Raw genomic sequence first — 72089 nt, forward strand, 5'->3', positions numbered from 1 at the left:
TAGATCTGAGCTGCCAAAGATATGCTAGGAACTGAAAGAGTTTATTCATTCTAACCCAAGTTAATTCGACTTAAGGGGGTTTCTGGAAGGAAAGGAAATACTAAATATAAAAGACAAATTTGACCTAAGAGACTTTCCTTCTGCTAGCTAGGTGTTAACTGTAGGTCTGACTCACACAAATGACAAAATAAACTGGAGGCCATATAGGACATCATCTAGATGAGTGATTATCATTTCCTTCTGTGGAAGAGTTCACATATCAGTTGCAATGATATAGAAAATTATCATATTGGAGCAATAATTCAATGGAAAATAAGATAATGGCAGTGCAGCCAAAAAACCCAACCAAACAAACAGATAAATGGATGATATTACCCACTCTGTGGGGAAGCAGATGGCAGCTCTGCAGGCAGAGAAGTGTTTCAGATGGAATTCAATCCAAAGAATTTTACATTTTCCAGACCAATTGTATCCCTAGTCTCACTGGTAGTATAAAGGAATGTGGCTTTGAATGTATTGAAAGAGAAAAAAAGAGATTTTCCATTTTATTTACAATGCTATCTTGTTTAGTTAAATGCTTTAGCTTTGACTTGTTGCATATTTGATATGATATGGTAAAATAAAAGAAAAAACTTGTGCTTTTGAACAGATTCTGAGTCAAAAAATTCTTTGAACTAATCTGGATATTGCTTTCAAAGATTACATATAATTGAATTCATGGTTCACAAACAGATATTCTAGAAAGGACATACAGATCTCTTATCCACTTTAAATTAATTAAATTAATTTCTCATTATATGAAGTAATATAGATGTGGGTAACAGTGGCAGAATGGATAGAGTGCTGGGACTGGAGTCAGGAAGACTCATCTTCCTGAGTTCAAATGTGACCTCAGATATTTTTGAGGTGTATGAGCCTGGGCAAGTCATTTAACCTTAGCTTCTTCTGTAGCACCTACCTCCTACCTCCTAGACTTATGAAGAACAAATAAGATCATAATTGTCACTTGACACAGTGTCTAGTGCATACAAATGTTAGTATTATTATTGTTATTGTTTCACTCTTTTGTTGCCTTGAAAAAACATACTATAAAATTAGCCTTTCTTTTCCTACTCCTTCAAATCAGACCTTCAATGTATCCATTACAATATTAAGATGAAAAGAAGTCAGTTCCTCAAAAGAAATTCTTCCTCACTATAATATAAATATAACTCTCTATGGTAAAGGGAAGATGTTTCATAGAGTCATATAAAATTAAAAGTCATATATTCCAGTGGCAACTAGGTAGAGCAGTAGATAGAGCACCAGCTCTGAAATCAGGAGGACTTGAGTTCAAATTTGATCTCAGACATTTAACATTTCCTGGATGTGTGACCCTGGGCAAGTCACTTAACCCCAATTGCCTCAACAACAAAAAAAAGAAGTCTTATCTTCCAAACTACTTATATATATATTTTTTTTGCAAATGAAGAAACTCAGAGGCCAAATAAGTTAAATAACTTGCTTACAAATTCACACAGATTGTAAGCAATAAGAAGTAAATTTTAAACACAGATCATCTGATTCCAGCATAATTCCATACTGTATTTGCATTTAACCAGGAGTTCAAAGCCTACTTGCAAAAGACTATCCTCTTTGGCAATGAGGTATTTAATGTTCCATGCCTATGAGAAAAGGTAGAAATATGGGAGAATTGAGAGAAGAAAAATATTAATATAATCTTCCAGCTTCAAGAGCGAAGATACATAATTCCAGATTCTCTTCAAGAAGAATTCCATGAAGAGAGAGAAAAAATTCTGGGAAGAAGCTGATATGTAATGGATTTACACCATGATCATGTCACTATCCTTAATTTACCACATATTAGGAATTGGCGGGGGGGGGGGGGGGAGGATTTCTTCATTTTGAGGGGAGATCTGGAACTCTGTCTCTCTTGCTTGAGCTGGGATATCTCATTCCCAGTAGGAAATCTCAATCACTGCATTTTGTCTAGCATATTCTTATGTATATAAGTTCTCTGATTTCTCTTTACTATGGGCTCAAATAAGTATTTTCTATTTTCTATTTATTTTGTGTGATCTTTGGGTAACTTAAACTTGGTAGAAAGAGATTTAAGTCTTGGATATTCAGCCTGGGGAACTCCATCTCCATTAAATGATAACCGTTAGTAGCACAGCTTGAGTCTAAAACTAGTTCTTCTAGTTTAACAACAATTAGGGAGGCAAATAGACATAATGTAATAGATTTAATTCTAACCCAGTGTCCCCTCTTCAAGGAGAATAGAATGACCAGCCTTGGGGCTTCAATCTCTTGTTTTCCATTCTGGTAGAAATCAAAATTTCTTTTGGAGAAAGGTGTGTGGAAAAAGCTCTAAAGGTAGCTATCCATGCCCCATCTAAATAAACCAAAATGAAATCGCTTGACCTGAACACACACACACACACACACACACACACACACACACACACACTTTACATTTAATGTATAGTGAAAATAGTTTTGAACAGGGCTGTTGTTCCAATTTTCTTTAACTATACCTAATCTCTGATATTGAAATCTCTGTTTATTCTTACAACCTCAGGTCTACACAGACCCTCAAAGAAATTCCTTCCAGAAATCAATTTAAGACTTGACAGTTTGAGATGATTCAAAGTTCCCTAGAAACAAGTTAAAAAGTGATATGTGACTACCAACAAGCAAATATCAAATTTATTCCATAATCTTAGAATAGGATTTTTAGCCAAAGAGCAATTTTATTAGACAAATTGATAAATTTTTGACATTTTTAAGTCTATCACTCCAGAGCTGTAAATAAAAGACTAGAGTAAGGGCAATAATTTAAAATGTTTTCATTCAAGCAATAGCAATTCTGGAATATATAACATGCTCAGGGATAATACTGCCAAAGGCCTACTATTCTAAGGATAAGTAAAAACCATTTTATCATAATTGCAAATCCCAGATTTTAAAAAATAATCCAAGTAAAACTTGGGGAATTTGCTCTTCTTGTCTAATGCTAACCTATCCCACTTAAAGCACCAAGTCAAATCTTGCCACCTCAAAGATATTTTTGTAACCCCAAAATTGCAATAAAGGATTCCCTTTCCTAAAAGTTTTTATAAAATCTTCACTTGAACCCAAAATGCCTGGGGATAAAGAAATTTTTCTTCCTTGGGAGGAGTCATTCAGTTGGCTATTTCCAAATTTATACTTAATGGTACTCAGTTCCTGATGTATCCAAACCACGACCCATTGATTCCATCCCTTCCCCTGGATGCCATAACCATGGTTACCCCCTCAGGAGTTTGCCTTCCCCCAACAACCTGAAAGGATAAATGCTAAGTCAAATCTTCTTATGAGGCAACTGTATCCATGTTCTGTCTATCTGTAACTCCTGTTACTTTTCCCATACCTCAGCCCTGTCCTGCCCCTTCCCCTCTTGGATTTCTTGATGCTATAATTTCTTTTATATCCCTTTTAATATTTCCTATCTTTATCTTTGTTAAAATTTTTGATGCCCATTTAACATCAAGTGGGAAAAAGATGGTCAAGTAAATAGAGCACTGTGTCTAGTGACCAGAAAGCTTGAGTTCAAATCTTACCTCCAACACTTTGTGATCTTGAGCAAGTCACTGAATCTCCGTTTTTCTTGTGTTCCCTAATTGTAAAATAGGGTAACAACAAAATCTACCTTTCAGTGTTGTTGTGAAGTTCAAATGAGACAATATGTGTAAAATATTTAGCACAGTGTCTGGCTAGATAACTGCTCTATAAATGTTTATTCTCTTCCTTTCCTTTCCCTTTATATAATATAATATTTACTAGAGAATCTCAAGATTGGAAGGATTCTCTAAAGTCATCTAGTCCAACTAATAACTAAATAAGAATTCCTTCTGAAATATAATTTGAAAATTGGTTATCCAAACTTCTTAAAACTATTACCTCTGTAAATGATCATTACACTTTAGTATAGCTCATTTTACACACCAGCAGTATTACTTAAAATTCTACAAGCTAAGCTTTAGCAATATGTTAACTGAGAAATACCAGTAGAAAAGCTAGTTTTTGAAGACACAGAGAAACTAAAGGCCAAATTGCTGACATCCACTGGATTATGGAGAAGGCAAGGGAGTTCCAGGATGAAACAGGTAAATTAAAAATCTGGCTTGAAGCATAAAATAAAAAACAAAACAAAACAAAACAAAAAACAAAAAACAAAAAACAACAACAACAACAAAAAAAAAAAAAACCTAAGATTTTGGCAACTGATTTCTTCATTACTTGAATTATAAAATTCAGATTTTATATTCTTGGGTTCAAAAATCACTGCAGATAGTGACTGTAACCATGAAATTAAAAGACTCTTGCTCCTTAGAAAGAAAGATATAGCAAATTTGGACAGCATAGTAAAAAACAAAGACACTACCTTGTCAACAAAAATGTGTATAATCAAAACTTTTTTCCCCCTAGTAATAATGTATGATTGAGAGAGATGAACTATAAGGAAATCTGAGTGTCCCAAATTGACACCTTTAACTTGTGTTATAGAGAAAAATTTTGAGAAGCCATTGGATAAAAAAGAGATAAAACCACTGAATACTTAAAGGAAACTAATTCAGACCATTCACTGGAAGGTCAAATACTGATGTTGAAGCTTAAATACTTAGGCCACATAATGGAAAGATGAGACTTATTACAAAAGACCTCGATACTGAATGCAAAAAGAAAGGACCTGGATAGGTAGTGTTATACAAGCAAAGAACATAAATTTAAACAGACTTTAAGAGATAGTAGAGAATAATAGGGCCTATTATACTATGGTCCATGGGGTCCCAAAGAATCAGACACAACTGAATAACTCATCAATAAAAACAACAACACAGCTGTAATTATTCAAATATTTTCTTTTTTTCTAGAGTTTCAATATTGAACAAAAAAAATTGAGAGCATGCAAGAGGAGTTCCTTTACATTGACTTAAAATAATCTAAATTGCAAAAGAGCATTTTTTTTGTATACAATAATTTGCCATAATCTGGTACCCTCTCAGGAGCCACCTATTCCTAGCATCCAAAAAGGCAAACACAGATTGCTTCCTCTCTTAGGGTAAGTGCATCCATGTACTGACTATCTCCTATCTCATTCTATAACCTTGAGAAATGGAAGAAAGAATTGGAATAAAATATTCAAAAAGTAAAGGCAATCAATTTGCACCCCTTAATGATATTACCTGCAAACTTAAACTTGATAACCAATTATTTTAAAAGATAGATTTAAAGCAGGAGAGAGGTTTGAAACACTTAGAAGCAAATTTTACTAAAGAAGTTGAAGATAACCTCAGAATTTAACAGGTAAGTTTATTAGGCAGAATATACTTAAGAAAATCTAACTTCTTTTAAAAGTCTCACCTTGTCTGAGAATCATTGAGAGAAGAAAAAGAGTATACAGGCTCAGCTCATGAAAGGAATCAGGAAATATCTTAAAGGTATGATGTAGGAAATTAATAAGAATATAGAGTTGAATTAGGCGAGAACCTTGGGAATTATCTAATTTACTCCATTTCATGTATGAGGGGACTGAGACTCAGAGGAGGTAGTAAATTGCTCTAGGTTATGAAGATAATAGAATAATAGAAATATTATTATAGCACAGTAGTATTTTATTACATTCATATGCCATAAATTTTTCATTCATTCTGCCATTGATACCTACCCCATCAATTTCCAATTCTTTGCCACCAAAAAAAAAAAAAAAAAAGCTGCTGTAAAATATTTTTGTACATGTAGGTCCTTTTCCATTTGTTATGATTTCTTTGGAATTCAGACTTTAACTCTATTCTTTAACTCTATATACTTCCAAAAGACTCTCTCCTTCATGAATTAATGAAAACCCCCTGAAAGATGCCAAAATACCCCAGAGGAAGAAAGATGTAGGGAAAAAGTAGAGCCTAAATGACTATTCTTGGAATGGAACAAGATATATTAAATTCATTAAAACAACAATAATGTGAAGTGATGTGGAGAGAAATATGGGAGCAGGAAGAGGTTGAAAACTAGGATTCAGAGTCAGTTCAGTAACGTGATGGATGACAGTAGAGTCAAAATTAAGCAAAGGAGATGGTAGCAAATGAAGAGTTAAATAGATAATGAATAAATGCATATTATGAGAAAGACAAAGAGAGACAAAGAAACAGAGAGAAACTGAAAAAATAAGAGAGAGTTAAAGACACCAAGAGACAAAGTCAGAGAGAAAAAGAGAGAGTTAGAACCAGAGTCACAGAAATAAAGATGGAATGAGAGAAATAGACAGGGAGAGACAGACAAACAGAGACAAAGAGAGTTGACACTGGAATCAGAAGAACTGGATTCAAGACCCTCTCTGATACATCTTAGCTATATGACCCTTGACAAGTCATTTGATCTTTCAGTGCCCCAGGAAATACTCTAAAACTTAAATTGCAAAGCAAGTGTGGATCTGCTTTGGGATAAAGTGTTCCCTGTCTTGAAATTAACCAAATCAATGAAGTCCCAGGTCTAATTCAAATCCCCTCCTGCTCTTCTTTCTATCTCCCCTTAACACACTATCTATCTATCTATCTATCTATGCAAAACCAGATGATTGCCACATAAATATATTACTATAAAACAACAACATGTTTTGTTCCTTACTGTAATACTTGTCTCTCTCCTAATTTTGAGAATGATCTGTATTGGGAATTTCCAACTCATTAAAGCAACAATCTGGTAACACTGGAAACTACTGGGGATTGAAACAGAGTCCAACTTCTCTCTTTAATGTTTTCAGTGCTCTCGATTGCTCAAGGCTGTTGTTTGCCATCATCATCAGTCCATCTATTCAGTATTAAAGTTTTTCTTAACCTTACTAAAAGTTTTCATTTGGACTTTGCAAATTAATATTTCATACAACAGTTTGTTCCTGGTAGAATAACTAGAATACTTGATTTGTTTGGGACACCTTGACATATAAAAGGAAAACAAATGGAAAAGCTCTAAGGTAAGGGAACAATGGATAAGTAAATGGATCACAGTGTTAGAGTGGTGAGTTGTAAACAGAATTTAATGATGCCACATTAGCATTAGAGATCATTGAGGGCAAACAAGATGATCTCCTATAGAATCAAAAATGGAAAAGGAAAAAAAATATTTACTGGAATTCAACTAATATAATTAGAAATAATGAGGATAAATTAAACTGAGAAACGCAAAGGCAATAGCAGAGAATACATCAAGATTGATAAAACAACAAAATAACATTTAAAAAATAACACAATTCAATAGTGCTCTAATTTAAAGCATTGACATCAAAATAACCTGAGGTAGGAACACCAAAGTACTGATTAAAGCAAATAATGAATCTTGTGAAGTGATCTAGTTTCAGTTATATTTGAATTCATACTAACTGAAATTATTATATAAAATGTAGTCATTGCTTCTAACTCAGCATAGATACAGATACAAATGTGAATAATGCAACCATTTCATGAAATTTGTTATTTGCACTGAAACCTAGCTACATCTAATTAGTGGTGGACCTTATCAATTGTATTCTTCACACCATTCTCGCATCCATTCCTTTATCTCCACTCACAGAGCCCATCATCCAAGTTCACATCTTAGTCATCTTCTATCAGGTCTATTGTAATCGCCTTTTAATTGGTTTCCATTCCACCAGTCTCTTTCTTTAATCCATTTTTCACACATTTGTTAAATTGGTATTCCCAAAGCATAAATCTAAGGCTGTTAATACCCTGATCAAAAACTAATTTAACTCTAAGATAAAATGCAAACTTTTTTTTTAAATTTAAAACCCTTCACAATCTAATTCAAACATATACAGCACTGGATGCATAGGTTTACGCTTCCCCATATAAGATATTGCTTGCCATGCCTTCCTGCCTTTGTATAAGCAGAATTCCATGCTTGGGATACTCTTCTTTCTCAAAATTCCTGGATTTATTCAAGTTTCAGCTCTTGAACCATCTTTTATATAAGGCTTTTATTCTCACTCATCCCCATTCCTACCTTACCCCTACAGTAGCACTCCCCAAACAATTACTTTTTTGTAGTATATATTTTGTATTTATTTGTCTGATATTTTCTTCCTAGTAGAGTATAAATTTCTAGAAGGAAATAGCTATTTTCATTTTTATCTTTAAATCCCTAGTGTATAGGATAGAACCTGGCAAATAGTAGTACTTTATAAATGCTTATTGAGTTTAATCAAATTGTAAAACTCAAAGAACTGTAACTTGCCTATGATTGTATAGTTACTAAGGCCCAGATACTAGAGTTGAAATAGAACCTACTTGATTTTATTCCTAAGGCTCTTTATACATCTTTACTTCACATGACATGTTTTCCAATTTGAGAAACTCAAAAAAGGACCCATCCTGTGTTGTAAAGGAGTCAGTTTCAATAACTGGATTCAAATGTAAGATGGCTACCAATCTGTGAAATATCTTGCTGAGACCCCATTTCTTTACTTGCTTGACTTAAAGGTAATAAGCAAGCAGATAAGCTAGCAGAACTAAAAAATTGAGGAGATATTCTGGAGTAGAGCCACAAAGAAGTCTAGAGAAAAACAAATTTTCACACTCTAGTAATAATAAAAGGAAAACAATGGATGGAAATGGAATGGAAAAATGGATGGAAAAAAATCTGACTTTGAAATGCTAAAGAGAGTCTGATATATTGTGAATAGATTTTCATCACAGTATATAATCTCTTTAAATGACTATCTTTACATTTATTTATAAGTAAGCAACTATATTTTAAAGATGAGAGGTATATACCTATCATGTAAGTTCTATTTTTCCTTTATATATAGTGGTAAAGAATTATCTACTTATCTATCTATTATACATATCTCTATGTATGCATATCTACATGTAAATATATATATGTATGTTTGTGTGAATATATGTATAGTATGTATATATATATATGTGTGTGTGTGTGTGTGTATGTGTGTGTGTGTGTGTGTGTGTGTCCAGAGAGAGGGAGAGAGATGTATAAGTCTTTCCTGTATAAGAAACACAGAATTACTTTTTTCTTTATATCATTCTAATCTTCAGTGCTATCCTTTTTGAGTCACACACAGGAAACCTAACAGGCTTTACGTTCCTCATCAAAGTCTAATTCTGAACAAATAGTCTCATTCAATCAATGAATAAAATGACATGAGATGGCAGAGCAAAGTGAATTATCTGATATTTCATAGACATAATTTTAGCTTATTATGCACATTCCAATGAGCATAGGAAGTCTTTCAGTATCACATGATTTTCCTAATAGTTTTACCATAACTGCATCTTGCCACTGCATTGCATAACAGGAACTGATTTGGCATCAAATGTACTCCCATGGTTTTGACACTTTCATGATTTTGAAAAATGTCAAAACTTTTCTACAATAAAGACATTTGAATGATCAGGACAGACAAATATAATTGCATTTTATTAAAACTCTTCATTATATAAAAACCAATGGCACTTGTGAAGAATTGTGAGAACTGATGACTATTAAAAGAATTAATGAATTGGATTCCATGTAGTGATTTAACTCCTTGATATAGATAACCTGTCATAGAACTCACAATCCTTTTTTCAATGATATATTGCTCTGTGTTTAATGGTCACTTAACAAGTATTTATTTAAGACTTATTATGTGTTAGGCTCTGTGTTAAGGGTCCCTAAGGACTTGGTATTATGTCAGTTTTATTGACTACCTCCAGGTACATGACTTCTCCATTTTTCATCTCTCTTTAGTTCTAAATGTGATCTCTCCCTCCAAGCCAATGTGTTTCTCTTTCCATATGCAATCCTTCAGTTCTTAATCTTCCCTACCATGAAGAAAGCATTGTTATTTAGTTCAAAGAACATTGGATTTCAAATCAGAAGACTGGGACTTGAGTCCAAGTACTAGTTTTGTGACCCGGAGGCAGGTATTTAATCTCTTTGACCCTCAACTTCTTCCACAACAAGACTGGGAAAATACTATTTGCACTTTCTCATTGTGTTACTATGACAAACATTATTTGAAAAGCTAAATAAATAGTTTTCTGTCATATGAAGGTGGTATTATCATTAAAACTCAAAGGAGGCTTATATAGTTGAAGTCTATATGATTCATGATGAGTTGAGCATTTAGCTTTAAAACAATTTCAGTAAAATAATTACCACTAATTTACATTGTTTATTTGTATATAATGTTTACAGGTTTGCATATCACTTTTCTCACAGCCAGATGAAATAGGGAGTAGATGTTTTGGAGAGCAATTTTGAACTATGCCCAAAGGGTAATAAAACTGCATATTCTGTATTTAGCCAATACCACCACTAGATCCATATTCCGAAGAGATCATAAGAATTGGAAAAGGACCCACATGTACAAAAATATTTACAGCAGCTTTTTTTGTGGTAGCAAAGAATTGGAAATTGATGGAATGGGCCCCAATGGAGAATGAATTAAAAAATCAATGGCATATGAATGTAATGAAATACTATTGTGCTGTAAGAATAATGAACAAATGGATTTCAGGAAAATCTGGAAAGACTTTTGTAAACTGATACTGAATGTAGTGAGCAGAACCAAAAGAACATTATACACAGTAGCAGAAACAGTATACAATGATCAACTGATAGACTTAGCTCTTCTCAGCAATACAATGATCTAAAACTATTCCAAAAGACTCATAATGAAAAACTCTTTCCACATTCAAAAAAATAACTATGGAATATGAATGCAGATTGAAGTACTATTTTCACTTCTCATTTTTGTTTTTTTTTTTTATGTTTTTCCCTTTTTTTCTGATTCTTCTTTCACAACATGAACATATATTGAATATGAGTATACATATTTAGCATATATTAGATGACTTGCTGTCTTGAGCAGGGTCAGGATATTTGGAACTCAAAGTCTTACTAAAGTTAATGTTGAAAACTATTTTTAAATGTGGTTGGAAAAAATAAAATACTATTAACAGGGAAAAAACAAATTGTAAGCAAAGTTTTAAGAAGCTACAAAAAAGAAATAATCATTTAAAGAACTTTTTGTTAATTATTTCTATTTATTTTGGCATTTGTTTCCATATCCATAGCTAATAGCTAACATTTACATAGCTCTTTAAAATTTGCTAAGCACTTAATGAATTTTATCAGATTTTATCCTCATAGCAAATCTAGGTACTTGTACTATTATATAATATATAATATATATGTACTATTATAATAATAATAATGTATTATTATATCATCTTTTCACAAATGATGAAATTGAGGAAAACAAAACCTTAGCATCTTGTCCAGGATCACAAAACTAGAATCTTTAGCTGAATTTAAACTCAGTTCTTCCTAATCCTAGCTCTAGAATCCTATTCATATCTCTATCTACCTATCTATTCTTTTCCTAATCAGATTTGTGATTTTATCATTATAGCTAGTAACTAATTGGGGAATGGTGGGATGAATAGAAGAAAATATCTTAGAATGTGTCTTGGAATTTTAGAAGGAGTAAAAAGAACACTAAAAAATCTCAAACTAACAGAAGAGTTGCTACTAGAGTACCACTAAAATTAGAAAGTTCCAAATTAGTATCACAAGTACAGGTTAAGCAAGTATGACTTTGTACAGGGAATATCAGTAAAATGAGTAATCCTGAAGCCCTGTCAGCAAGCTGTCTTACTTCAGAACTGCAGCTCCTCCACCAGTATGTAAACCTCAGAACCAAGCATCTCCTAAGTCCTTGGGTACTTCCTTCCCAAGACAAGACTAATAACTGGGTAGGAGATGGGAAAGTGCCCTCCCCTGTTCAGTCAAGGATGAGTTTTAGTATCTGGTGATACAAAGAAAAACTAGGTGGGAGTGTGGGTTGTGGGGAGAGACAAAGAATTGTAGCATTATCCTATCTCCAAACCATAACATCAGAGATACCAGACTCTAAATTCAACATGCCAAATGGTGGGTAACAGAGAAGTCTTTGGCAATCTTATTCTAATCTGCCCTAACAGAATCTATAGTCCTCACACCCACAATCCCCGTTTCACACTATGTAGAACAATTGCTATTCTGCAGTATGAGAAGGAATTTTCTTACTGACTCATTCTTGCATTTACAAAATCCTCTGATTTTCAAAGTCCTTCCTAAACTGGCTGTCTCATACCTTACCAATCTTCTTACACTTTACATTCAAGTAACAATAGGCCTCCTGGCTATTCTTTAAAAAGATATTCTATTTCTTGGCATTTTCTCTGGTTGTCCCCCATGCCTGAAATGATCTCCCTTCTCAATTCTTCCTATTGGCTTCCCTTCCTTTCTTTAATTCTCAGTTAAAATCTCATCTTCTACAGGAAGCCTTCCCCAAACTTTAAAATTCTAATTTCTTTCTCTTTTAATTAGTTCCTATTTATCTTGTATACAGTTTGCTGGCATTTATCTATTTACTTGTCTCCCTATTAGATTGTGAACTCCTTGAGGAAAGGAATTTTCTTTTACCTTTTCTTGTATGTCCAAAATTTAGCACAATGCCTGTCATATGGTAGGTGTTTAGTAAATGTCATTGACTCCAGAAAAAGAGCAGGGAGCAGGGCAGGAGCTGCTCTTTTCTAGCCCAAGTTACAATTATGTCTATATGTTATCTATCTATACACTCTCAACAGTTAAATATAGGCAAACTAATACAAATTCATTTCCTAAGAGATTATCTGATAATTGTTTGGATTCCTGAGTTTCCTATAGGGAAAATAGTAGCTTCAAACTAGGCTTTGTTACTATACCCGTTCTTCCTTACAAACAACCAAAATTAGGAGATGAAAAAATTATTCAGTAAAACAATCAGAAAAAATTTTCAAGGTATCCTATTTAACTTTCATTAGTTATTTAACATTTATTGAGTCTCTACTTTTAGCATGATTGAACTAGAATGAAAGCAGAACACATCATTACTTCTTAATAAAAATGAACCTATATCTTCTTTTACTTCTTTTGAATTAATCTTGTACAAAACTACAAACATATGATATTAAATTAATAAACAGTTAAATGTACTTATAAATGTGCATATTTATATATTTGTGTATGTATAGTCTCACTGGTATTAAGTAAATTCTCATTGAATGCTATTATTTCCTTGAGTCTTGATTCAAGACAAATGTGAAGGCTTTTGAAGTTGCTAAGAAAGCAGGAGATCCTGAACCCCTGGGTGGAACAAATGAATAGGGACACCAGGACCCATCATAGGCCTCATTGTACCCAGGGGAATCCAGAGACTCCAGCTGCAAGGACCACCATATACTTCAGTGTAGCCCCAGGAAAATAGGCAGCTTCCAGAGGCTAACCCATTACAGCTTAAAATAGTACCTAGAAAGAAGGAAATACCCAAACAGCCTTAGTACATGCCACAAATCACCATTAGGACCCCAGCTCAACATTAGTTAAGCTGTCAGACCCCTACAGCCTCCAGCACTACCAGTCACCTCCACTCCACTTTGTCAGCACAGAATCAGACATAAGGGTCCCCCAGGAGCCTCAGGATAATGTAAGTGAACCACCAGCTAAACAGCCACGGTCAACAGCCTCCAGCATAAGAAGCCTAATCTAGTAATTCTTACATGCTGGGAGCAAAACTCAAATTTAAAAGAAATGGGGAAAAGACGGGGAAAAGATGAGCAAAAAAGAAAAGAAGAAGAAGAAGAAGAAGAAGAAGAAGAAGAAGAAGAAGAAGAAGAAGAAGAAGAAGAAGAAGAAGAGGAGGAGGAGGAGGAAGGAGGAGGAGGAGGAGGAGGAGGAGAAGAAGAAGAGGAGGAGGAGGAGGAGGAGGAGGAGGAGGAGGAGGAGGAGGAGGAAGAAGAGAAGAGGAAGAAGAAGAAGAAGAAGAAGAAGAAGAGGAAGAAGAAGAAGAGGAGGAAGAAGAAGAAGAGGAAGAAGAAGAGGAAGAAGAAGAGGAAGAAGAAGAAGAGGAGGAAGAAGAGGAAGAAGAAGAAGAGGAAGAGGAAGAGGAAGAGGAAGAGGAAGAGAAGAAGAAGAAGAAGAAGAAGAAGAGAGGAAGAAGAAGAAGAAGAAGAAGAAGAAGAAGAAGAAGAAGAAGAAGAAGAATTTTGCCATAGAAAGTTATTATGGTGACAGGAAAGACCAAGACACAAACTTAGAAGAAGATAAAACTGTCAAAAAACTATGGACAAAAGCCTAAAGAAAAGTGGGAAGTGATCTGAAGTCAGAAAGAACTCATGAAAGTGCTTTAAAAGGATCTCAAAAATCATTGAAGGGAGAGAGAGAAGTGGATCCAAAATGGCAAAGTAAAGGACTCACCTGAACTCTTCCCCAAATCTCTCCAAATCTTCTTAAACAATGTCTCCTAATAAATTCTAGCTTGGCAGAACCCACCAAAAGAAGAGTGACATAATTTTTCAGCCTAAAACAACTTAGAAGATAATCACAAAAGGTCTGCTGCACCACAGCAACAGTGGAAGGCATTTTAGTGCAGTGCATACTACATCCCACAGACCAGATACCAACAAGAAGGAGTAGACCTGGGGCAAATGAATCAGTGGCAGACAAAGAACTGATGGACTCTGAATGCAGATCAAAGAATATTTTAACTGTTTTTTTTTTCATTTTTTTTCCTCTTTTGATCTGTTTCATAATTTTGACTGATATGGAAACATATGATAGCACATACATATCCTATACCAAATTGCCTACCATTTTTAGGAATAATGGAGGGGAGGAAGGAAGGCAGAAAAATTAAAACTCCAAATTTTGCAAAATAAATGCTACAATATTGTCTTAACTTGGGGAAAATGTTATTTAAAAAGAAGTGCAAAGATTTTAGAATGTAGGAGACTAATAATCACATATTCAACTGATCCAGCTTTAGATAGATTTTTCTTTGCTCTACATTTTAAGGATACAGGCCTAGTAATGGTATTGCTGAATCAAAGAATCTGCATAGTTTGTTATTGTTTGGGCATAGTTCTAAATTTCCTACATCCTCTCCAACATTTATCATTTTCTTGTTTTGTTTTGTTTTTTGGAGATGATACCTCAGAATTGTTTGTTAGAGCTTCCCTTTTTTCATTATTTATTTTATTAAAAAGTTTTGTCGTTATCAATTATATGAAAAAATAAAATCTACTAAAAATAAATGCTTGTGGGGTATATTTAGTAAATGATGATCATAAAAATAGTCTCTTTCCAGAGCTATCAGAAACTGCTTCTTCCTTTAAAACCATTCTGTTTCCTTAGCTTTCAAGTGAGCCATGTCTCTGATGATCCTATAGCAGAGAGAAAAGATGCTGAGGAGGCCAAAATTGGCAATAATAAACTATTTTTCAGAATCCCTAAGGCCTTCAAATTGTTCTTTTTGCACAGAGGATAAGTACAATGTTCACAGGTTTGTGAAAAACATGCTTCTAAGGCAGAGTGTGGAAGGTATCATTTTCCTTGTAGTTTTCTTTTCATACAATGCAATTGTCAGATCCAACCCTTCCTTACTCTTGTCAGTTTTCTGAGGACTTCTTTGGCTGCATCTTCAAGATAATGCTGATCCCTGTACTACACAATGTATCTGATCTTCTGCATGAAGTAAAATATCAGTAATGATGAAAAAGTAATAATTAAAATAATAAAAGTTATATTTGGGAAGACACATGATCCATGGCTGAATAACTATGGTCATTGTTACAGAGATATTCTTCTCCAGCCACTTTCTGAGAACCAATGTAAATAGTATTTAGAGGTAGTAGAATCAGATAGTATGTTTGTGCTTGCACACAAATTCCATAAACATCTGTGTTGAGTGGCAAGATATAAAAGAAAACAAAAAGAAATGGCTCTGGATGCAGTGGGAGACCTTAACCTTTTTAAGCTAAGGTTTTTAACAGGTTTGTTTGACTGAAGCAATGCTCAATCAGTGTTTAAGAGTAGGCAAATAATGAGGTAGAGAATGGTCTCTTTTACCTAGCCAAAACACACATACACACACATATCAATTTGGGAGGGAAAGACCCTTATGGTTTCTGGCCAAAACAGAAACAATTGCTTTTTATATTCTCTCTGAGCCAATCAAGGCCTAAACAATGATCAAGGAGGGCTTGGTCTTGGGACCTATTGTTGAACAAATACTTGGTAGGCCATAAATAAATGTCTATTGCTAATGACCATGGTGAAAGAAAGGAGAAAATTATGTAGGCATTTAATTTCTGTACTATTCAATATGTCATTTACCTATTTTACAAGGTATTTATTTTTTCATGTAGATATTTCATGTAGATTATATTTTTCATGTAATCTTCTTTTCTTAGACTATAATGTCCTCTAGGACAAAAACTATGTCTTGGTCTTCTTTGTATCCCCCACAACCCTTAGATCAGCACACATTAATAAATGAACAATTCTTTTATCATTGTTGATCATCCATGACAATACAAAAATACATTTGTAACATACCCTAGGGAGGCAGGAAACAAGCATTTATTAGGCACTTAGCTTCTATGTGAAAGGCACTGTACTGCTTTACAAATATTATCTTCTTTGATCCTCACAATGTGAAAGAGGTTCTATTATTATCTCCATTTTGCAATCATGGAAATTGAAGTAGCAGAGATAAAGGTTTTGCTCAGGGGTGGTACAGCTAATTAATATCTGCCACTGGATTTGAATTCAGGTTTTCTTAAATGCCTGGCTTTCTTTCTACTGTCATCTAGTTACATTTGAACAGGTGCTCAGAGTTCATCTAATTACTTCTCCCTTCAGGGATCTAGAAACAAACCTTAGTAGCTGAGGTTTCCAGTACTTTTGCTCACAAACCCCAACTAAACTGCTTCCATTTGGTAATTAGTCAGTAACCTGAAATAGCTTTGGGAAAAGAGAATTAACCAGGAAGATATACCAATAACAGAAGTAACAAAAAACCTTCCCCTGTAATCATGGGCCACACTTTTCCCCTGCACACACAAGTTCCCAGGGAAGAATGTATGCTAAATGATGGCAGTGACACATGTTTAGCAATGTAATTCCTGGCAATGGAATCCTTTTTTCTCTTCGTGCAGTCCTCATAAAGTTCCCCTTAAATTCAGCTCTCTGCTAGGTTCCAAAGATCAGTTCCTTTCTAAAGAACATAACCTATTTCCCCTTTTATTGTGATTATGCTTTCACAACATGACTAAGAGGGAAATATGTTTAACTTGATTGTACATGTATAGTTTATATTGGATTGCTTACCTTCTTGGGGATGAGTCTTGGAAGGGAGTAATATGCTTTATACACTGTGTAATCCAGACTTCTAAAAATCTATGTTATAAATGACAGAATCTGAGCACAATAATTAGCCAAATTTTGGGCATCAATCAATAAACATTTGTTGAGTGCCAACTATGTGCCAGATATTGTACTGAGCCAATGATACAGAAAGAAATGAAAGAGAGAGAGAGAAAAAGAAAGAAAGAAAGAAAGAAAGAAAGAAAGAAAGAGAGAGAGAGAGAGAGAGAGAGAGAGAGAAAGAAAGAAAGAAAGAAAGAAAGAAAGAAAGAAAGAAAGAAAGAAAGAAAGAAAGAAAGAAAGAAAGAAAGAAAGAAAGAAAGAAAGAAAAAAAGGAAGGAAGGAAGGAAGGAAGGAAGGAAGGAAGGAAGGAAGGAAGGAAGGAAGGAAGGAAGGAAGGAAGGAAGGAAGGAAGGAAGGAAGAGAAGGAAGGAAGGAAGGAAGAGAAGGAGGGAGGAAGGAAGGAAGGAAGAGGAGGGAGGGAGGGAGGAAACGAGGGAGGGAGGGAAGGAAGGAAGGAAGGAAGGAAAGACGGAAGGAAGAAAGGAAGGAAGAGAGAGAAAGAAAGAAATAGCCTATTATGTTATCTCTGTCTCCAAAGGTAACAAAGTCTGGAGTTGTCACCCTATTCACTTTGATTCCCTTTCCACATAGGCTTGCATATGTTTCTTCTGTCATTGACTACCACTTCTCTGATAGACATTGCTACTAACTCTGTTGCTGACTCCAGTTGTTGGTGAGATATCTTCTGCCTTTGATGAATCTCCCTCAAATGCACAGTGGTCTGAGAGCTCCCCTCTCAGAATACTAATTCATCCAAACCCCGGAAAAAATATTGCCTTGTGCTCATGGACATGAAGCAGCTGCATAGGAGACAGGATGGAAAGCAGCCATGCTTAATCTTTCCCTTACACATACCTACGATGCTGCATACTTGGTTTGCCTCACAATATATCAGGAAATAAAAGAGACTGAGATGAGTATGCCATATCTTTTGGTATGCACACTAGATTCAGCTCAGACACTTCTGAGTCATCAGTTATTCTAACTCAATAATGAAATGGAGAAATCTTCATCATCCTATAGTATCTATGACTCATGATCAGAAGCCAAATCCTTTTTGTTGCAGTGCTGAAAGTAAGTGTATACTCTAAGGGTTACTCTGTTCTTCAGCTGGCTAATCCTCTTACACATTTGTTATATATGCTTGCAATGGGAATGTAATATTTATATACAGGAAAAAATAAAATTGTGAATTTACAAATTAGTATCTTTAATCTGAAGTTTTGAGGTAGAATGGAGGAGGAAATAAAATATTTAAATATAGTATTTTTTCTACCTAGGAAATTATGTTTTTAATATGCTTTACACATTGTGTATACTACTCAAATCCAGATTTCTAAAAATCTATGTTATAAATGACAGAATCTGAGCACAATAAGTAGCCAAATTTTGGGCATCAAACAATAAATAAGCATTTGTTGAATGCCAACTATGTGCCAGATATTGTATTAGGAGCCAGGGATACAGAAAGAAATAGAAGACAGTCCTTGTCTCAAGGAGCTTACAATCTAATGACAGAGACAAGACACACATACACACACACACACACACACACACACACACACACACGTCAAGTTATATAAAGGATAAATAGAAAGTAATTATCACTTTATGACCTTGCCTCTTATTCCCTTTTATATTTTATATCTATAAATGAGTTCAATAATACTCCAACATGGCAAATAAAAATTGGCATAATAGACTTAGATTTAAATGAAAATTTTGCTCTATATGTGTGTTACTAAAAATACTTAACTTCGCAGACATTTTTTTCTATCACATGTGTATTAAAAAGATTGAAAGGAAGATTTTTTTCCCCTCCAATAGACCAAAACGTAATAAAGTCAATGTGTATTTGCACAGCCTTTGCCCAAGCCTGGTCTGCTGTATTTGCCTATTTATTGTTGGTCTTCTTTAGGACACAGTACCATTTGCAGGACTAAGAAAACTAATGAAAACTAATAAAGCAGGAAAAGCAGAGTCTGTCATGCATACAACAATGCTCTCACTCTACCTAAAATACAGGATGCAAAGTGAAAAAGCAGGTGGGGGGCACTGAAAAAGGAATAGAGAGAAAATTATCAGGAAAAAGTCATAGGAGATAAAAAAGAAGAAAGCTGAAAAAGACAATATTAGCTAGCTTATAATTCAAGGAAAATGTCAAGTGGCCCAAGATTAGAAATTCAATTCTATCAAAAAAATAAGTGCTTTATAAAAAGCACTTACTATATACAAGACAATTCATAGGTGCTAGGATCACAAAAGCCATCATTTAAAAAAGTAAGTAACTCCTGTCACCAACTCAATTACCAAATAAAAAAAATAATAAAATTTAAGATAATTTTAGAGTCACAAAAGTACTGACAATGGGGGTTAGAGGTGTGGGTGGGATGCAGATAGGTCTTCAGGAGGCAAGTACAATCTTGAAAGAAACTGAGGATTATTGTAGAAATGTCCAACAGGAAGTAGTGTGTAAGACTAAAATGTAACAGCACAGTTAGGATTATATACACAGATTTGGAAGTCATTTACATTGAGATGATAACTGAACTAATATTAAGGGAGACAACAATAACAACTGTTCTAAAATTTGCAAAGTTATGTGTCTAGATATGATGAAATGTTAATTTGTGTCTCTGTGTATATAATCTGATTTATTAATAATAGTAGTAAATAGCATGTACATAGACTGTATGCTAAGCCCTTTACAATCACTGTTTCATTTAGTTCTCTGAGAGGGTGGTGCTAATATTTTTCTTATTTTACAGATAAGGAAACAATGGCAATAGAAATCAAAGTGATTTGCCCAGGTTGACATAGCTAAATCTCAAGAAGAATTTAACTGTAAGTCTTCTTGAATCTAGATCCAGCACTTTCTCTATGGGACTACCTATTTTCCCAGTTCCCATCAGAACAGTTGAGATAACTGAGAAGGTTTGGAGAAAAGGAGAGGAAAAATATTTGGACAGGACTCAGGAGGTCAAGATGGATGATGAACTAAAAAGAAGATTGAGAAGCTGTCAAGTAGATAATAGGAGAATCAGGATGGCTGTCAAAAGATTAATTAGGAGAGAGTATACAAGAAAAACTATTTAGTGTCAAAAGATGAGATCTCCTAAAAAGGACAAATATTGAAAAAAAACCACTGAGTTTTTTAATTAAGAGATTCTTGTTAATCTTGGAGAAAACATTATTTAGCTAGTGAAAGGGAATTCAGGTAATGTTTGTTTTTATGTGTTTCAGAATTTGACTTTGAAAGAAAAGAAAGCTGTCAAACAATATTGTTTGAGCAAGCGAACTGTATGGTTCTGCACACATATATTGTATCTAGGATATACTATAACATATTTAACATGTATAAGATTGCCTGCCATCTAGGGGAAGGGGTAGAGGGAGGGAAAGGAAAAGTCAGAACAGAAGTGAGTGCAAGGGATAATGTAAAATATTACCCATGCATGTGTTCTGTCAATAAAAAGTTATATTAGTTGAGGGAAAAGCAAATTACAAGGAAAGTTCTTTTGTTTTTCTTGCCTTTTATTTAAAAGGATGGGAGAGACCTGAGCATGTTTTTTGGGAATGAGAGATGAATCAATAACTAAGAAGAATTGGGAATGATCCTAAGGGAAAGGGGCTGGAGGATGCTGGATTAAGATTACATGGCCAGGTATGGTTTTGTCAAAGACAGAGTTCACTTCTTTCTCAGAGCTGAACTAGAGAGGAGAAAGAAAGAAATCAATGAAGAAGAATCACTTTTGAGAAGAGGATGGAGAGGTCATGAATGATCTTTTTTTTTTTTTCATTTTAGGGCTTGACAGAATTATTTGGTTAGAACCTAGCCTTACTCTACTGTATACATGCTCATGTGAGGATACTTTTGAACTAAACCTCTGCACAGAAGAAAGAAAATGATCTAAACTCTCTGTCCTGAAATTATGTCAGAAGGCACTCTTTTTTAGCACTTTGCCTAATAGCCTTGCTTGGACTTTTTATAGTTAAAAAAAGTTTACATGTGTTTATATAAATGTGTATTGTGTATACACACATATGTGTATATGTGTATATATGTGTACAGGCATGTATATGTGAGTGTGTATATGTTTCCAATAATCTACTGAGGATCTTTCAGGCTCCATTGAATGTAGATTGATCCTGTTGACAATTGATGCACTATTCAGTGCAGCTGAATTAAGACAAAGAATGTGCGGATTAGATGATGAGTGTGGAAGAGATAGAAGAGGCAGGAGCTCTGAGGCTCCTTAACTACAGTATAAATTATCTTGTCCTGTAATGGAAGTTCTGTGTGGCATAGATCACAAGAACAATCTAACTTTTCCAATATCAGAAAGCTAACCTAGAATCAAATGCAGAAGGAGGGAGAATTAGGGAGGGAATTACATCCTTCTGTTAGATGTGAAGTTGGCAAAGTTTCAAACATTGCTAAATAACTGACAATTAAAAAAAAAAACTAAATTTCAAAATGTGTATTTAAAAAAAAAACCAGAACAGATGATGAAAAGCATTTGGGTGGATAACACATTATTCTGTTCTATCTTATTGATAGGTATATAACATTTTTGCTTTATATACTCAAAACAGAATTCTTTTCTCTCAGTGGGAAGTTGTAGATCAATTTCATTATAATTCCAAGAAAATGTATTGTTTCCTCATTATAATATTGGGAATTCAAGCATCTCATTCATCTTATATGTAACCATTTTGTCCTGGTTAATTCAACAAGTTGTGATCACCCTGGCTACTGTCTGGAGAAGATAACCTTATTTAGTTGAGAGATTTTAGAATGAGTAGTTAAGTATCCAGAGATCTTATTCCTGACTTTGTTACATTCTTGTAATCCTAATCAAGAATATCATACAAGTTTATATTTAAGAAGCTAGCATCAAACCATTTGATGTCTTAGTTTCCCCTCTGTTAAATGGGGACTCCAGTACATGTTGAAATATATTCTTGATTCAAAGGGTACAAAAAGGAATATAATTGTTTCATAGTTTTTATTATGGAACAGAAAGTAGTGGTCTAGATAATTCAAAATAAGAGAAGAGCCATAAGCCATAATCTTTGATATAAAAATACTTTGGATAATTTTCTTTTCTAAAAGCAGACTTATCTTTCTAATTATGTTCTGTTTAGAATGCTATTAAATTTCCTTTGCACACATCTATTGAGAATATAGACAAGATGGGTCATATATGCATATTAGGTATCCAGCAAAGGTCGACTAGAAATTTAACATTTTCTCACAGCTAGACGGCAATCTAGATAATATGCAGTTTAATAAGAGTTGACCATGATAATCTTATTCAAAAACTTTAATCTCTTTGGATAAGAGGTACAATATAACTATTCAATATAAAAACACTTCTCTCTATTATTATAATCTGCTACAACTTGGAACAGTTTTAAATTTTCCTATCAAGACATTTATCAATTTGAGATTGTTTTTTACTTATATAAATTTGACTTAATTCTCTCTGTTTGAGAACTGAAAACTTTATTAGAGTTCAAAGTTGTTTTTTTCAATTATGACTGTTAAATGTAATTTCCTTCATCCTATTCCTTCCCCCATTAATTTTATTCTTTCTTTCCTTTTACCTTGTTATTCCTTAAAAGTGTTGTGTTTCTGACTACTCTCTCCTTCACTTGGAAGACAGACAAACACTGAATATTTTGTATAAATTACCTGGGTGAACAGACTATTCTGGAATTGTCATTGAGTTTTAAAAGAAATTAACTTAATTTGACTTGGAAATTAATCATTCAAATTTTAACTGATCATGACATGACATTTCATAAAACAAAAATTCAAATCAAAGAAAAAAAATCCAAAGATAGCTCAGCAGGACTAACCTTGGAGAAAAAGATATTTTCAGGATAAGAAGCAGCTAAAGAAAGTTATAGGCCTCCACATTTCCCAGTTTAATGGTGCTAGATCCAGATCTTCTGCAAAACAGGAGAATCATTGACCCACATAAAAAAATAAAAAATAAAAAAAATAAAAAATAAAAAAAAAATTATTATATGATGAGACTTGCTAAGAATAAATAGTTTGGAAAAAATTAGGTTTGAAAAAACATCTCCCTTTTAACAAAATAAATTCCAAATGGATTTATGACCTAAATGTAAAAGTTTCTATCATAAATAAATTAGAAGTCCAGGATAGCAAGTATTTTCAAAAATATGGCTAGGGGAAGAATTCATGATGAGAAGATAGTATCACAAAAGATCTGGACAATTTTGTCACATAGAATTTTAAAGTTTTTTGCAGAAAAAAGCCATTTAATTGGGGGAAATCTTAGTATCAAGTTTCTCTGTTGAAATTTTCATTTCCAAAATATATATGGAATTGATTCAAATTTCTAAGAAGAATAACTATTTTCCAAATGATAAATTGAATCATGTTATGAAGAGGAAGTTCTTATAATGTTCCTTATGAAAGTTTCCCCTTGCCTGATCAGTAGCAGAATTTTTTTTTTAATCTCAAGTTGTTGTCTAATTTCCTTTTTCTTAAGTAAGCGTGCAGCATTTTCCCATTTTTCTAAGCGTTAATGTGGTTAACAACTTAGTCAATAGAGTAGTGAAAAGTTTCTATGTCTATTCTTCTTTCTCTTCTAAGGAAAATAAAATTTATACAATATTAAGATCCCATTTCTGCCTTTTGCTACTGTGTAATCAAGGCAAGCCCCTTAATCTCTGTGTGTCGTAAAATTCATCATCTATAAAATGAGATGGTTGGATCCAACAGCTTTCTGGGTCCCTTTTCTATTATAAAGCTGTGGCAACAATAAATCTTTGCAAATGCAAAAAATTCAAATATCATCATCCATATTTCAGAGGAACATACAGTCTGAGTCAACTAAGTATTTGATCATAACTAGAGTAGGAGATCTAGGGTGAAGGTTATATTATAACTTCTGCAAGTGGAGGGGAATGGAATGAAGAATATGATGAAGAATCAAGAATAAGACCTCTGTGATCATTGAATAACAATCATACCATCACCAACAGAAATAAATGATTTTTTATGATAAGGAAATAGCTAATCTCTTCTGATTAAATTATAGAGCCAAATAAACAAACAAAAAATTAAATAAATGGCCTCCTCTCAAACTCTTTCTTTATAAAGGGTTCACATTTCTAAGTGAATTCTTCATTTCTCACCATCTTCCAAACTTGTCTGGTTGGTTTTGACACCATGCTGCTTTTTTAACAATTGCTCACAACAGCAAAGGGAGAAAAGTATTTCTTGGAATGAGTCTTGACAGAAATCAAGGATTCTTAAAGGCAAAAATGATGCCAATGTCTTCTAATCACAAAGGATTTGAACACATAGGTTTAAAGAATTGAATTAGAACTTCCATCTGGATCAGAGGGGTCTTCATGAAAGATTTGGTAACTGAGATAGGCCTTGAAGATGAGAAACTAGAGAAGTCAGATTTTGTTCATCATTATATAGCATTAGCTGATCCTTAAAACTTACTAAGCACTGAGTAACCCAAGTTCTACATTGCGAATTATCCTCTATATTCTAGGTTTCTTCATAAATATCAAACTTTAGTCTTTGGAATTTTAATTAGGAGTCAGATTTAGGGGGGAAATGAGGGAGTTGCTATGACTATAGCATAATTTAGTGGAAACATAGTAGGATCAGGAGTCAGAAACTTCCTATAACAATTTCCCATTTATTATCTATATAAACTAGCTGGGTAAATCATTTCATCTCTCTAGGTCTCAGTTACCTCAAATGTCAAATATTGGGAGTAAATTAAATTATCTCTAAATTCTCTTCCAACTCTAACATTTTATGATTTCATTATTCATTGGTTAAATCTCTGCTGCATAATTTAGACAAAAATCATTCAGATAATCTAGTTATGAATGATGTTTTATTCCAAATTAACTGTATAATTTCTTTGATTCCTTAGCTTTCCCAATGGATATCTACAGACTACATTAATACTTGGCAAAATATGAGCAGAAAAATATGAACATACATGCCAAGAGGCTCATTAACAGGTGCCCTGAAGTATGAAAACAAGCCTCAAGCAGATCTCAGTCCCATGATATAAGTAACAAAGGAAAGTCTGTTTAGTGACCATTTCTGCCCTATTATGTGTATGAGTAGTTTTATTCCTGCTGCTCCTAAACTATTCGGATTACAGCCAAAAGAGAAGTCTTAGCAGATAACACCATCACTCTTATCCAAGCAATAGTAGGGACCTCTGCTTTCTTGTTCCTGTGTATATTTCTCCTGTCCTTCATTGCTTCAATGAATGAATCAGGAGGGGAATACCACAGCCTACAGAGAGGAGTTCATTTTTAACTGATGGATCATTGCATGTTCTGAAAGTCACATCCAATTTTATCATCTTGTGTAGTAAAGACACTAAAAATGGAAAAAAAAATTCCCAGGCAGGCCAACCCACCAGAATCTACCCCATAACTCAATTGCCCTTTTTTTGGTTGTTATTTTACTATTCATCATGTTAATAATTATCATAGCTTGACCCTGTTCCTTGAAACTTGAGAACCTATTAAAGACAAATGTCTTCTTTCCCATTAGAAAAGTTAAACCAGCTAATTTGCTTTATTTTTATCAGGATCAAGTATGTATGACAAGCTGAGTCAAATCATTGCTACTCAGGGGGTTGATGAAATGTAGTTCTCCCCACCCCAGATCTCTTATTTTTCAGTTCATTAGGAAACTCCCAGGAATGCATAGACACTCAATGTTCTTTCAGTAAAGGAGGGAATTAATGCTTCACTTTTCTTCAAGGTTGAGTAAAACAAATTTATACAGCCTTCTTCCCATACTCCCTAAACTCCTTCTGTTCACAGTGACTGCCCAAAACACAACTTTCTGTGTCAATCCATGGCACTCTGCTGTCAACATTAGCAAGGAAAAAATCTTAGAAGAAATGAATGCAAATCCCATGGACCTAGCCAGGAAACAAGACTTTCAAGAAACCCAACACCTAAATTCAATGTGTGACAAAGGATATCAACAAGATTTCCTAAAAGATAGAATATGACAGTAGAATTAATTGATCTCCTTTTTAAAAAAATAAAGCCGATGAAATGAGAGAAAATTATATAAAATATCAGAATGAAGCAATATTTTCATGGAGAAATTTAATGGGAAGGGAAAAAACATGAGAACAGTGACCTATTACACAAGATCACCTTGGGAAATCCTTGATAGAACTGAATGGCTATTAATCAGAGAAATGCAAATTAAGACAACTCTGAGATACCACTACACACCTGGCTAGAATGATAGGGAAAGATAATGTGGAGTGTTGGAGGGGATGTGTGAAAAAGGGACACTAATACATTGTTGGTGGAATTATGAATGCATCCAACCATTCTGGAGAGCAATTTGGAACTATGCCCAAAAAGTTATCAAATTGTACATACCCTTTGATCCAGCAGTACTACTACTGGGCTTATATCCCAAAGAGATCTTAAAGAAGGGAAAGGGACCTGTATGTGCAAGAATGTTTGTGGCAGCCCTCTTTGTAGTGGCCAGAAACTGGAAACTGAGTAGATGCCCATCAATTGGAGAATGGTTGAATAAATTGTGGTATATGAATATTATGGAATATTATTGTTTTGTAAGAAATGACCAACAGGATGATTTCAGAAAGGCCTGGAGAGACTTACATGAACTGATGCTGAGTGAAATGAGCAGGACCAGGAGATCGTTATATACTTCAACAACAATACTATATGATGATCACTTCTGATGGACCTGCCCATCCTCAGCAATGAGATAACCAAATCAGTTCCAATGGAGCAGTAATGAACTGATACACTCAGTGAAGAACTCTGGGAGATGACTAAGAATATGAAAAATGGATAAAAGATTAATGATATAGATTAAACATAAATCTCATGTATAATTTTTCCCCCTGAAAATTGTTTAACATTTACCATCATATCCTTGAGTACAAGGCAAGTTCTCTAGATGAAAAGATGGAAGGAAGAAATTTGATGGGAGGATCAAGGAATAATGAACTGGAACAGTTAATAGAGACAGTACCACTCTATTTTTATAGCATTTTCTATTAGGGAAGAATAATTTGTTACAAGAAACTACTGTTCAAACTCTGTAAAAGTCCATGTACTGTATACAAAAAAGAAACTCACTGAACATTATTACAAACTATGTTTATTTAGTTCACAATTTGTATCTTGTATCAGGGTACCAAAGTGGGCTGGCACACAGCCCACTCTCTATTCATAGTTATGATTCTGACAAATTTGGATATCTATATTCAAAGCTGAAAACAAACTTGAAGAGATAAAGAGGAATATTAAAGGAAGGTATAGTAATAGCAATGAGAAGTGAAAGGGAGGTGATCATAAAAATTAGAAACAAGAATTTAAAAACATGGCTAGCTGCTTTTGGTCCTTTCGGTCCTAAGTATAGGACCAAACCAGTCTATGTGCCTTAGTTGTCTTTGGTGATATAATTATATAATAAAATAATTGTCACCCTTATTTATACTCCCGAATTATTGCAAAAGGCCAAATTGCATTTAATAATGTCCATATAAGACAGCAAAGAAATATGATATTTTCAAGGAATTTATACCAAGAAACAATCATCCGAGAAAGCTTGGTCTATGCATTTACATAGGAAAGACCAAATTGATGGAAAATATCTACTACCCATATTTCAGCATGTATCTGAATGGGTATTCTATGGAGTTTATCAAATAGTATATCAATCTTGGCCATGTTTCCTGTACCTCTGTTTATATGTCTCTCAGAAATCTGCAATTGTGTTTATTAAGCCTAGTAGGAAAAACTTTTCCAGAAAAATTATCTCTGTCCTCGTATTCCTGAACTGTATAGTAGGGTAAAAAAGAGAAAGGGAAAAGAAAGAAAGAAAAAGAAAAGGAGAAGGAATCTTTTCTCCCCTCAGACCTATATACTGTGGTAATTGAATCTGACTGCAATATTTAGTTAGACATATAAGGAACCATACAAGTCATGAAGAAAAAGTTACAAGGACAGATAGACATGAATAAGTTGTATTCTGCATCACTGAAGATAATTCCCAAGCATATGAGGTCCTTTTGAATATATTTTTATTTACAAGAAAAATATTTGAAATACAAGTTTAAAAGTCCATTGCATAAAGAGGTAAACTTCACTTTGCCTTTACTCATCTTCCTTTTGTTCAAAGAGGATAATATGATTTTTTTCCCTGAAATATCTATCCTTAAATTAAGGAGTTTGCTACTTTTACCTAAAATTTATGATTTACCTAAAATTATTAGACTTCATAAGCTATTAAAAAGTTGGGACTTTTCTTATTCATTTTATAATTTGTGGCACTGAAATGGTTAATGAAAAATGAATGGTAGTAATGACCCTCCATGATGATCCCTAAAGTTTATTTGACTTTTCAGACCTGGATATCAAAGTTTCAATAGTTGTTTTTCTTCAGAAATCAAAATATATAAAAAATATTATATTGGGTGCCTACATGAGCATCAATTTGTTTTTTACTTAAGCTATTTTTTAAATTGCTTTAATATGAGTATCAAAAGAAAAATCTGATAGCAGGCAACTAAATACAACTTTTGAGGTACTAAGAAATTAGAAACTTCCCAATTTTTCTCATTAATATAAAATAATTAGAAATGTGTGATTTTTCACACTTACTAAGCCATAAAACAGCAGACACTTTTTTCAATATAATTTTATTCTTTCCCTAAAGAGGTAAAAGCTATTTTTATGTCTAGGTGACAGTTCTGAAGTCAGGAAGATTTTCTAAAATTAATCCATTTATCACTAATATGGTTTAAAATAGAATCTGCAATTGTTAACCTCATAATAACATTGTAAGTATTCCTGAATGTGTTTTGAACATAAATAATTTTGGAAACAGTATGAAATGTGGAAATGGATACAATCTGAAAATTAAACTCATTCTCTTTGGTAGTTGCATTAACTCCATGACATAAATAATGTCATAATCTAAAAGCAACATGATTTCTTTCACCAAAAAATGATTCTTTTCCTTAGGAAGATCCAATTCTTCAAGGAAGAGTGAAAGAAGTATTGTGATAGGATAGAAAAGAATCAGATGAGCTGAGTTCTAATCCAGATCTGCCATTTACTCTCATGATGAATCAAGCAAATTATTTAATCTTTCTAGATTGTAATTTCTTCATTTGCAAAACAAAAAAAAAAAAAAAAGAGGGGGAGGGGGGACGGCGGGGGAATAATAGGAAGTTGAAGGCTCCAAACCAATTCTAAATCTCTGGAACTGGAAAAAGTAGAGCTCAAGAGCTAAATATCTGCTGCTACTTCTAATTCTTAGAAAGTACAAATGTGGTGCTACAGGCAAATATCTGGGCACTGCCCTGAGGGAGTCCTATCCTTTCTAGCCTGTATCCCATTGCTCATTATTTTGGATTGATCCATTAAACATTTATACATGTTTATATAGCCCTGTTTATTGTTGTTGTTGTAGTTGTTGTTGTTTTTCTTTAAAATATTCAGATACTGGCCAACAATGAGTTTCATTGCTCATAGTTTCTTTATAATTCTATTTTTTAAGTGTCAAATAATGACCAACAATGAGTCACAGTCATACTTTGGGTCTCTTCTCACAAAACAGATCAGAGTCAGGACTTTTGTTTATCTCAAGTAAAACCCTGTATTCAGATTAAATGGACAAAGAGAGACCTAGAGGACCTAGTCCTCATGTGGTAATTCTTTTTATGATTGCAACACTGTAGCAATGCTCATCAATTTCCCTTACCAATAAAAACTTATTGTTTATACTTAGGCTGAGTAGAAATGTACAGAAATAAACATTACAAACTATCCAGGGCACCTGGGTAGTACAATGGATAGAGATCCAGGCTTGAAGTATCTTTGCCAAGAAAGTTCCAAATTGTATCCCTGAAGAGTTAGACATAACTGAACAACAATATTTTATCCATTGGTATCATTTTTTTTCCCTGAGCAAGACAGAAAATAAATACAAACATTTAAAAACATTTAGTAATATAGTTTATCAAATTCCTGGCCTACATGATAGATTCTAGGAGTTTTTAAACTTTGTTGAAATGCAAAACTATTCTGTTGTTTTGTTTTGTTTAAGTGGATGAAATATCATCATCTTCATAAATTAAAGTAAATTTTTCTATATCAGAAAAATCTAAATAGATGCATTGGGCAGAACACTGAACTTGGAGACAAGAAGGCTTATAATTCAAATCTAGTCTCAGATACTTTCTATATATATGACTTTGGAAAGGTTCCCCATCTATATAATGGGTATAATAATAGTACTATCTCTCTCATTTGTGAGGATCAAATAAAATATCTATAAAACAAACTTTAAAATATTATTTAATGTCTAACATAGTTTATAATGGTAGAAACAAGTCTTTTACAGAGTGATGATTAGAAGCAGCAAAGGTTAATTTAACAAAATGCCTTGTTGGGGGGAATATGTAAAAACAAATTGCAAATGCTTGAGAAATTGATTTTGTTTTTCTATTGTTTCAGTTATGTCTGATTCTTCATGATTCCATTAGGGATTATCTAGGCAAAAATAACAGAGTGATTTGCCACTTCCTTCAGCTCACTTTATAGATGGGGAAACTCAAACAGGATTAAGTGAATTGCACAGAGCTAGTAAGTGTCTAAGACCAGATTTGAATGCAGGAAGATATATCTTTCTGATTCCAGGCCTGGTACTCTATCCATTCTTGAACCACCTGCCCTTTGACAAATGGATTTACAAAGGTTGCAAGAGTTATGCCTAAGTTCAACTATTAGAGGTCATCCTTCCTATAACAGTAGACAAAACTTTTATTTATTAATAGTATGTTACTGATGCTAGCACCTACATTCAATTATTTTAAAAATATCAACTTATTTAATATTTTCTTTGCCATAGTTATTTTTAAATGAAGTTACTAACTATATCAAGACAATAGAGGTAAAGACATAGAAGAAATGTGAATCAAGTATCTTTTCTTATTTCCAATGCCCCCAAATTAAAATACATCATTCTATTTTTAATTAACTTTTAATAAAAGTTTAATTTAACTTCCTTGAGTTCTAGGCACCAAAAAAAAGTTCTTTTTCTTTTCTCATTACTTCTCTGAATTTTCCTACTATTTTGTCAGTAAATTATAATTTTGATATGTTCTTTTTTCTTCCTTTGGAAATATTAAGGAAATCTTATTTTCTTAATGTCTTAGTTTAAGAGACCTTGATTTCTCATGAATAGACAACCTGCCAGAATTTAGTCAGTGTTATACTCTTTTAAAAATCACTTTATTAGGCCTTGGGACTTGTTTCTAAAAGGAAATGAAGTCAACATTTCAGAACTAAAGATAGAATTAGTGTGGTTAAGGCCAAAAATTGGAAAAGGTCCTTGATTAAACCATGAATTGACCTGATTGGGATAATTATCAGACTGCAAAAAGAAGGAAATTTTTATTCAATTAATAGAAAAAATATCTTGAGTTTACCTTTGACTTAGATGAATGAAACATTATAAGGAGTGGCTAAATGGGGGTGAGAAATGGGTGGGCATTTATTTGGTTTCCACAGTTATGAAAAATAAACAGAAGAAATGAAACAAATTAGAAAAATGAAATCCACAAAGGCATCAAAAAATAATCAAGGGTGGAGTTTTATCTTTTCCCAAAAGAATATAAACTCTTTTGAGGCAGAAACTGACTTTTATAATTTGGGATGGTAGCTGGAGATTTGAAAAGAATCTTTGCCCTTAGCCTTCCTCTTTTACCTTTGCCCTTCTAGAATGTAAACTTCTTGGGGACAGAGACTGGCTTGATGAGTGGAGATTCATGTAGTGAAATTTTTGTAACATCCAATTAATGAGAAATCAGGGAGGGATTTGTGCTTCAGGATAGAAAATAAAATGCTGCCTTTGGAGTTTCAAAGGTGTGTCTACTAGCCTAGGCACCTATTCTTGCAAGAATGTAAAATAAAGCTTTCCTACATTTATCAGAAAGTCAGTGGAGTTTTTGGTAAAATATTTTGTTTCTTACATGGGGATTAAATGGTTTTTAGGGGGGAGAAATGATTCTACAGGGTATAACAAAAACTAAGTGACTACTATTCTGTTTCATAAATCTCAAATATTAACATTTCACTTCCACTTGGTAACCATGTTTTATCTTATTACAGAATTGAGAATTTGGGGACATTGTAAATTGTGAGTAGAAATGGATTGTGCTAAAGAGTTTTCAAAAGACATGGGGAAATTGTTCCCCTTTTTAGCTTCTCTCTGTAGGTATGCTGATATAACAGGGGATTGGTGCATTGTGATATTTTACCCACATGCTCAGCTGAAGTAAATTTATCATATAGAAGAGACTGTGGAACTTGCTTCTGGGAGGTTAATGATGATATACAATAGAAATGACTTGGGAGTCTTGGAGTATGTCTAGACATCTTGTAACTGATTCTGTTCTGCTAACCATATAGTTAGGAGAAGCCTTTTTTTCTTTTGCTATATAGGCAGAACTGGGAGTGCTTTCAAAAGGCCTCAATCACTCATTTCTGACTATTTCTTCTTAATTTGATTTCTTCATGTATAACATCCAATGAGAAATAATATTGCACAGGGAACCTTGGGAACTTATGTGGCCTCAGGAAACGGGCCTCAGTCCATTATCTCTCTGTTCTCTTCTATTTTAAGTGAAGGGTTTGGAGACTGATACTCTGAATTTCAAAAGGTCAAAAGAATGAGCAACTAGATATGCCAATATCCTGAGGTTCTAAATCTGAGTTTTCCAACCAATCCAATATTGATTACCCCAAGAAATAAGGGCTGATTTTCACAACCCTAACCTGTAGTAGCTGAGACAAAGAATAAGACCTGATCTTAGCTTAAGATCTTAGCTTAAAAAGGCCAAAGTTTCACACTGTATTTAATTGTCCCTATATAAGCTCAAGAGGAGAAAATGAGGTAGGTGACATTGCAAAACCCTCCTTCACTTAAATCCAATTCATTTGCATGTCAGCATCACCTCTCTGATACTATGGTCCTCTTCAAGAAGGAAGGACAAACATTTCAGCAGTAATGCTGCATCTGGAAATGAACTTGATGGAACCAATGTTTTGTAGAAACTGAGCTAAACAGGAGACCATTCTTCACCAAGATTTAGATCTTAGATGGGGAGGTGTGTATCCCCCTGGTGTTAAGGGTAAAGACTTGTATTTTTGTCATTGTTGTACCTTCAAAGTGAATATATCCTTTTGTAAAACCTAATTTATGTAAAATAGTTGAATGCAGCTGTTATACTACTGGTGACTAAGAATGGGGGAATACAACCAGTAGGGGACTTGAGCTAATAAAATCAGAGAAGAAATAACCCAACACACCAGAATGCTTACCCTGGATCCTGTCCTTTCTCTAAGAAAATGAGTCTTTGTCTGGAGGCTGTGGAGGGAAAAAAAAGATGGGGGAGGGGGAGGAGATTAAAGTAAAAAAGGTGATGCAGCAGAGAACAAAAGAACAGTTTTCAAGGAATTAAAGGAAAAAATGAACACTCATGAATAAGATTTCTTCTACAAATATATATAGGTATGTATATTTACATATATTTATACTTTTTTTTGAACTGGTAATTCATTGTTATATATTTTGAATCCTCCCTGATGTTATGCTGGGCACATGACAATGGTCTCTTTTGTTTTATTTTGTTTTGTATTCCTTTTCTGGTTTTCTTTTTTTCTTATTTTTTTTTTGAATAAAATACTTTTTTTAAAAAGAAAAGTAAAAAATATATATAAATTTTTTTTGGTAAAAAAGAATGAAAGAAAGAAAATCAGTCACTACACTTATTATATTAATGTAATTAATTTGACTCTCAGTCTTGTGTCCAAAATCCAGAAAGTAGTCTCTTCCACACCAGACTTATCTGATGAATTCAGAATGGCAATCATCTTTACAGAACCCTAAAATGTACTTTTGTCTCATAGGCCTATCTATAGGCAAATCCACTTTTTTGACTGATAAATTGAATTATATCAGGGTGGACTGACACTCTTTAGATAAAATTGACCACATTCAAAACCAGAAAATTCCGTTTGTCTAGAATCATAGTCTTCTCCTCTTCTATTCAAATTTGGCAAATAGTTTTCAAATAAACATTTGATACTAAGAAAAATAAGGGGAAGTGATGAAGATGAACTCTGAAAACGATGTCCCCTTTAATCTATAAAATAATCACTCTGAAAGCTGTGTCCCCTTTTGTTAAGGGGCAGGTCAATTCTCCGAGAGCCTCCACAGCTGTGGATCATAACATCCGAAGGAGTTGCAAAGCAGCCTTTGCTGACACAGGTGTTGCAGACTGGGAATGAAATAAATTGGAAGCAGAGGGAAGAGGAGAGAAGTCAAACAACACAACAGCCTCTCAGTCAGAGAGGTCAGAGAACAGCAACTGCCTCTCAGTCTCTTTGTATCATCCTCTCACATGAGGAGATCCATTCTGCATCCTGCTTGGAGAGATGAGAAAAGTTTCCTTACTAAGACTGTATTTTTCCTAAAATAGCCGTACTCTGAAGTATGAAAATACACATTTTCATTTGCATTTGAGTGTTAAATATAAGAGTAGAAATAAAGGATCCTTTATTTATATTTTATTTATATTTTTTATATTTTATTCTTTATTTAAAGAAATCCTTTATTTATAGAGTTCACTGATGACAATTTACTTAAAGTCTCAATTTACAATCAAGTTCAACATTTCCTGAAGTTTAAACAGCTGTTCCTCTTTATAAATTCTATTTGATTTCAGCTGTATACTTTCCATAGAATTGATGCTTTCTTGTTGAATTTGGCATTTCTTTCATTGATATAGTCAATATGAGTCATTGTTATAAGGACGTCTCTGATAGTATTTTTCTCATTTCTCAATTTGTTTGTCTAGCTCTATAACCATCTTATCAATTTCTTCTGTAGAAGGTACATATGTTCCACAAAGAAGACTATTGGATGTTGGGTAGAATTCTTCTCCGTATTTTTATCTCAGTTTTTCATATGCTTCCATATCAGGTTTGATCTGCTTAGTTAACAGGTGATACTGGCATAACTGAGCAGCTGCATAGTCTGAAAAGCCCAGATCTGGGTTCTTCCTCTTCTTTCTTTCCCATCTTTCTATATCTTCAGCACTAATGTCCAATAGTTTCACTCATTCATAGTCTTCTCCTCTTGCAGCACATTCTTTCTTCTTTTCTTCAACCTGTAGCTCCCATTCCAAAGCCTCCCAGTTGGCTGGCAACTTGAGCCTTTTATCTTCTTCCACAACCTCCTGATGATTTAATTTTGGGGCCTCATTTCTTTTCATGTGCTGCTATTGAAACTTCCTCAGTCTCTGTTATCGCTTCTGGGCTGCCTGCACCTCAGCCCCAGTCAGGGGCTGTTCCTCTTCCTCCTCCTAGTCCTCCAGGGTCTCTGGGAGAGTCTCAAGCTCCACTCCCAATGCCATCCCAGCGAATTTCTCAACTCTTCAGATAACTTCTAGGAAAAAAAAAAGAATTATAGACAAAATAAATTATTTGGGAATCTACCTGTCAAGACAAACCTAGGAACTATGTGAACACAGTTACAAAACACTTCTCACACAAATAAAGTTTGATCTAAACAATTGGAAAAATATCAAGTGCTCATGGGGAGGCTGAGTTAATATAATAAAAATGACAATTCTACCTAACTTGATCAATTTATCCAGTGTCATATCAATCAAAAGGCCAAAAATTATTTTATAGAACTAGAGAAAAAAAATAACAAAATTCCTGTGGAAAAACAAAATGTCAAGAATATAAAGGGAATTAATGAAAAAAAAAAATACAAAGGATGGTAACCTAGCAGTATCAGATCTAAAACTATATTACAAATTAGCAGTCATCAAAAGGATTTGATACAGGCTAAGAAATTGAATGGTGGACCAGTAGAAATGGCATAGTAATTGATGACTACAGTGCTAAAGTATTTGATAAACTCCCAAACTCCAGCTGTTGGAATAAGAACTCACTATTTCACAAAAATTGCTGGAAAAACTGGAAAACAATATGTGAAAAATTTGGTATAGATCTATATCTCACACGCCATACCAAAATTAGGTAAAAAATGAGTACATTATCTGGGTATAAAAGGTAATACCATAAGTAAATTAGGAAAACAAGGGAGAATTTACCTTTTAGATCTTTGGACAAGAGAGGAATGTATGACCAAAGAAGAACTAGAGAGCAGCATGAAATGCAAAATGAACAACTTTGATTACATTATTTTTTTTTTAAATTGAACAAACAAAACCAACAGAAACAAGAATAAAAAGGAAATATAAAGCTGGGGAAAAAATCTTGACAGCCAGTGTTTCTGATAACGGTCTTTCTTCTAAATTACATAAAGGACCATGTCAAATTTATGATACCAGTCATTCCTGAATTGATGTGCTCAAAGGATATGAATGGACAATTTTCAAATGACAAAATTAAAACTATCTCTAGTCATATATTGTTCTAAATCACTCTTGAATAGAGAAATGCAAATTAAAACAACTCAAGTACCATTTCATACCTTTCAGATTGACTAAAATGACAGAAAAGGATAGTGATTAGTTGGACAATATCTAGAGAAAGTCAGTTAGGTTACTGAAGAGCCTTGAGTCTATATCATTATGATAACTAGTTGAAGTAACTGGCATGTTTAGCTTGGAAAAGAGAAGACAAAGGGGTATTTGATAGCTTTGTCCAAGTATTTGAAAAATCATAATTCTCTTCAAGCAGGCTGCAGAATGGATCTCCTCATGAGAGAGGATGATACAAAGGGACTGAGAAGCAGTTGCTGTTCTCTAACCTCCCTACTGAGAATTTGTTGTGTTGTCTGACCTCTCTCCTCTTCCCTCTGCCTCCAATTTATTTCATTCCTAGTCCGCAACCTGTGTCAGCAAAGGCTATTGCAACCCCTTCAGATGCTATGATCCACGGCTGTGGAGGCTCTCAGAGAATTGACCTGTCCCTTAACAATTCCCTGGGGTTTTTTTGTTTGTTTTTTTGCTGTTATTTTCCTCCCACAGCATGGTCCACACACAGGAATGCAAGCAGCACTGTCACTTCTGGATGGTTATAGCAGGTGTTGCTCTTGTGAGATGTCATGGAGGCAAACTTTCAGATGCAGAAGAGAACTATAATCAGAAGAGGTATTTAAGTCTCTCATCAGTTTCTAGGCTCAGCCCTTTAATGTGTTGGCCCATTTAACCTTTGATCTATAAAGAAGGGAGGTTTGGAGTCTCAGGCCCTTGTGGGAAGCCCAAACAAGTTAAGTGGTGTCATTCAGCTGGGCTTTTCTAAAGCAAATCACACATACCCCATTCTACCCCCCATTGATAGCTGGATCCTCATTCAGGAAGCCTTCAAAGTGATTTTCATTCAATTGGGAATCTGGGCCTGATATTGATAAGTATCTAGGCCTGGGCACATTCATTTTCTTTTCAACTTGAAACCTGAGCCTCACACTCTATAAAGGATGATTCTGAACTCATATTTTTGCTGCAATCCTAAAGAGTATGCTTTGCCTCTTGGCATAGCTGCCTACCAGGACTCCTGCCCACTATGAAGAGCCCTTCTTTTCTCAGTGCTAACCTCTATTTCTCTCCCAGGATTTCTCTGCTAGGACCTTCATTTCCCTAACAGGACTTTGCCACTGGAAAGTCAATCTTTGTAGCAAAACTAACTTCTCAGTGCCAATAAAACTTCTTTTTTTGCCACTAATATTTCGGGTTTATGAATTCATTCACATAGGATCTGCACCTCCAACCAAAAGGGGATTCCTACAATTCTTTACACTGCCACTAGAACAGCATCAAAAGAATATCATTGATAAACATTGTGGGTTAGAATTAGGCTTTTGTTTATTTTTGTCTGCTTTCAGAAATGACAGGAATGTGCCAATTTCAGGTAGAAGACAACTGATAAAATGTGTAGAAAAAGTAGAGCTCTTTCCCTACATTAAATTTTCCTCAAGAGCCCCCAAACTATAAGTGCAAAAAAAAAAAAAAAAGACCAATAAATAGGCTGTTTACCACACAAGTTAGCCAAGCAATCTACCAAAAAGAAAATAAAGGAATAACTAGCTGACTTAAATCAAGCACAAGGACAAAAAGATGTTAGAATAACCTGAAGGGAGTATTTAGTGTTTATGTTTTTGCCAGTACTAGCAGTAAGAAGACCAGAGAGGGTAGGCCAGGTGGATCAGGAATACTAGTGTAATCTTGCTCACTAAACTGCTCCAGTTCTAGGATCAGATCTGGAAGTTTATTCACCAAAAGAGGGGTGACAGACTTTTCATGTACTCTTTGGTTAATTATAATCCCATTCCAGTTCTAAAGAAGAAATCTCTTAAAACTTAAATATAGTTCATATATGAGGATTAATAAGGTTGTTTCTACAAAATTACTCTGTATAAAATAAACCAAATATAGGAAAGATATTTATTTCCTCCACCACAAATGAATACTTAAAATGTAAAAGACATAGAACAAGCTAACAATGATGAATATAAAACATGATACAATAACCCATCATACCTTAAATTTTCCCATGAGGTTGATTCCTATCAAATACTCTAGGGATTGATAAAAAGATGTTTCACCTTCACCTCAATTCTGCATTATCCAAAACATTCATTCAGAGTCTATTTCACCTGCCAAGCAGAGAATGACTTGATCTCAATCTCCTAGAAGCCAGGTTTTTTTTTTTCAGAAATTGTTTCAGAGATCACTTCCTTCTATTAGAAAATGAGATCCCAAGTCTAGCTTTCCACCAAAGCTAAAAATACTCATTTCAGGATCACTGTTCAGTGAGCTGTGCTCAGGAAAGGAAACACAAAGGAAGAAAGGAAAATATTTGAGGTTTGATTTCAGGATCACCTACTGAGTATATGTTCTTACTGCTATGGGAACACACATACTGAAGAAAGAAGAAATATCTTCTTCTCTCTTTGAAAGTCCAAGAAGAAGTTTGAGATGCTCAACAAAAAGAGAGAGAGAGAGAGAGAGAGAGAGAGAGAGAGAGAGAGAGAGAGAGAGAGAGAGAGAATGAGATATAGAAAGAGAGAATTAGCAAAAAATGTCTCTCCTTTTAAAGTCTATTTAATAAGTAGCTCTTCTTTCTCAGTGGATTTCTCTATCCATCATAATCCCTAATTCTATCATGTGGATAAAGGAACTAATAATAGGTTGCTACATGAAGTCCCTCATCCTTAAATAAGAGTACATATGTCACTGAATATGATCAGGTTTAGCTCAGTTCAGCTCTCCACATGTCTATGGGATGACCCTTATAAGCCCATCCTCATGTAGATTCAAAAAGATGTGCTCTAATAAATGCTTCAGATACATTTACACAAAGTAAATGGATTTCTGCCCTAGAAAAGGTAAAATGATTAAGTAATTAATCTTTACTCTAAAAGGTATTAGGAAAAATAGTGTTCCTTGGAAGAACAGAAGAAATAATTAAAATAGTTAAAAGAAGAAGCAAAGAAGAGAAGGTAATTGAAGAGACAGAATAACAAGAAAAGGTTGGAAAATTATAAAAATGGGGGAAGGATTAGGAGTAGGGAAGGAAAGGAAGAAGGAGTGGTAAATATTTTGAGTTAACTAATAGGTCAGAGAATTCTCCTAAAGAAAGAGGAACTGGACCATCCTGGGGAAAGTAGTTTTGTGTACTCTAATAAAATATAAAAGATATCCATAATAGTGGTATTTGGTACCAAAATTATACTATGAAATGCCTTTTATTCAACCTGATATGAACTAGAGGGAAGGATCTCTGTTCCATACCTGCAACTCTTGGAATTCAAACTGAAAACAAATTATGTCTTTAATGTACACAACAGGGATTCTTTCATCCTTTTTCTTAAAGAGTTCCATTGAGGGTCAATCACCTCATACTATACAGTCTTGAAAATATTAGCAAGAAAAAGCAAGTTGTTTCAAGTGAGACTCCATAATATACTCCATCTTTACTATTTCATTACTAATGAATAGATTTGGAGAAAGTTCCCTGATCATACTTACCAGATCCACAGCTAACTGATGATATCTAATGTTGTGAGTCTTCATTACAGCAAAAAAAAAAAAAAAAAAAAAAAAATCATTTTACTTCTTCTTAATTGATTATCCAAATTCACAACACTGACTATTATAAACTCTATCTACAAGATTCCAACAACATCCTAAAATTGGAGCTATTTGAGAATTCTATACCTTCCTTATTATCCTCATCTCACCATCCTTTGACGTTGTACCCTAGTATTTCCTCTTTTATTCTAATGTCTCCTGAAGAAATGACCCTTTTTTTCCCACAAGGTTCAATGCCTCTATGAGCCCTTGTTTAGCGCTCCTCACTTGTTCTTCATCAAATAGTCCCCACTATTATCTTTTTCCTCTGTCTTATACCCAATCATATGCTATTAGTTCCTACCCTGCTACTTAAAACATGCCCAAGCTTCCTCGATCCTAAAAATAAAAATAAAAAATCCTCTCACTACATCCTACTGTCCTTGATAGCTGGAGTTTTATATCCTACCTTTCTCAAACTAACTCCTTGAAAAAGGAATCTACAATCTCTTTAACTCCCTATCATCTTCTTTACTATCTGATCACTAAACTGAAACTGCATTTTTTTAAATTTACAAGCATCTTCTAAATATCAAAGCTAATCCAATTTTATCCATCTCCATCCTTGACGGCACCATTGTAGTTGGAACTATTGATCTCTCTCTCTTTCTATATTCAAACACCAATATATTTCCTCTCATCCAGATTCAAAAGCTTGATGTCATTTGTGGGTTGTACCTCCTCAACACTCTTCATATGCAATGCCTTTTCTCAATTTAGTCACCACTGTAGTTCACAGTATCATTTCTTTCTTTGATTATTCCAATAGTCTTTTTTGGGGGGAAGTAAGCTTTTCCCCATTCCAATATCCTCCACACAACCACCAAAGTGATGTTCTTGAAATGCAGTTATTGCCAATATTATCCTTCTCAATGAAGCTAAGATTCTACAAGTTTTTGGTTTGGGTTTGGTTTTCTTGGTGGTCAGACCTTGCTGACATTGGCTTTATAATGCAGTAAAAAGATTTAAGTCTTTTTCAGGCAAATCATGCCTCTTCTATCTTATATTTGTGATGTTGATTTTCTTACATTCATATCTATTGAATTTCATCTTATTAGATTTATTACATCTAGTTGGATTGACCTTTTTGAATCTTGACTCTTATAAAATATCTTAGCTTATCTGAAAATCAGATGAGTGCCATCTGTGCCTTTATCAAAGTTACTTATATAACTGATATGAATTTTAAACAACACAAGACCAAGCATAGTTCATTGCAATACTACACTAAATTCCGTCAGCACCACTAATATAGAACCATTTGTGATCATTCTTTGTGTCCAGTCATTCAGATAGCTCTCGATCCATCTAACCACATTATCATTCAGCCCAGAAGAGTCCAACACAAATGTGGTTTTCTAAGTCAATATGCAACCCACAAGGATCCTTATGTATGATTTAGTGGCCCCCATTTCTATTTGAGTTTGTCATCACTAATTCACTTCTCTTCATATCCTTCTCAAACAGAGATACTTCATCAAATACTTTGCTAAAATCAAACTGTCTACAGCAATTATTTCACATGCTTTATGAAGTCAAACTAGGCCATCTTCTGCACCAATTCTTACCTAGCCTTTAATCACTGAATGGGTATTGTTTCAGACATACTAAGAGACCTGGGAAACACCTTAACTTAAAAAGATCAGAATCTACCACTTCTTCTACTTCATCAGTCATTCTGACTTATGTCTTGTCACTGGACTCAGATGACTCTGGGGAGAGAGACTAATGAATTTGTACAACCTTACCTCACTTAAATCTAATTCACTTGCAAGTTAAGACATCACCATCTTGATGTCATTGGTTCCCTTCAAGAATGGATGAGCAACAATAATAGTATCTCATTTATCAATTTAAGAGCCCTATTCCCCCTCTCCTTTTCCCAGGAAAGAAACAAGGTTATCAAGAATAAATATTACCAAATTTACTTGATATTTTTCATTGAGCGTGTGGAATTTGGGGGATAAGATATTTAAGAATAGGATAGTTGAACTGATAGATCAGGAGAATATAAGTACAGCATACCTCTCTATTTTAGCCAATCATTTGAGAATTTCTTATGCTGTCCTTGTAGATAACAAAAAGATGCTAGTATAGTTGACAGTATAGTTGGTTACAGAATTAGTTGAATGATCAGACTCAAAGAATAATCATTCTTGAGTTGATACAAATTTAGATGGTAAGTGCCTTTAATGAACTCTAAGAATAAGTACTTGGATCTGTACTATTTGATATATGTAACATATAACATATATCAATATACATAATGACATGTTATATATGTATATGTATGTATATGTGTGTATATATATATATATATATATATATATAGTGACTTTGATGAAGACATAGAATATATGCTTGTCCAGCACACATTCACTCTTAACCAAAACCTAAGTAAAGCACAGGATTTTAGATCCACTAAACAAAAAGATCTTAACAAGCTAGAATTAATTGAGCAATATTATTTAAGTAGGAGACCTATATTTCTATACTTGCTCTTAAAAATTACCTTTGCAATCACAGTATAAAGGAGACATAGCTGCACACTACCTGGTGAGGATGGAGGAAAATCAAGGGATCTTACTGGATTATAAATTCAATATGAGTCAACAGTGCAAAATGTCATTCTTTTAAAAAAGCTAATGCAACTTTCTTTCGTTGTAGAAATGGATAGGGTTAAAGAGATCATATAGTATGCATAGACTGTCAGAGAGTTGATATGTTGGTTAATTTGGTTCTACTTTTTTTTGTTTATTTTGTTACAAGGGAAAGCTGATTGCCATGAATGGAAGGAGAATTATATCCAGAAATGATTGTTATATATTAACAAAAGGCTTTATGAAAACATTTAAAATACATTTAAAATAATTAGGTTTTTTTTAAGAGCTAATGACATTCTAAGTTTCATTAAAAAAGAAATGATATCTAGGTAGGTAACTGTTTGGGAATAATCTGCCTCTGTTCAGGCTACATTTGGAGCAGCATTTTTCAGTTCTGGTGCCATATTTTAAGAAGTGAGAGGGAATCCATAAGAATGCATGCAAGATTGGGAGAGGCCTAGAGGCTATGCCACAGGAGATTTAACTGAAGAAACTGAAAATGTTTAGCATGAAAAAGAAAAAGCTGAGGGAAAACATACCTCAGGGACTAACATCAGAGGATCTTCAAATAATTGAAGAGCTTACAGCTAGAAAGAGAATTGACTTGTTCTCTGTGACCCTGATCACTTGATCAAGGAGCAATAAGTAGAAATTTCAAAAGGGTAGATTTAGACATTATGATATAAGGAAAAACTTTGTAACAAATCTTTCAAAATAAATAATCCTTTTGTCTAGAAAGCTCACTAAATTTCATTTTAACAAGCATTTATCAGGAATAAATTATGTACAAGTGTGGGATAAGTGAACAAAAGTATTCTCCCACACCTCCCCACTCCCTGATGAACCACAGAAACTGACTTTAGCAAGTTTCCTGAAGTTGTCAGCTTTTAGTGAGCCTTCTCTTCTTCCTCCTCTAACATTCTTTAGCAAACCTCACATTTTTACACCTTAAACTTCCCTAATATAAATACAGAGATTCTCCCTTCCTTAGAAACAGCCCCAAGTCAAGCCATGCTGACTCCATCTTTTTCTGATTAGCCATTTTGCTATAAACACTTCCTAGGGAACTAAACACAAGCTGCAGCAGCTGATGTCGCTCAGTGTCACTTTTTTGTTTCTGGTCAGTACAAAAAGAAAAAACAAATTTGACAGTTGAAAGTAGAATATTCCAGAGTCCTAGGAAAATTCTCTTAGTCTGACCCAATGGTTAGATTTTGTGGAGTCAGTGAAATTATATTATTCAGATGATAATTCGCTTATCTATCTATTGTGGCTGAAAATATACAATTTTCTCAAACAGGCATACTATTCTTGTTTTTACAAATAACCATCTTTCTTTTCTTTGTTTTATATGTTACTTTTTTTTCCCTTTATTTTAATGCACATTGCTTTATGAATCATGTTGGAAGAGAAAAATGAGAACAAAAAGGAAAAAAAAAAACATGGAAGAGGAAAAAGAAACAAGAAAAAAGAAGTGAACTTAATATGTGTTGATTTACATTCAATCTCCATAGTCCTTCTTCTGGATGCAGATGGCATTTTCTATCCAAAGTCTATTGGGATTGCCTTGGATCACTGAACCACTGAGAAGAACTAGGTCTTTCATAGTTGCTCATCGCATATTCTTGCTGTTATTATGCATAATGTATTCCTGGTTTTGCTTGTTTCTCTCAACATCAGTTCATGTAAATCTTTCCAGGCTTTTCCAAAATCAGCTTATTCATCATTTTTATAGAACAATATTATTCCACTACCTTCATATACCACGACTTATTCAGCTGTTCAATTGATGAGCACTTACTTATTTTCCAGTTCCTTGTCACCTCAAAAAGAATTGCTATAAACATTTTTGCACATGTGGGTCCTTTTCCCTCTTTTATGATTTCCTTGGGCTACAGACCCAGTAGAGGTATTCTGCTTCAAAGGATATGTTCAGTTTTATAGCACTTTGGGCATAGTTCCAAATTGCTCTCCAGAATGGTTGGATCATTTCACATCTCCACCAACAATGCATTAATATCTCAGTTTTTCCACAATGCCTCCAACATTCATCATTATCTTTCCTGTCATCTTAGCCAATCTGAGAGATGTGAAGTAGTACCTCAGAGTTATTTTAATTTGCATTTATTTAGTCAATAATGATTTAGAACATATTTTCATATGACTATAGATGGCTTTAATTTCAACATCTAAAAATTGTCTGTTCTTAAATTTTGACCATTTATCAACTGGGGAATGATTTATGTTTTTTATAAATTTGACTCAGTTCTTTATATATTTTAGAAATGAGATCTTTATCAGAAACACTGGCTGTAATATTTTCCCAGCTTTGTACTTTATTTTATTTTTTTTTCTGTTGGTTTGTTTGTGCAAAAGTTTTTTGAATTGAATGTAATCAAAGTTGTCCATTTTCCCTTTCATAATTCTCTAGTTCTTCTTTGGTCATGAATTCCTGCCTTCCAAAGATCTGAGAAGTAAATTATCCCTTGTTCTCCTTATTTGCTTATGGTATCATCCTTTAAATCCAAATCATGTACCCATTTTGACCTTATTTTGGTATAGGGTGTGAGATATAGGTCTATGCTGAGTTTCTGACATATTAATTTTCCATTTTCCCAACAATTTTTGTCAAATAGTGGCAAAAGCTGGAGTTTGGAAATATATCAAATATTAAATTACTATAAGCCTTGATTTTGTGTTATGTGTATCTAATCTATTCCACTGATCTACCGCTCTATTTTTTAGTCAGTACCAAATCGTTTTGATCACTGCTCATTTATAATATAGCTTTATGTCTGGTACTGCTAAACTACCATCCTTTGTATTTTTTCCCAATAATTCCCTTGATATTCTTGACCTTTTGTTCTTCCAGATGAATTTTGTTATTATTTTATCTAGGTCTTTAAAATAATTTTTGGGAAGTTTGATTGGTAGAACAATTAGATCAATTTAGGCAGAATTATCATTTTTATTATATTTGCTCACCCTACCAATGAGCAATTGATACTTTTTCCCATTGTTTAGATCTGACTTTACTTATATAAGAAGTGTTTTGTAATTGTGTTTCATATAGTTCCTGGATTTGTCTTGAAAGGTAGACACCCATATATTTTATTTTGTCTACAGTTATTTTAAATGGAATTTCTCTTTCTATCTCTTGCTGCTGGACTTTGTCAATAATATATAGAAATGCTGATGATTTGTGTGGATTTATTTTATATCCTGCAAATTTGCTAAAGCTGTTAATTGTTTTGAGTGGGGTTTTGGATAATTTTGTAGGATTCTCTAAGTAAATCATTATATCGTCTGCAAAGAGTGGCCATTTTATTTCCTTGTTGCCTATTGTAATTCCTTTCATTTCTTTTTCTTATTGCTAAAGGCAACATTTCTAGTACAATGTTGAATAATAGTGGTGCTAATGGGCGTCCTTGTTTTACCCCTGATATTACTGGAAAAACACACAGTTTCTCTCCATTACAAATAATGCACCCTGTTACTTTGAATAATGTTTAGCTTGTGAATGCTGCTTCAAAAATTTGTTTATAAGGAAATTCTTACATCAGATTCAAGGTAGATGACATCCATCTTCATTTATACCCTGACTGCTTGTTTCACTCTGAATTGACTTCTTATGGTTATTCTAAACCCAAATTCAAGAACCCAAATTAATGAGTAACAACCCCCTTGGGTCCTTCCCAAAAAATTCCAATATACAGGCTATTGTGCTAGGCACCAGAGGTGCACAGTCAAAACTATAAAACAGACACTGAGCTTACATTATATCAACAGGATAAAAGATCATAATCATAGATCATTAAATACCATTCAGTTATGAGGATGGAGAATTGCTGGCTTCTCCCTCACAGGAATTAATGTCACAGAATGAATTCTTATTCAGATATGAGCTGAAATAGATATCATTTGAGGTCCCTTCCAAATATGAATTTTTATAAATCTCTCAGTTCAAGGCATTTTATTTTGCTATTCTCCAGGCCTACAATATTATCCTTCTTCAATTTCACCTATTGTCTTCTCTGGCTTCCTCTAAGTCCCAAATCAAATGACATCTCTTTTTTATAAAGCCTTTTTATTTTCAAAAAATATGCATAGATAATTTTCAACATTCATCCTTGCAAAATCTTGTGTTACAATTTTTTTCTCCCCTCCTTCCCCCACCCCCTCCCCTAGACAGCAAGTAATCTATGTTAAAGCTGTGCAATTCTTCTGTGCATATTTCCATAATTATCGTGCTGCACAAGAAAAATCAGAACATATACTGTAACCTATTCAACATGTAAAGGATTGCTTGCCATCTGGGGGAAGGGGTGGAGGGAGGGAGGGGAAAAATCAGAATGGAAGTGAATGCAAGGGATAATGTTATAAAAAATTACCCTGGTATGAGTTCTATCAATAAAAAGTTATTAAAAACAAAAGAAAAATCAGAACAAAAAGGGAAAAAATGAGAAAGAAAACAAAATGCAAGCAAACTACCACAAAAAAGTGAAAATATTACATTGTGGAACCCATGTAGTCCCCACAGTCTTCTCTGTGGGTGCAAATGGCTCTCTCCATCACAAGACCTCTGGAACTGGCCTGAATTATTTCCTTGTTGAAAAGAGACACTTCTGTCAAAGTTGATCATCATGTAATTTTTGCCATTGTGTATAATGTTCTCTTGGTTCTACTAATTTCATTTGGCATGAGTTCATATAAGTCTCTCCAGGCTTCTCTGAAAACATCCTCCTGATCTTTTCTTATATAACAATAATATTCCATAACATTCATATACCATAACTGTCATCTATTCTCCAACTGATGGGCATCCACTCAGTTTCTAGTTCCTTGTCACTACAAAAAGAACTATTACAAACATTTTTGCACATGTGGATCTTTAGGAAACAAGTCCAGTAGAGACACTGCTGGATCAAAGGGTATGCACAGTTTGATAGCCGTTTGGGCATAGTTCCATATTGCTCTCCAGAATGGTGTGCATTAATATCCCACTTTTCTCCCATCCCCCTCAACATTTATCATTATCTTTTTCTATTAGCCAATCTGAGAGGTGTGTAGTGGTACCTCAGAATTTTCTTAATTTGCATTTCTCTGGTCAAGAATGACTTAGAGCATCAAATGACATCTTCTACCAGAAGTCTTTCCCAATCCCTCTTAATTCTAGTTATTTACCTTTCTTAATTATTTCCCATTTATCTTGGACATATTTGTTTGTACACATTTGCTTGTTTGTTGTTTCTTCCACTATATTATAAGCTCCTTGAAGGCAGGAACTATCTTTTATCTCTTTTTATTTTCCTAACATAGTTCCTCACATATAACAGGTACTTGATAAACATTTATTGATTCATTGATTGACTATGATTGTGATAGCTCCTTGTAGATATGGTTTCAAAATGATCCAGAAATTCAAAGAAAGCAAATATTTATGAAATACTTCCCTCCTTTTCCTCACTATGTCCAATTTATTTTGCTTTTTTTTTTCACTAGACCTCTATCCTTTGGTTCTGCAAACCAAGAATGTGATTTCTAGAAGTGTGCTTATTTCAGCAAATTCCCACCACTCCAATGTAATCTGGGTCCCTGGTATATATAGTTCTTTATGATGAGATTTTTGCCAGTAGCTCAGGAAAGATAGTTAGATATTCCTAAGCTATGTTGAGTAGTATGAAGTTTCTGTCTTCAGAGTATTTGAATTTAAAACATGTTAGAGAGAGCCGAGATTTCCCCTGAAATTAAAATCATTTTGTGGTTGCTTTTCATTTCCTATACTTGTTCTCCCTGCTGCAATAACTTACCTAGAAGAGGTAATTTAAAGGTATTGGCAAAACTGTCTGAAGGTGCCCTTAACTGTTCTAATAATCATGCAATATTAGTGCACCATTATAGTCCATATGTGAGTCTTACTTCCTGTCATCTGGATACTACACTTCTATTAAAGCAGCCTCAGATTAAATTAGAACTTTTAGTCACTGCATCACATTGATGGCTCAATTGTGTTTGTGGTCAACTGAAATCCCCAGGTCTTTCTTGATATAAATTACTGTCAAACTAGGTCTTCCCTTACCTTCCTTACATTAAAGAAAAAAGAAACCTAAATGCAGTACTGTAGATTCAAGTCTGTCAAATTTTGTTAGTTTTAGCCCATTAGTTTAACTGTTTCAAGCAGCAAGGTACATTAAGGTGTTATATTTGGAGTCAGAGGATGTGTATTAAATTTCGTCTTCTCCTCTTATTGCCCATGTGGCCAGCCTCTTGGACTTCAGTTTTCTTTTCTATAAAAGGAAGAAGTTAAATAAGATGATTTCAAAATTCCCTTCTAGCTGTAGGTTTTTTCGGTTAAATCAGGATTCAGGCAAGTCTTATTTCAAATGTAATCTTTTCCCTCATTTGACAAGAACTCTATATAAGAATAGCTGGAGGACCCTCCTGAACTGAATGAATATTGTTATGTTTCAAGTTTAAATAAAAGAAGTATTTAATATGATTTACTCAGGCTAAGCAAATTTATACTATGCTTGACTAGAAGGCTCCAGACAAGCACAGAGATCTTACCAAATAAATTACATTTTTTCTGTTACTATCTCAGCCTTCTGACCCACTCCCTCACCCTTTCATCTACAGCTGCCTCAAATGTTCTGTAACTGGGTCAGGGAACACTAGCTGGGGGAGGGAAGGAGGCACATTAAAGAACATTCAATTATGTCCTGGACATAAGGAACAAGTGAAACAAATGTAATATACTGTCACAAGATTTGAATCTAATTTTCTGTTGTACTCTCCAGACCTCATCTTCAATTGTGAATATGTGCCTATCCTCACTGCCACTCATCAAGATTGATTTGCCTAAATCTGCAGAACTGTCTTTTCTTCAATATTTGTCTTTGTTCCCTATCTCATATTTGTCTTCTGTATGAATCCTGCTTTCATGTAGGATTGACCTTATCCCTTTATGTAATTTTTTTTTCCCTATACAGTCCCTCATGTCATTGCTCTTGGTTAGGATCATAGCTTGATTTTCTTTTCCAGCTCCCTAAATGACAAACTTATGTGCAGCACCTGCCAATTTTAGGGTATCAGCTAAGGTCAGAACAAGGGCAGTACTGAGAACTCAGCAGGTAGATGTGAAATTGCCTGCTCACAGCTTTGAACTTCCTCAAGGTCACCAAGAAAACTAACACCCAGCATAACTTTGGCAAGAACGGCTTCATCACTCAGCATACTTCTGCCTTATCATTAACTCCACACGACTACAATCATGTGAGTCCCTATGTCAGATGCCCCAATGCTTACTGTCTGTTAACTCACACACAGATGAATGCTGGGCATCCAGTATTCTGATTAGATGCAGTGGCTGGCAGACAGCTCAGGTAGTCAGGTCAGAACACAGAGTGTGAATATCAAGGAATGACACCTCTTGTGTAAACTACATACATAAATCATCCATACATGCATAGGTTATGAGTTAGTTCAACATCAAGACAGGCAATGGAGTGTAATTGAAAGAGTGCTAGATTTGGAATCAGGAAGAGCAGGATTTGAAGCTTAACTATGACACCTGTTAACTATTTAATAGCTAATAGGTAGATAGTTAGTACAGAATTGCTCTGAGCATGGACTCTGGAGACATGAGTTCAAGTCCAGCCTCAGATATTTACTGAGTGTATGATCTTTAGCAAATCACATAAACTCCATTTACCACAGATATATATTATGATATATAATATAATATATATTAACATATAAAATGTATGTTATAATGTATTTTATAACATATAAATATATGCAATATGTAATAATAAAACATTATATATAACATTATATATAATATAACAATAACACTTTCTTCCCAGAATTGTTGTGAGCATCAAATGATGCTTAGCAAAGTACCAGACTTGAAATTGCTTAATAAACATTTCTTTTGGATCCATTTGTGCAATAATGTTTGTGGCAGCCCTTTTTATAAGGGCAAGAAGCTGGAAAGTGAGTGGCTACCCATCAGTTGGAGAGTGGCTGAATAAGTTATAGTTATGAATGTTATGGAATATTATTGTTCTGTAAAAGACAATCAGTAGGATGATTGATCTAATCAATCATGATGCTAAGTGAAGTGAGCAGAACCAGGAGATCATTGTACACAGCAACAACAAAATTATATGATGATCAATTCTAATGGATGTGGCTCTTCATAAATAAGATGATTCAGGCCAATTCCAATGGTCTTGTGATAGAGCCATCTATGCTCAGAGAGAGGACTATGGGAACTGAATGTGGATCACAACATAGTATTTTCACTCTTTTTGCTGTGGTTTGCTTGCATTTTTTTCTTTCTTATTTTTTTTTTTACCTTTTTGATTTGAATGTGGATCATAACAGTATTTTCACTCTTTTTGTTGTGGTTTGCTTGTATATTATTTTCTTTCTCATTTTTTTTCCCTTTTTGATCTGATTTTTCCTGTGCAGCATGATAATTGCAGAAACATTTTAGAGAAGAATTGTACATGTTTAACATATATTGGATTACTTGCTGTCTAGGGAAGGGGGTGGGAAGAAGGGAGGGAAAAAATTTGGAATGCAAGGTTTTACAAGGGGGAATGATGAAAATTATCTATGCATATGTTTTGAAAATAAAAAGTTTTAATAATAATTTTTAAAGAACAAAAATAAATATTATTTCCTTTCTTTCTTCCTAGATGAACTTGTACAAATCACTCAAATTCTCTGAATTTGTTTTCTCATCTATTATATGGTGTTAGGATGGATAATATTTCATAAGACAAAGTATCACATAAATATAAACCATTGTCATAACTGTTAATTTAGCCATGTAATTAGTCTGTGATTTTTACTGATTTGAAATATTTATTTTACTATCTACTATAAGATCACAAAATTTTAGAACTGGAAGAGACCTCAGAAATCATCAACAAGCAACAGGTATTTTTAAAGTGCCTACTATGTTCCAGTGTCAAAGGAGATACAAAGATTAAAGCAAAACAGTCCCTGGCCTTTCAGAACTTACCTTGGAAAAAGGGACACAATAGGTATATGCATGTATATTTGTAAATGTTGTATGCAAAATGCATAGAAAATAGATGAAATAATGTTTAGGCAAAGGAACTAGTTATTTGAGAGGATCAGAAAATTTTTCATATAGAAAATGGGGCTTAAGCTTTTGTGGAAATCAGGAATTCCAGGAGAAGAAGATGAGGATAGCATACATTCTAGTTGTGAAGGTCAGCCAGATCAGAATGTAGTTTGTGAAAAACAGCAAGAAGGTCAGTGTGACTGGATTGTAAAGAAAGTGGAGGGACAGTAATGTGTAATAAGTTAGGAAAGATAAACTAGACTTCATTTAGAATAAAAGGAGCTTAAAAATTTTATTGTATCCTGCACAGTTTTGTCAGCCTAGTAAAACAGATTCCTCTATGGAATACTGTTTTTTAAATGCATAAAATATATGATTAGAGAGAAAATCATAAGAATCCTTTGTCCACATGATGAAAAAAATGGCAATAATCACTGTTGAAGGCACTGTGGGATTACAAGCGCAATAACATATGGTTAGTAGAGCTGTGAAAAGGAACCTTTTCGGAAAGATATTTGGAATTTTATGCAAATAAAATGAATAAAATGTCATTATCTTTAAAACCAGGAGCTCTATTACTGTGATTATACTCCAAAAAAAGCTATTAATAAGAAAAAAGTTTCCATATGCAACAAAATATTTATAGCAACACCTTTTTGTGGAAAAAATTGGCAACAACATAATGACAATATATTGGGCAAAGCGAAGAAAAATTATGGTATGTATATGTAATAATATCTTATTCTGCTGAAAGAAATGGTTAATGTCATGCAAGTGAAGAAGCATGGAAAAATTTATATCAACCAATGCAAAGTGAAGTAAGCAGAGCCAAGAAAGCATTACTACAATTCAAAGTTGGTTGATACGGCTGGAACACATCAGCCAAAGGGATAAAGTCATTTTAATTTGGTCTAACACAATGTAAACAACTCTAATTTCAACATTCCCGATATTGTCAAATATAGTTTTAATTGTGAGATTTTGTTTATTTTCAATCCAGTGGTTATTTTAACATATGTAGCTAGCTAAGCAGGTTTCCAGAAACTTATTAGAAATGGTTGCAGCCTGGATTCAACCTATCTATATTATTATTGTTGTATATGTCATATATAATACCTAATGGGGGCCTCACTTAATGTCTACTCTTCAAGTTGTCATAGATGGGTCCTTGAGGAACATGGAGATTTTGGTAGAAATTTCATCTGTCTTGTGAACTGATGCCGATTCATAATAATAAAAAGATATTCATAAATAGATGTTCAAAATTACATAAATAGATGGTCAAAAGTATAGCACAAGACCTACATTTCCTGGGGCCATTGGTTTGTCTGAAGCAAATTTGTCAGAAAACATAATAAAGAATTTTAGGAGGGTGCATCAAATATCCACCACAATTAAGAGCCTAGGTGGAATTAAGGATGATGTTTCCTCAATATTCCACATATCTTGGGGCAGAATGGCATTTCAGATGTTGTGTAGATAAACCTGACTCCTAAGAAGAAGACCAATTTAAAGAAGAGTTCGGGTACACTTTGGGGAATCCAACAAAACACCTGTAATTTTAAAGTCCTTTAATGTTGTCACTTTACTGCCTCGCCAATATAGCAATAGCCAAGGGATTGTGAGATGCACTTTTCAAATAAGTCAAATCCTTCATCTGATTAGTGATTCAATACCAACTATGAAGTAGAAATGTAAAATTTATGGAGAGATTCTAGTCTCCATAAGTTAGAAGTAGAGAATAGTAAGATGACCCCTTCTGTTTGTTAAACTTTGTGTTTTGTATATTGGTGGTGAATACTACTTGTCTTGTACAGTCATGAAGTGGTTGATATAAAGTATACTGAGCATACATCTCATTTATCACTATCCATCTTGTAGGTAGTACAATTTCCCTGAGGTCCAGAGGAGAACTTTTGGTTCCTTGACACAATACCATAAAGTAACTTTTTGTTGATGGATTTTATTTACATCCTTTTCTATTAGGTCTCTGTAGCCCAAAGATGACCTTATTTTGTCTCACATATAAATATCTAGTCACATATTATCATATATAACATATTATATGTATATAATGATATAATGTATATCTAATAATTACAAATTTTGTATCATAAAAAGATCTACACACACAATAATGCAACCAATTCTTCAAATGTCATACAAAAGCAAATACTGAATAAACACAACCATTTATTTTTTAAAGGAAGGGATAACAGTGAATAATCCTAAGTATTCCCCTGGGACCTACCAAATAGCAAGAGAACTAGAGAAAGTCTTGGTTGTATACCATGTAAAGAAAATGTCAAATTCTCTACTACCCATATTATTGGCTCCAGATAAATCATTAACATGATAGAAACACAGCAAAGCGTTAGAGTAATCTCTGAATTCAGTAAGTCATTTCATATTTCAAAAACTAAATTATATTTGACACTTCCTTTAAGAATATCAAGGTAACTTAATGTAAGCCAAACTCACTCCATCATGTTAGAAAGATGTGATATTTAAAGAGAATGAAGTCTATTCCATTACTATTTAGAAAATTGTATGTTTCTTATTGTAGGCATTTTTTTCTCTATACTGCAAACTTTTCACAAGGGCCTTGAATTCATTTACATTCATGTACATTGACTGTTATTTGAATTACAATAAACATTTTATTAAAACTATAACCCACTGGCCTGTTCTACAATATTACAAATATCAGAGAATCTTTTCTAGGAGAATTACATGTGGAAGGCAATATAGCTGAGGCAAATGCCAAGGCATAGACTACATTTAAATATTAATGTTAGTTTAAATATGCATATTATACATTTTTCTGGACATGCCAATGTGCTTTATGGATTTTTCCTATGGCATAATTGCCACCTGTTGCTATGGGGGGTTGAGGGAGGGAGGGAAAGGAATCATCACTTGTCATGGGCAAAAGAACATAATCAATTGATTGACATTGATTACAGTTTTGCTATGTACTAGCCAGTGGGCTAAGCATTGGGAGACAAAGAAAAAGCACATCTAATTCTTGGCCTTAAGGAATTTATATTTTAATGAGGGACACCATATACATAAATCAGAACATACAATATAAACACAGGCCTTTTCTAATTCCCCATTTGTCAAAACTGTCTCAACCCCTTCCCCATTGTTCTCTTGTGTCTGTTTTGTATGTTTTATTTTATTTATACCAATATACACTAATCACATTTGTACATTAGTATACATGATCTCACCCATTAGAATGTAAACACCCTGAGGGACAACTATTTTCCTTCTCTTTTCCTTCTCTCTTTGTGATCCTAGCACCGGACATAATTTTTAACACAAAGTAAATTCTTAGGAACTGCTTGTTGATTCATTCAAGTACATTATTTCTAGGAATATTCATTAGACACATTTTGTTAGCCACTTATTACCTATTTCTAGGCAATAAAAGTAGATTTAAACTACATTTCACTATATCTTTTGATAAAAAATATACATTTTTTTAAATTTTCATCATTTCCCAAACAAAATCAAACCTGAAATCTGCCCATTGTGAAAAAAGATTTGACATTAAAATGTAAATATAAATGGGGAAATCATTTGGCAATGCAGATATCTGCAAAACCACTTTAACCATCTAAAACACAGGTGAGAGGATTTCAGCAGTAAGAGAATCAGCAGGGACAGGAAAATGCCAACTCTGATTAGAACCCTTGAAAGCACTAACAGTAGCATCTCAAGGTAAAATCGGATTTCCAATAACTCACCCTGCATCGCAGCCCTTGCCAGTGGTGAGAGGTGGTTGGAGGGGGAAATAGAATTTGACCTTTTCTTAGTGAAATAAAAGAAGTTCATTCCATTGAACTGGAAGCTTTTAGTGGAGTTACTGGAAGACAGTTACATGCTTGAAAGCGACAGAAAGTGCAGAGCATCACAGTTTTATCAGAGATGGTACTTCAATCAATTTACATTTGATTTAAACCCAGGGAGTTTTCTAAGCTTTAAAAGCAATTGAACCACTGAACATTCACCTTTAAGACTTAAAGCTTCTTGTAAATTATGTTTATATGGAGTTGCAAAATGAATTAACTGCTGAGGAAAACACCATTGCATTGTGCAGAATATCAAAGTTTATTCACATTTCTCTATAAGCCAGGCACAAAAATGGAGGCTGTGAAATGCTAAATCAGAAATAAATCTGTTATAAGCTGAGCTGTATACCAAATACAATTCTATTCCTCTTTCCATACAGCAATAATGCTTTCATTTCATTGATGAGTAGCTATATTAGAACTTCTTGAATCTGATTTCTTAAAAAAAAGTTTACATCAGATTTATAGGGTAAGCCTCGAATGTTTCTCTATTTCAAAATCAATACAGTCAATGGAAATGTAGTATTCTGTAAGTGTAAAATGAGATTTTAGTTTTTGATGAAACAAATTGATATTTCCTTCCTTTAAAAAAACTGTAATGTCTATTTGTCATTTGAAGTAGAATGACTTCAGAGGTCAAAATAACTAAAAGAGAAAGACATTGATTGACTCAATTAGCTTTAAAGCCTTACTATTGTTTCAAGTGCTCAACCATGAAACATTAATCTACAAAGTCCTCAAAAATAGGTTTTACCCATTACTTATTAGTTTCTTTTCAACTAGTTATATTCTGTAAATAGTTGGGAAAGTAATTGGCCAAATCAAATTTATCACAATTTTTAATGATCTTAAGTTTTATAAGTAGTATTTGACAATTTTCTGTGAATAAATGACAGAAATACAATGCTCCTCAATGAAAGGAGGGTAAGATATGGAAAAGCTTATTAGGAAAAACTAAGTTAAGCCATAAGAAAGTAAAGAAGAAAAATTCTAGGCTGATATAGTCATTTATTTTGACATTAATGACTTTTTTTCATTTGGATGGCAGGAGGTAAAAAGAGGAGGGGATAAAGGTGAAAAGAACAAATAGAAGAATAAGAAGATCTCCCCCATTCTGTCCATTTCATATCTGTAATAAAATCTCCTTAATTCAATATTATATCCAGCTGGTATTCACTGCATGGGCATTCATATTAAGATGAGAAACTAGCCTTCTCTGATTTTTAACTCAATTCCAATCAAGCTGCAAATGTCATCTTAAAAGGTTCTTTCCTCCTACTTAAAATGAATTTGGTTGATAAGACAAAGAATCCCTAGGATTTTCAATTTAAAACGGCAGCCTTTTCTTCTTTCTACTCCAATCCCAATCAGCAAGGGAGTTAATAATTTAAATTAACTCCAAATCTTTAGAGTCAGGATTCTGAAGACTGATGCTTCATATAAAATATGCAAATTTCCTTTATGATTTTTGAAATGAACCTGCTTTCTCCAGGTACCACAAGAATTTGGTTATATCAATGACCTTTCCAATATTATTAACCATTTTTTTAAAAATCACAAATGAATACCTGGTTGCTAGTTAAGAAAAGCCTCATGAGGGGGGGTGGCTGTTAACTGGTGTTTGTTTCTATAAACACAAAATATGTCATTAATCCAGTTGTATCCCAGGGAGGATGGTTGTTTACATGCATTATGGTGATTTTATTGTATCTTATTAAGGAATAATGGCAAACTAAAGCAACTGCATTAGCACGGTCTTGCAATAAAAAGTAACGTTTTTGCTGTTCTAATTAGTTACACTCATTTTATGAGCCAAAGTAACCAGATATGTTTGGTTATACATTTGAACTCCAAGGTCCTTAAGAAGGAGAGACTTCCATGATTTAACACAGGTGTGCTACACTACTGTGTGCATCCTGTTGTTCCAAAAAACAGGGCCAAATTTTAACTTACTACCTAATAGTGTTCTGTGTACTAGAAGGTGTTTTCTAACTAAAAACTCCTGGAATTCTTTTATTATATGATTGTTAAAGTCTTAAGAGATTTCACACCAGTTTTAATGCTTAAGAAAATTCAAAGTTTCAAAGGTTGTGTATTAAACTTAGTGTGCCTTCAAGCAACTAATGATAGTACAGTTGGCTCCTTGCCCCACTGAAGAATCAAATATAGGCACAATTAGTTGCACATGAGTGCTTTTGGCACCTGTAGATTTCCATGTGTAAAAACAGAAGGTGTCTTGAAAGATATGCCCATGGAGTAGATCTCAGCTTCTCACTCCAAATAGAACTACACATAAAAAAATTTGTCCCCAAATATTGCATGTGCTAAACACAGTGGGCATATCAGAATTGCTTTCTCTTCCCCTCTCTTCCTGCTTATCTTTGCAACACCATTCTCAGAGCTCAACATTAGAGTTGTTCTATTTCATGGGACTCTTTACATGCCCAGTTATGTGAAAAAAAGGCATTTGCATGGAGAAAGACTGATTCTCTTCTCACTCTAAATGTCAAACTTCTGATTTAAAACAATTTTTAAAAATCAAATATGATTCATGTTTTTAGTTCAACAGTTATTTTTATTTTTATCTAAGTAACTAGCATAAAAAAACACGAAGCTTAGAGTTGGAACAAGTTACAAAGATCATCTCTTTCAAACAATACCTGAACTAATTAACCCAAAGGATTACTATCAAGTTGACTCATAAGTACTCCATTCTATCATTTGCTCTACAGAGTCTCCAAATAAAACTTATGTATAGTTTATATCTAGGTTTCTACAAATATGGGTGAAAGGATTTGAGTTCTTATACAATCACAAATGAACCTGTCTTTATTTCAATATATAGAAAAATGCACAAGGATATAGAAAAGACATAGAGTAGCTATAAACAGATATAAAAAACACATAACGAGCTGAAAAAAAATTAGTCATTTTCTTCAAGGGAAACTAAACAGAATAGTAACACTATGATTACATAGGCATCTAGAAGGCACAGTACATGAGTTCTGGGCTTGAATTTAAATCTGGTCTCAGATATTTACTGGCTATGTGATCCTAGGCAAGTCACTTAAGCCTTTTTGCCTCATTTTCCTCATTTGTAAAATGATCTAAAGAAAGAAATAACAAACCATGCCAGTATCTTCACCAAAAATAAATCCCAAATGTGGTCAAACAATGACTGAGCAATAACATGATTATGGAGACAGATATTTTTTTTTTCCTGGAAGATCATTAATCTCTCTGAGACTGTATTTTGGATTGCCACCAGAAGGAAAATGCTTTGGAATTCCTTGGAAGGTAGCATCTTCTTACCAAATAACACAGTAAGAAAAGGATACAAAGTCCATGGTCTCCTGCTCCCTTATCTTGTGACTCATTTCCTATTGTGGCAATCCTCTTAATTCTCCAAGAAGCATGGCACTCAAGAATTGTCCATCATATTCTCTCATCAGATCCCATGAGTTTGACTATCATTTATATATGCAGTTTTATGTTTTAAGCTGTACCTTTCCAGAGCAATATACTAATCATATTTTAACCTATCAATTCACAAAATTTGTTGAATCTGAATTGGCCTTCCTTATATTAAAGTCTTTATTTAACATTTCTTATTTCCTGAAATTATATACATATGAACGTACATGCATACACATATGATATATGTATGTATATGTATATACACACAGATGTGTGTTTGTGGTGGGGAATGGAGACAGAAAAGGACAAGGACAAGGATAGAAACAGAGATAGGGAAAAAGACAAACAAATTCACAGGAGAGTAAATTCAAAAAAGGAGCAAGCAATAGAACCCATGAAATTAGGTGATTAATGGGTTTTATCAGTTGCTATTGTCTTAGATTTATTTTCCTGTGAATTGCTGGGATTTCCACCTACTACTCTTTTTCATCTGTCACCACTCTGTATGGTAATTAACATACAGTATATATGGTATGGTAACTAGGTAGGTATATTATGTATACATATATGGAGACAATTTTCTCTCTACTCCTACTTTTCAGTTTATATGATATTGTCATTGCACTCATAAAACTTATAGTCTAATAGATCACACATCTAATTAGTAGTAGGAATCAAATTGGAAACTGTTTTATGTGTATTAATAACTCAGAGTTTAATGGTCTATAATGTCTATCTCAAATGACAACAGATTTGGTAACATATACACAAACACAAATTTTATAGAATGTAATGCTTAGGGGGAAAGACTGTAAGAAAATTGACAATTATGCAATTATTTTGACAGTAAAGATGACCAAATCAAAAAATTCAGAACTTGTAGAAGAGATTTTTGGCTTAAACTATTCACTTTTATTATAGATATTAAATGATCTGGATTAGTTGACAAATCCCTATAACACTGTGTAAACAAATATATACTGAGGATATTTTTTATCAATTCTTCTTTTCATGGGATTCCAAGCTTATTTCTAATAAATGTTGATTTATTTAAATTCATTCTGTCACAAAGCTATTTTCTCTCTTTAAATATTATCTGTACACAGCATTTTATTTAGTCTATGTAAGATTTGCCTTAGATTTGGAAAACTTCCTCATGGGTTTCCTCAATGAATGAACTGCCAGTGCTCAATAAATTTGAAGTAATAATTATTAAGTATTTGGTTGTATTTTAAATGAAGAACACTATATAAAGCCTAATTGGTGAGTAGCAATTTTAAAGTGCCTTTTATAATATAAATGGTATGCCCACAGAGTAGATTTTATGTGCACCTCTGGGCCCATTATACTTAATATGCTTTGTTAGAGTAGTATCTTGGCCCCCAAATTACTCATTTAATTATAGGTACCCCCAGTTATGGTATTCTACTGCCAAAACACAAGGGACAATAATTTAATAAATATTCATCTGTGATGAATATTTATTTATGCCATGTCTTTAACAAGAAATTTCACAATAGACCTGTCAGTAATGCATGTTTTCACTATGTCAGTTTTAACTTGGTATTCATTTGATTTTCTCATTAATGTGACTTAAGACAAATGTAATTTTCATGTATATTTACAGAGCACTGCTCTTTAGTATTTGATTTGAAAAGCTTAGTCTTGTCTGCCTCATACATTAACCTCTTTAACATGCAAAAAACAAATCCCATAATATGATTGATTAAAATCACTGTTAGAATTTCCTGTAAAGTGAGAGCTGACTACTTTGAATTAAGGTTAAAATGCACATAATGAGATTTCCTTATTGTTACTATTCTTTAAAAGAAAAAAAGGAAGGGATGAAATTACCCTTACTTTCTATACACAGAGTCAGACAAAGTTAAAGGTGGAAAGGTGAAATTACTTCATCCAAAATGCTCATTTTACAGTGATATACCTAATTATATACCTAGTCAATAATGGAGTCAGCATTTAACCCACTTATCTCCTCACTTCAAGACTAGAAATTCTATTACTATACCATCACACCCCCGTAACCAACATATTTTATTAACTAATGAACATATTTGTGAATGGATTCATACTTAGAGAAAATATTTGATTTGGTTTCAAGATGGGAACTGTTTTATTGGGTTTTTTTTTTGTTTGTTTTGTTTTGTTTTGTTTTATCTTTGTGTCTCCAGCAACTAGCATATGTTGATTGGGTGGTTGGTTGGTTGGTGTTCTTCAATCTGGAAGAGGACCAAAATTACATCATGTTGTTGGAGTTGAGTTACAGTATGTCTGACTGGCTGATCAGACCAATATGAGCTCAGAAAGCTCTACAGCAGATCACTCACAAAAAGTAAACTTTTTGTGAAACATTTGGAATGGATTTTCTAAATTCTGCATCTCACCTTTCTTTTGAGCTACTTTAATTCTGCCTTCATCACAGAGCACAGCAGCTTCTCTGATGAGAGCATGTCATGCTGGGTGGTTCTGTGCCAGTGTCTCTCCTCTCACAAATCAGTTCCAAAGTTCTTACGAGAGACTTTGGGTGTTCCCTATCACTTTTCCCACCTATCATGTGAGCATTTGCCCTGGGTAAATTCTCGATAAAATAGGCTTTTTAGCAAAGGTATATTTGATTTTAGAACAGTGTGTGGCTAGCCCAATGGAATTGTGTTCTCTGCAATAAAGTTGGAATGCTTGGCAGTGCAGTTTGAGAAAGAACATCAGTGTCTGATATTATCATATTGTCAGATGATCTTCAGAATCGTCCTAAGACAATTCACATGGAAGCAATTCAGTTTCCTAGCATGGTGCTAGTATATTGTTCAGGGTTTCACAGGTATACAACAATAAAGTCAGCACAAAGGCTCTGTAGACTATGAGTTTAGTAGTCACTTTCATACTTCTCTCCCACATTTTCTTTCAGAGACTCCCAAACACAGAGCTAATTCTAGCAATGCATGTGTCAACCTCATTGTCAATGTGTACAATCCTGGAAAGTGTACTGCCAAGGTGAGAGAACTTACAGCATTTAAAATTTCTCCATTTGCTGTAAGTGATGATTCTACATATGGGTGGTATGGAGGTGACTGATGGAGTACCTGTGTTTTCTTGGTGTTAATTGTTAGGTTAAAATCAGTTTCTCAGTCATTTGATCTTGATGCTATGTTGTCTTCACTGAAAATATTGAAATATCTGAATATAGCTGAAAATATCATGCTAAAAAGCATAGGAGCAAACAGACCAAATTGTTTCACTCCATTAGTGACTGGGATAGCATGAGAGCATCATCCCTTATCCAAAATCCAAGCAAGTATGCCATTGTGGGATTCACATATAATGCTAATGAACTTTTCTGGCATAATTTTGACATAATTTTCCATAAGCCTTCATGATTAACAATAGGAAAAGCTTTCGTCAAATCTAGAAACATGTGTGCACACACCTTTATGCTGTTCCTGATATTTCTCTTAGATGCTAGGTGCTGGAGACACAAAAATTAACTCTATCTCAATTCCTTTATCCTTGATCCTTTCTGAAGTCACATTGGCTCTCAGGTAGGTGACCATCTTCCAAGTGAAGAATCAGACTATTAAGGAACACCTTGGAAAGAATCTTGCCAGCAAAAAGTAAGAGAAAGATCCTCCCACCTCAATTGTCACAGGATATTCTCTTTTCTTTATCTTTATAAAGATGGAGAATAGCAGCATCCTTGAACTCCTAGGAGATAATCTCCTCTTGCCACATAATCCAGAAAATTTTAGTCACTTTTGTATAATGAACAGATCCCTCACTTTGTAAATCTCAGCTGGAAAATAATCAGCACCAGATATTTTGCCACAATAAAGGAACCTAGTGACATTCTCTCTTCATTTGGAACTTCAGCTAATGAGGGATTGACTTCAACTTGAGGTAAACAGTCAATGACTTCACCATTGATTGATAATGGTCTGTTGAGAACACTCCAGAAGTTTTCAGCCCATCACTTTAGGATCTTGTGCTATTCACCAACTCTCTGAAATCCACCCACTCCTTTTCTGCCCTATTATCACCAAGTGTGTATTGGCTCAACTTTCCCTGCAAATTGGCAACAAACTGTTTCTGATCAGAGAAGCACTGTAATCTGTTTACATTAATTCTTCTGGTAGTCTTTTTGCCTTGAGCTGCCACTTCAGTTGAATGTGAATATTTAGCTTGGAAAGGTTAAGTCTATGATCAGTTCAGCATTCTGTGCCACACATTGCCTTCATCATTGCACATCCTGTCTCTTCTTCTCTACAATAACATAATCTATTAAATGTCAAGGTTTGCTATAAGGATGTATCCACAAAGTTTCATTGTATTTAGGTAAACCGAAGACAGTGTTGGTGATGAAAAAGTCATGAAATGCACGTCTTCAGTAATAAGGGACCATTGCTGCTGTGTTTCCAACTTCATTCCTCCCAAGGACTCCCTTCCATTTACGTAGGTTGAACATACTCTAACATTAAAATTACTCAGAATTATAAGCTTGTCCTCTTTTGGCACACCGATGATAAGGGTTTCCAAGTCTTCATAAAAGTTTTCTTTTATCTCATCAGGGCTCATCATGATAGGAGTATAGGACTGATGATGGTGGTATGGTATTTTCCTACAAGAGGCAATTACATTGTCATGTCTGTCATTCACTCATTTTGGTAGGAATACAAACTTGTTGACTAGATTAACTTTGATTGCAAAACATATACCAGTTTCACAGTACTCCTCTTCACTGCAGCCACTCCAGAAAAATGGCTTTAACTTCACTTAGCTAGATTTCATTTGCCAATCTCATTTTACTCAGGGCTGCTATATGGATATACTGAGTTCTCTCACAACAAGAGCTGTTCATCTTTTACCTCTACCAGATTTTATGTTATCTATAAAAGTGTGCAAATTCCATGTTCTGATGGCAAATGAAATCATCTTTGTAGAAGTTTTTGTACTTGTTTTTGTGTGTTTCAAGCCTGGGATGAGATCCCTGCCTATTGTACTAATGAGACCAGCATTAAGTAAGCAGACAATGTTTAGAGAACCTTTTCCAGACCCTTCCTCATACCAGGAAGAGAGCCGTGAAATCTTTAAAAGACTACTCAGATACTCATTGGGCTGCCAAATCCCACTAGCACTTCCAGTAAGAAGATGACCCTATGGCTGGGCTGCCTATGTGCAGGATTATGACTATAGTTCCTAGTGTATCTGCACCTATTTCTTCATCACTTGTCTATCACCACAGGACTTTGAGATAGATAGAAATGGTAAAATGGTATTTCTTTTAATTAATGCATAAATTGGATTTAAATGAGGCAAGGTTGCACAGAATCATGGGTCCAACTCTCTCTTCCAGAGTCATCAGCATCCAATGACAAAAACAGAGTCAAGAAGACTGTTGATGGCTTGAGATGCACTGGATGACTTTGATGTCTAATCAAACTCTAAGTGCTCCATAATGGCTGTTTCATCTGCCTTTATGGCTATTGAAACAAATTGTTTTCATCCATCCATTGCACCAGGGGATGTCTTTACATGCTTGGAGTAAACCCTGCCTTTCCCACCCCACTCCATCCCACTCCTGGCAAGTCACTGAGTTTGCAGCCCCCTCAGTTAAGTTTTGTTTAGCCCATTTGGCAAAATGGTTTACTAGGCTATGGCTACTGCCCATACTACAGCTTCTTGGAGTCACAGGTGAGAGTTAGGTAGATCAGGTAGACAACAAAGATGGAAAGCTGCCCATAAAAGAACTCAGCAGCCCTCACACTAGAGGTATTCATCTTCTCTGGACACATCCTATACCCTGCTTAAATGTAGTAGATCATTAACAGAACATGGTTGAAGTCAGCTCTCAGATCAGTCCAGGTTCCTTATGATCTATAGGAGCCATAAGCATAGTTCCTAGTATTTAAGTCATTTTGTTGTGGTTATTATTGAGTCATTTTAGTTGTTTCCTATTCTCTATAACTCCATTTGGGATTTTCTTGATAAAGATGCTGAGGTGATTTGCTCATTTCCTTCTCCAGTTCATTTAACAGATGAGAAAATGAGGCAAACAGGTTTAAATGATGTGCCCAGGGTCATAGAGCAAGTAAATGTCTGAGACTGAATGTGAAATCAGGTCCTCCAAGCTGCAGGGTCCAGCTTTACCCACTATACCACCTTGCTGCTTCTAACTCTGTAACCATCAGTAGTCATCAATTCAGCTACATCAATACCACAGCTGCCAATCAATGGCATTCCCTAGCCAGCCCAATAACCATTCTAAAAAGCAAGATCTGAAACTGAAAGTAGAGTTTTATTCAAATCTTGAACTTTATTACAATTTCTGTTTTATTACAATTTCTGTCGTCAAGTCAGGACTCCTGAAATTCTTTTTTCTAAATCTGTTGGTCAGAACCTTCACCATCTATCCTGACCTTGATTATCTTCAATGACCCCAATAACAATCACCCACCCCAGATTTAACCTTACTTGACCATTGCTAACTTCTGTAACTGATTGCATGTCTTGACTTATGCTGTTTAAATTTAAGGCTTAATCTCTATGCCTTTCATATGTATTAGCTCATATCTAATCTGACCTCCTTTATGATCTCCCCCAACCCAAAATCTGATTTCTATAGTGAAATTTCCAAGAATGTGTCAATAAATTGCAATTTCTTACTTTAAACTGAAAGTTAACTGAAAGAAAGGCCTTTGTCTTATTTGTTCCTTCACTGTACCTCAGCACTCAGCATGGTGCCATGTATCCTAGGCAATGCTCCATAAACATTGATTGAATGGGTAGGGTGAGAAAACATTTCAGCATTCAAACAGAAGTAACATTTGCTGTCAATATTACTTAGAATCTAGATAGAAACAAATGATTTTACAGCTAAAAATTGTTGTACTCTGAAAGTCTTGTCCATATTTAAATTGTCTGTAAGTATTATTAGCTGAATGTCATTGTAAAGGACAGTTATCTCAAAAACTATATAATTTTTTAAAAATTGAAATCATAATTTTTAAAAGTCTGATGTATATAAAAGCAAAAATAAAAACAAAAAAGGGGGGTTGAGAAGGAAAAAAATCATTGATAAGTCTGAGAAAAACGGCATGTCTCTACAAAGGAAATAATAAAGAATCTGGATGTGGTCCAATGGAGCTCCTTCCACAGCTATACCAGTTTTTCAGTTAGGGTCTACCTGTCCCATACATACTATTTGGGGATTTAGAGAAGAATACTGTGGTCTCTTAATCAACGTGGGTGGTAAAGAACAATCCATGCCAAATAAAACCCATTTTTGTAGAGTTATTAGATTGGTAAATGAGGGGAAAATCAGTTATAGATGTTAATTCATTCAACTAGAAAAGAATTTTAGAAAATACCTAATCCAGCTCCCTCCTTTTATAGATGAACAAAACATTATAAAAGTTAGTTAGTTTTCCATGGATTACATAACAAATTACTGACAGATACAAATTTAGGACCTTCATATTTAATTCTATTTTAAAAAATACTTTTTAAAGTGTACACTGTGCCAGATATTGGAAAATTCAAAAGGTTACAAATGAGACAGATTCAACTCAAGGAACTTACATTCTACCATGTAAAATAAGGAACATACTCAAATTAGCACATAGGATGTGAGACATAGCTTTCAGAGAAAGAATTGTAGATAAACTTTTTTTTTTTTGGTAGATTTTTTTTTTATATAGATAAACATTTTTTTTGGTAATTTTTTTTTTATGTAGATAAACATTTAGAAGAGAAAAAAAGCTACTTTCAGCTAGAGGGATTAGGAAAACTTTTATGCAAATATTGAATTAAAGAAAAGGATTATAATAGGCAGAGATGATGAGATAAAGCATTCTTGGTTTAAAGAATGATCTTTATGAATTCACTGAGATAAAAAAGTACAAGATGAGATTTTTAAAAAGCCAGTAGCATATCCTTTGTTTTAGAGGTTCCACTCCTAGATATATACCCTAATTAGACCATTGAGAAAAAGAAAGGGTCCCCTATGTACCAATACCTCTATTGGCATTTTTTTTACAGTTATAATAATTAGAGGGGAGAGGCCTCTAGATGACTCAGTGAATAGAGCACTGGCCCTGAAGTCAGGAGGACCTGAGTTCAAATCCAGCCTCAAGATACTTAATACTTCCTAGCTGTGTAATCCTGGACAAGTCACTTAACCCCAATTGTCTCAGCAAAATAATAATAATAATTAGAGGAGAGGGAGAAGGGGAAATTAGATGCTATAATCCATTTGAGCAAGGGCTGAACAGATTGTGGTAGATGAATGTAAATATTGCTATACCATAAAAAAAGTAAATATGATGAATACAGAGACATTAGATTTGTTCAAATTTGTGAAAATTGAAATCAGTAAAGCCAACAAAACAATAATGACCAAATCAAAATAAATATAAAATATAACCACCATGAATCAATAAAATTATTTTTTTTTAATTTTATTTCTTTGGGACAGGTAGGTGGCACAATGGATAGACCACCAGCCTTGAAATCAGGAGAACTTGAGTTCAAATGTGACCTCAGACCCTTAACACTTCCTATATTCATGTATAATACTTTCCTCCCACTGCTTTTACAGAGATCATATTCAAATATCCTTGAAACTCTCTACATATTAAGCTCATCATCACTCTGGCAGAATGTTATATTTCATCTCCTGTCTTCTGGACTATTGCTTTATCATTTCCTTCACTGTTCTAAAGTCTTTCAAAGATAGTTTTCTCTATAATTTTGTTTTCATTGTATATATACATCATTCCCCTAATTTTGTTTATTTTAGTTTGTAACAGTTTATAAAAATCTTCCAGGTTTCCACTGATAAGATCCATGTCATCATTTTTAATAGCATAACAATATTCCATAAAGAGAAAGATATACATAAATGATGCAAAATTGCAGTCATAAAGTTTAAATAAATGAGCAATGCAAAGAAATAGAAGAAAATAGTAGAATAGGAAAGACAAGCAATAGCTTCAGGAACATTAAAGCCATCAAAGGAATGTTTCATGAAAAAATGAACATAATCGGATAGGAGCTAAACAGAAGTAGAAGAGATTAAGAAAAGGTGGTAAGAATATATAGAACTATATAAAAAAGACCTTAACATCACCACTAACCACAATAGTGTGGTCATTGATCTAGGGTCTTGCATTTTAGAGAAGGAATTCAAGTGAGTCTTAGGAAGCATTGTTAACAGTAAGGCTAATGGAGGTGATGGAATCTCAGTTGAGCCATTTAAGATCCTATAAGATAATGGTATTAAAGTATTGCACTCTATTAAGTATATTTGTCAGATAATTTGAAAAATTTAGCAGTGGCTACTAGATTAGAAAAGATCAGTCTATGACCCAATTCTAAAGAAAGACAATACCAAAGAATATCCAAATTACCAAACAACTGTCCTCATTTCACAGAACAGTAAGGCTATACTTAAAATTCTACAAGCTAGACTTTAGCAAGAATATTAAGTTGGTTTTTGAGGAAGAAGAATTTTGAAAAAGACCAAATTGCCAACATTTACTGTAGGATGGAGAAATGAAGGAAGTTCCCAGGGGGAGGGGGAGAAACAAACAAACAAACAAAACCTACCCCTGCTTGATTGAAGATATGGATCTAACAAATATGATAAGTCTTCAAAGACTTCAAAGACAAAGAAAACCTTATCTCTTCTTTCTATGACTGCAATTTTGCATCATTTATGTATCTTACTTTCTTCCTGAGGAACCTATATGTAGATCAAGAGACTAAAGTTTGAACCAAACATGAATAACTGCTTGGATGACAATATTGCATATTGTCACCTTATTTTATTTAACTTACCTATAGAGTGCATCATGTGAAACACCAGGTTGGATAAATCAAAAACCAGAATTAATGTTGCCAAGAGAAATATCAACAATTTCAAATACACAGATTATACCTGTGATGGCAGAAAATGGAGAAGGATTAAGAAGCCTCCTGATAAAAGTGAAAGAAAAGAGTGGAAAAGTTGGCTTGAAGCTTAACATAAAAATAAACTAAGATCTTGGCAACTGGTTCCATCACTTCCTGGCAAATAAGGAAAAAAGACATGGAAGCAGTGTCAATTTTTTTATTCTTGGGCTCAAAGATCACAGTGAACAGTAACTAGTTATAAATTAAGTAAAAAGTAGCAAGTACAGTTATAAATTTAAAAGCCTTTGCTTTTTAGAAAGAAAACTATGACAGATCTGGACAACATACTGAAAAGCAAAAATAATACCTTGTCAACAAAGTTGTGTATGATCAAAGATATATTTTTCCCAGTAGTAATGTATGATTATGAGAGTTGGATTATAAGCAAAACTGAATACTGCAGAATTAACACTTTCAAATTATAGTGTATGTAGTTAAGCTTTTGAAAGACTATTGGACAACAAGGAGACCAAATCAGTTAATACTTAAGAAAATTAATTCAGACTCCTCACAGAAGGTCAAGTACTGAAATTGAAGCTTAAATACTTTGGTCACATTAAAAGAAGATAGGACTCATTGGAAAAGACCCTAATTTGGGAGAGATTATAGGCAAAAGGAAGAGGGGATGACAGAGTTGAAGATGGAGATACTGCAATGGAAGAAATAAACATAAACTTGAACAGACTTAGGGAAAAAATGGAAGACAGAAGGACCTGACATGCTATTGTCCATGGGGTCACAAAGAGTTGGACATAACTCAGTGACTGAACAGCAACAAATATCTCCTCCCCTCCCCGCATGCCAAAATTAGTTAGAAAATCCTCAATAGAAATAGAGTAGTGGATCAGTGGAATAGGTTATATTCACAAGACACACTAGTCAATGACTATAGGAATCTAGTGTTTGATAATCCCAAAGACTCCAACTGTTGGGATAAGAATTCACTATTTCAAAATCCCCAATAGGAGGATAACTCCTAGTTCATCTATTTTAAACTACTATGAAAAGATCTACTATAAATACTTTTGTGTATCTATAAGTTCTTCTACTTTTATTTTGATCTTTTTGGAGTACAGGTTTCATAGTAATATGGCTGAGTCAAAGAATATTCACAGAAAGGATAGAAGATCCTAAATATTAGGCTGATGCATAAGTATTATATCCTAAAAGGAAGAGGTTTCTGAAAGGTTTAAACAGGATAGTGACATATGTAGATATGTATATTAGTAGATTATTTTGATAACTATGTGAAGAAAAATTTGGAGATAGAGATAATTTCAGGCAGGAGATTATTTGGGAGGCTGCTACAATAGATCAGGGTAAAAAACATAAGGATATGAACTAGTAGATGTACCAATTTCTGAGTAGACACACTAATATTATTTCATGTTTATATACATATATATATATTTAGCAAAAACTTGCATAACTATAGAAATTATAATATCTCATTTATCTATTTATAGATATTGATAGATTCAATTCCATTATTCACAAAGCTTTTTATATTCATTATCTCATTTGATCTTCAGATATCTTGGAGATCCCCACTTTACAACTAAGGAAACTGATATTCAGAAAGGTCATTGGATTTAACAAACTAATTTAGCACTGATTATGTGCAAAGAATTCTGATAGGTACTAAAGATTCAAAGACAAAAATTACATAATTCCTTCTCTTATAGAACTTACATTTAGATGCACATTCAAATTTCTCTGTAAAATTAGAATCTAAGCACTTTCTCTGGGCTCAGTTTACTAATATATACAATGAGGTATGTCATTTCTTCCTCTAAAACTCTGATACAACTACCGGAAGGAAGAAAAATTAATGCTGTAGCAACAGATTCAAGTACTCCAAAATATTTATAGCAACTTTTTTTGCAGCAGATTCTGCAAACAACAAATCTGATGAATTCAGAGATACCAAGAAAAACATGTATGGACTGATACATAGTAAAATAAGAAGAATCAAGAAAATAATGTATATGATGACTTTAATTATACGAAGAGAAACAACTTAGAAAGATTATAGGTTTCTCAAATCAATGAATACAGTATATGATCATAACTCCAAAAGACTTATGATAAAGCAAGTGATTCACTTCTTAGCACAGAAGTGGAATACAGATATAGAATAAGATATAATTTAAAATATGGCCAATATGTGAAATTGTTTTAATAATAATAATAATTGCTTAATTAAATTTGTCATAAAGGAGAATGGGTATTTTTATTTTTTTGTTTGGGGTTTTGTTTTGTTTTGGAAGGGACAATTCAGTGGTTAGTAATGGTTAGTAATAGAGATATAAAAATAAAGTCAATAGCATCAATACAATATCTTAAAATAAACATAAGAAAATTAACATGTTCAGAAAAGGAAACAAATATGTTGCAATTTTAATGCCTTTATTAAATTTTATATCTGCTTTTTAAAAACTGCATAGATTTCACATGCTATAATGCCATTTTTGTTCTTACTATATTGTAATGTCCATATGTATTGCTAATTCTTAAGTTTTTCATAAAAAAGACAAATTAATTACCTTTGTTGCTGTTCATTTCAGTCATGACTCTTTGTGAACCCATTTAGGATTTTCTTGGAAAA

The 72089-nt window shown here is 33.8% G+C and overlaps 1 pseudogene; it reads right to left on the minus strand.

The window, feature by feature from the left end:
• Positions 1-35118: 35118 nt before the first annotated feature.
• LOC127560029 (pre-mRNA-splicing factor SYF2-like) lies at positions 35119-35849 on the minus strand (annotated as a pseudogene).
• Between the last annotated feature and the right edge of the window lie 36240 nt (positions 35850-72089).

This window comes from Antechinus flavipes, chromosome 4 (genome assembly GCF_016432865.1).
Source record: "Antechinus flavipes isolate AdamAnt ecotype Samford, QLD, Australia chromosome 4, AdamAnt_v2, whole genome shotgun sequence".
Taxonomy (NCBI): Eukaryota; Metazoa; Chordata; class Mammalia; order Dasyuromorphia; family Dasyuridae; genus Antechinus; species Antechinus flavipes.